The 72089-nt window shown below is 35.4% G+C and overlaps 3 protein-coding genes and 1 pseudogene across 3 annotated transcripts; 1 reads left to right on the top strand and 3 right to left on the bottom strand.

Moving 5' to 3' along the window:
- Positions 1–14074: 14074 nt before the first annotated feature.
- On the bottom strand, positions 14075–15624 carry LOC113780612 (annotated as a pseudogene).
- Positions 15625–26678: 11054 nt separating this feature from the next.
- On the bottom strand, positions 26679–27593 carry LOC113780611. Its single transcript, XM_027326394.1, has one exon. The coding sequence runs from the start codon at positions 27591–27593 to the stop codon at positions 26679–26681; it is 915 nt and encodes a 304-aa protein (XP_027182195.1).
- Positions 27594–36986: 9393 nt separating this feature from the next.
- On the bottom strand, positions 36987–40150 carry LOC113780609 ((-)-germacrene D synthase-like). Its single transcript, XM_027326393.1, is given in 7 exon segments — positions 36987–37280; positions 37402–37650; positions 37721–37862; positions 38349–38567; positions 38725–39097; positions 39677–39953; positions 40049–40150. Coding segments are annotated over 7 exon segments (1656 nt in total).
- An 18238-nt stretch (positions 40151–58388) lies between these two features.
- LOC113779096 (cytochrome P450 71A1-like) lies at positions 58389–60525 on the top strand. The gene is made up of 2 exons (XM_027324535.1): positions 58389–59282; positions 59917–60525. The coding sequence occupies exons 1-2, from the start codon at positions 58389–58391 to the stop codon at positions 60523–60525; spliced, it is 1503 nt and encodes a 500-aa protein (XP_027180336.1).
- The last annotated feature ends 11564 nt before the right edge of the window (positions 60526–72089 follow it).

Here is a 72089-nt window from a genome sequence, read left to right as displayed (position 1 = left end):
GAGGACTTGAGGAGTTTCATTTCTTATTTTAATCTCTAGGATAGCGGACTTGATGAGACCTTCAGGTAGCTGCCTTGAGGAATAAATGCTTGATTAATGTTTTTTATGTGTTATATGAGATGATATTGGTTAGAAAGTGAAGGAAAAATCGAAGGAAGGTGGTGCAAGAGAGCTGGCCGAAACTGTCCTGTTGTTATCTTGCTCATATTTCAAAAATTTGTTGGTTGTTTGGCTGTGAAATTGGTTGATATATATTGTATATTGTGTGTAGAAAGTGTCTTCCAAAAATCATTTGATTTTGTTGAGCAAAACTTGAATTTTCGAAATTGGAAGAAATCTGGAAAAGGGTTCAGGGTAGCCGAACAATGCTCCTTTGATCGAATATAACTCTTTGTACAAAATTTGAAATCGAGTGTTGTTTATGGAATTTGAAACTAGACATTCATAGCTTTCCAACGGTATAAAACTCATCTACCAGTTCAAACTGAGTGAACCGCAGTGATTTAACAAAATTGACTATTCTGTTGTGATGGTCTGTCCGAGAGGAATGGAGAAGTTGCATCTTGTGGCTCTATTTTTTCTCACTTGTGAACTGATTTCGGAAACATTTTCTCCTGATGAAATGTAGCATTATGAACCTAGTTTACAACGCCATAAACCATTCTTAATTTGAACGTGTATTGAGTGAGATGTGGTCTGATTTCGAAAGTGCAACAAAGCTGGAAAACTGGAAAGTTTTTCCCTTCTTGCTGGCCGAATGGCCAGAGTTGTTTTGGGGTGTTTCGCTTCAAAAATTTTGATGTTAATTGCTTTTCAATTGCTTATTAAATATTTATAGGACCATGGTTTCAAAATGGATCGAATTGGGGCTGATTTCATTATGCAAAACATTCAAAAAAGAAAGAAAAATAAGAGGGCGATTAGCCTTGAAACATTTTCCGAACTTTGGTCGTTTCTCAAACTGCTTTTCCACGTGATTTTTTGTGTGAAATTTGATAGAAAGGTAGTCCACATATGGAAGTTTAAGTGTACCGAATTTGGTGTAATTTCAATAACCTTTCGATATCCAAATGATGCTACAAAAATGGCTTTTCAAATCTGGAAATTTCTGATCAGGATGCAAAATTCAGTTAACTTTGAACTGTTATATCTAGATACTCAAGACTCCGAATTTATTTCCATTTGTCATGTTTGAAATCTTGTTTAAAACTCTTAGTGTGTTACGAATTCAAGGGCTGATTCACTTTCTGTGAAATATGCCGGATTTCCAAAGATTTGCTGAAAATCAAGATAGGATCAAACCTGTCTTCTTGGAACTGAAATTTTGAGCTAAAAAATGAGTGCATTCCATCTAAAATCTTTGAAAAATACCTTCTAGGAACTTTTAGTACTCCGAACCTAGTTTCCAACAGTATAGAGTTTTCCATTTTTGGATATGTGAAACTCAAGATTTGATTTTTCCAAGTTTGTCACCTGAAGTTTAAATTTTCCGATTTCTGAAGAAATGAGTTTTGAGAACTTGTTACTCTTTCTTGATATTGATAAACAGTTTTAAACTCGATTTCATGGAAGAGGCAAGTCTCACTTGGGAATTTGACTCACTTTTGAACCTCAAATTTTGAGTGATTAAGATTCTCTTTCATGACATTGTTTTAGTATTGCAAGTGTACATTCTTCCTTGTTAGTAAGGGATTTGTAAGTACTAGTGAGTGATAGTCAATTATTATTTGTTCAGACGCTCAAGGGGATCTTCACGAGATTTCGAAGCGGACGCCTGAAAACTTACTTACTCAATTACTCATTTTTTGACTTGGTGAGTGTCAGGTGTATGAAGTGCTGCTACGTGCTTAATTGTTCTCATTATTATTTTGAAAGTGTCGAGTCGAGTGTGTACTCTATCGCACTCGTTCTCTCTTAAGTGAATTATATTTGAATTGTATGAAGTGAATTGTTAAGTGAATTAAGTGAAGTGTTGCAATAGTGAATGATACTATGGTTGCATATGTCGATTGGAGTGAATCTCCTCGACTTAAATTTATAATAGTGGGGGACGCCCAAACTCATCAGCCAACCTTGCGACTCGAGCCGGCATGGGCTTGGTCGTGAGGCTTGGTGAGCCATGAGAAAATTTTATAAGGTTGATCTATTGGAGAGATCTCGCTTGGTATACTCGATTAGTATCATCTTATATAAAAGAAGTGCGGGCCTGAAGCAGGGGTGTAACGGTGAACGGGAAAGAGTAAGTGAAGTTCTACGGATTTAATACCCACCCGGTTGACGGAGTGTCATCGCGGGGAAGTATTTGATTGAGCCTTGGCGAAACAAGTGGAATATAGCTCCTGAGAGCTCCCGTATCCTTATCAAGTGTGTTTTATTGTTAATTGTGAATTACTTGATTGTTATAGTTTTATTTCTCGTATAAGTACTATTGTTACTTGACTACATGTTTGCATGTGTGTTTCTTGGTCTCACGAGCATTCGCTCACCCCATTAGATTTGTTTTCCTTAACAAGAGCCGGAATGGAAGGAATTATGGAGAAGCCGACTTGAGACACTTTTGATTAGGGTTTTGAATGTAATTGCTTAGATGACTTTTGAAAGTTGTATATTTTAGGAAAATGATGTACTTGGTATCTTGAAGTGTAAGAATTGAATACTTATTAAGGAAACGACTTTTCTTTATACTTTCGACTTTTATTATTCGGTTATTCCTAAAGCTTGACTTGAAATTGTATCGAATCCTGGCGAAAGTTGGGCAGGCGTCCCGCCGATACCCTTGGGTTCGCCCTTGGGAGAAGTGGAAGTGTTACAGTTGGTATCAGAGCTTAGATTTCAGATCTTTGTAGTGTATTCTAGACTTAAAAGTTTAGGATGCCGGACTGTGAGACTGGTTTGAAAGTTAAGTAACTGCTTGTTTGGATGAAAATTAGAACTTAGGTTTGAATTAGTGAATAATTAGGGGTCTTGATCTCGTGAAAGACATGAGGGATAGTACGAAATGACTAAATCTAGTTTATTTAGTATACTTGGATCCATCTAAATTTTAATTTTAAATGTAAGTTATGGAAGGAAATGATGGAAGTGGATTACCTCTGGGGCACCTTCCAGTGATTCGTTATCGAAACAGACCTTGGAGGCCTCTTTGGCAATGGACTTCATGTGACTGCTAGAAGATTTACTCGTACCCAAATAACGTGGTGTTAGCGATAATCGATGATCGGAGGTTGTTATCCGAGGAAACTAGGGTAGTTCGAGGAGATAATCGAGAACTGAGGGCAACTGTGGATGCCCAAACTATTAGAATTCATGAATTGGAGACGGAGGTACTTGAGGGGCGGAAAAAGACTGAGGCTCCTTATGAGCAGTTTTGGAAGGCTGAGAGCTGACTTGCTAGGGCAGTACATGAAATTAGAGACCGGACGGATAGATTGATGGCTGAGTATGTTACTTTGGTCGAGTAAATGGTGGAGGGCAAGATACTTGACGGGGAATGAAGATGATTCTACTGAAATAGCATAGACTTCTGGCCCCATCAATCACTAAACTAGTGATCTGGTCTATGTTAGTAGTTTTTGTCAGGAATAGTCGGGGTGGTGCTTGTTCAAAGGCCATTGCATTTTGTATTTTGCTTAACTATGCTTCCTACTTTTTGAAGCAATTGAACGTTACTTATGAAGTGCTTGACTTTATTGCTTTATGATTTCAAATCTATGCTATGGGTTGTATACATTTGCAATTATTTCGTTATCTCCCTTATTATTTTCATTTTGCATGATCAAAGTGTCAATTTTCAAACTTCGCTTATGTGTACTTATTTTACGTCATGCCTTTATAAATGTTAAATTTATGGGTGGTAAAAAAAATGAAAGGGACCAAGGGCGAGGCGTTAGGCAATCCCAAGCTCAAAGGGATGATTAGGGAATGGCAACTGGACCAAACTAAAACCTTAGGAATGAAGGAGATAATCACGTAGCTACTGCTATTAATCGTATGATTGATATCTTAGCACGGTTAGCTAAGTGCTAAGGCCCTAAACCAATCAACCAACCTAGGAACCAAGAGAGGTGTGAGGATAGAGCGATTCTTGAAGTTCACCCATCTAAGTTTCACGGAGAGTTTAACCTCGAAACAGTAGAAATTGGTTTGAAGGAATAAAATAAGGCACTAATGAGAGCAAGATGTTAGGATTTCTTCTTGAGCAACTTTATAAGTGAGTATTGGAAAATGAATTAGGGTGTGAAACTTTTATATTAAGGAATAAGATCTCAGTATTTTATTATAAGTGATGATAGTAATCTTATTGAGACTCAAGAGCTCGTCCAGATGAAGCAGAGAATAGTTAAGATTTATATTTTGGGGTAACCTATAAGTAAGAGAATGAAAGAGTAATATGGTCAGAGTTTCCATTGTGAATAGTTATTTATTTTGATCCCTTAATTTGCCTGACAGGCTAGCAGTTGACTTAAGCCAACAGGTGAGATGACAAATTTGGGAGAGATGCGTAAGGAAATGGACATTCTTCGGAAGGAAGTAGAATTTCAAAAGAAATTGGCTGACTATTGGGAAGGAAGGTGGAAACAAGAATACGCAGAGAAAATTGAGTTGCTACGCAAGAACATAGAACTAGAGAAGAAATACAAAGGGAATTCTCAAACTGGTCAAACCGTGACTCCTCACGTAACTTGTGGATACTGTGGCAAGATTAACCACGTTGAGGCCGAGTGTTGGAGAAAGTAAGGAAAATGTCTGAAGTGTGGTAGTGTTGAACATCAGATTGTAAGTTGCTCTAGTACCCCTAACAAAAGGAGGAAATACTCAGCAACTCACTAGATCCGCTACAAAGCAATCGAGTGCCAGATGGGGGTAATTAATTCTAATGGTTAAAAGAGGTCCAAGTAGTGGAAGTTTTATGAGTGGGGATGGTTTTGACTCCACTCTAGGGATTGAGATTGTAGTTTTACCCTAATCTAGACTAGCACTCCTGAGGTTGTAATCTTTTGTGTAGAGGATAAAGTCCTTTTGATATTTCGTACATTTGCGATTTAGCATGTTTTTCCATGACTTTATTTGTCTCCCCTTTCTTTTGAAATGATTTGATGAATTATCCTCATTTGGTGTAATTATCATAATCTTTTATAACTTATACAATTTTACTTTGCTTTATTTGATTTTACGGCTTATATGTATATTTACTTTATTGTCCCACACTTTTAGACTTGTAATAAGATAATGAACGACACCTGAGAATAGTTTTACAAAACCTGAGAGAGCGCCCCCTTTTGTTAAGTGTAATAAATGTGAGTTTTGGTTGAAAGAAATAACCTTTCGAGGTCATACAATATCTAAGAAAGGATTTCAAGAGTGAAAAAGTGCTTAATCGAGACACCTGTGTTAGCCTTACCGAATGAATGAGATGATTTTGGCGGTTTATACAGATGCTTCTAAGGATGGTTTAGGATATGTATTGATACAACATGAAAAAGTGAATGTGTATGCTTTCCGTAAGTTGAAACCTCATGAACGGAATTATCCGACCCATGATTTGGGGTTAGCGGCAGTAGTGTTGCCTTGAAAAGTGAAGACATTATTTGTGTGGAATGACTTTTGAGGTTTCACGGATCACAAGAACCTTAAGTATTTATTCTCTCAAAAGGAGTTGAATTTGAAACATCGTAAATGAGTGGAATTTTAGAGGATTATGATTGTACGATCAATTATCACCAGGGAAGGCTAATGTAGTAGCCAACACTTTAATTCGTCAAGTGCAAGTAGCAGGATTGATGATCAAAGAATTACACGTGTTGAAAGAGGTCACGACACCATTTGGGTGATAGTAGAAAGATTAACCAAATCCGCTAATTATCCACCAACTAGTATAAAGTACCCACCGGAAAAACTAGCTAAGTTATATTTGGATGAGATTCTAAAGTTACATGGGACACGAGTAAGTATTGTATCTAACCGCGACCTCGGTTTGTTTCTCAGTTCTGGCATAAGATGTAAGAAATGCTAGGAACTAAATTGAATTTTAGCATTCCCTACCCCCCCACACACTGATGGATAGCCCGAGAGGACAATTCAGACCCTTGAGGACATGTTGAGATTATGTATCTTGAATTTTGGGAAAGTTGGAATACATACTTGATATTGGTGGAATTTGCTTAGTTAAGGTTCTAAGTGAATATGGTATGACACACTCTTTTGCAAACCCTAGATTCATGAGTGGGATAGACGTGAGGCCGATTAAGTTATCTTGTGATTTGGAAGTTAAAACGCCTATTGAAAATCAAAGTTTGATTGCTAATTGGATGAATAGAAATTGGGAGATATGAGTCGGAGAGTATAAGTTATTGATTGATTTGATAAGCATAACTATTAAGGGAATGATGTTATCCTAGGTGTGAATTTTGAGAACGAAATTCTTTTTAAAGAGGGAAGAATGTGAGGACCCGAAAATTTTCTTATTTTTAACTTATTTTACTAGCCTATTTAATTATTAATTCAACTATTTTCTCTGAATAATTTATTTCAACCATTTCAAATCCATTTATATGGAACTATGTTTCACTTATATTTTTAAAACGTCCCGTTAGTAAAATTAATTTTTTGGAGATTCGTTTAGTGAGAAATAACGAGTACACGTTTTGCGAGACAATATTCAGTTCAAGAGTGCAATAATCTTGGAGAATTAGGAATGATCAATAGTAGACTAAGAAAAGTCAATAGAGAGATTCGAGGTGAGTGAGTTCAAATTAAGCTTTTACCGCACGCGCGTCGATAATTTCCCGAAAGTCACACTGCATGACTAATTGGAGATTTGAGAAATTAATTCTAGACTCGTAAGAGTAAGTAATTATAGTGTTAAAGGAATTATATTGGAGGTTTAGTGCACAAGTATAACAAACAAGAGAGAAAAGTGGTAGTACGGGACACTATTTGCACACTATTTTTAGTTGACTTTTGCCAAGCTTTTGGCCACAAATTCTTCAAGCTTCCAAGACAAGTTTCACACAACACAAACCCTCCTCTCTCTCCTCACATTTCTCGGCCGAAACAGCAAAGGAAAAGAAGGAAGAAAAGCTCCACTTCATCTTGCTTTATCTTGCTCCATTTCACTTCCAAATTTTCACCCAACTTCAAAACCTCTTGGAGATTAACTTTAGCCTGGAGAAGGACATCATCCAGTGGGATTTCTTGGAGGTTTTGTGGTGAGAAATTTCTGGTTTCATCTAAGGATAGAGGTAAACACATCAACTCTTCTAATCTTTCCATTTAATCCAAGTTTAGTGGTTGGTTTTGCATGGGTTTGAAACCCTAAGCAAGAAACTAGGTTAGAGGACTTGAGGAGTTTCATTTCTTGTTTTAATCTCTAGGATAGCGGACTTGATGAGACCTTTAGGTCGCTGCCTTGAGGAATAAATGCTTGATTAATGTTTTTTATGTGTTATATGAGATGATATTGGTTAGAAAGTGAAGGAAAAATCGAAGGAAGGTGGTGCAAGAGAGCTGGATGAAACTGTCCTGTTGTTATCTTGCTCGTATTTCAAAAATTTGTTAGTTGTTTGGCTGTGAAATTGGTTGATATATGTTTTATATTGTGTGTAGAAAGTATCTTCCAAAAATCATTTGATTTGGTTTAGCAAAACTTGAATTTTCGAAATTGGAAGAAATCTGGAAAAGGGTTTAGGGCAGCCGAACAGTGCTCCTTTGATCGAATATAACTCTTTGTACAAAATTTGAAATCGAGTGCTGTTTATGGAATTTAAAACTAGACATTCATAGCTTTCCAACGGTATAAAACTCATCTACTAGTTTGAAGTGAGTGAACCGTAGTGATTTAACAAAGTTGACTGTCCTGTTGTGATGGTCTGTCCGAGAGGAATGGAGAAGTTGCATCTTGTGGCTCTATTTTCTCTCACTTGTGAACTGATTTCGGAAACGTTTTCTCCTGATGAAATGTATCATTATGAACCTAGTTTACAACGCCATAAACCATTCTTAATTTGAACTTGTATTGAGTGAGATGTGGTCTGATTTCGAAAGTGCAACAAAGCTGGAAAACTGGAAAGTTTTTCCCTTCTTGCTGGCCGAATGGTCAGAGTTGTTTTGGGGTGTTTTGTTTCTAAAATTTTGATTTTATTGCTTTTCAATTGCTTATTAAATGTTTATAGGACCTTGGTTTCGAAAATGGATCGAATTGGGGCTGATTTCATTATGCAAAACGTTTGGAAAAGAAAGAAAAGTAAGAGGGCAGTTTAGCCTTGAAACATTTTCCGAACTTTGGTCATTTTTTTAACTGCCTTTCCACGTGATTTTTTGTGTGAAATTTGATAGAGAGGTAGTCTACATATGGAAGTTTAAGTGTACCAAATTGGTGTAATTTCAATAACCTTTCGATATCCAAATGATGCTACGAAGATGGCTTTTCAAATCTGGAAATTTCTGATCAGTATGCAAAATTCAGTTAACTTTGAACTGTTATATCTAGATACTCAAGACTCCAAATATAGTTCCGTTTGTCGTGTTTGAAACCTTGTTTGAAACTCTTAGTGTGTTACGAATTTCAAGGGCTGATTCACTTTCTGTGAAATATGCCGGATTTCCAGAGATTTGCTGAAAATCAAGACAGGATCAAACCTGTCTTCTTGGAACTGAAACTTTGAGCTAAAAAATGAGTGCTTTTCATCTAGAATCTTTGAAAAATTCCTTCTAGGAACTTTTAGTACTTCGAACCTAGTTTCCAACGGTGTAGATTTTTCCGTTTTTGGACATGTCAAACTCAAAATTTGTTTTTTCCAAGTTTGTCACCAGAAGCTGAAATTTTCCGATTTCTTAAGAAATGAGTTTTGAGAACTCGTTACTCTTTCTTGATATTGATAAACTGTTTTAAACTCGATTTCATGGAAGAGGCAAGTCTTTCTTGGGACTTTGACTCCTCACTTTTAAACCTCGAATTTCGAGTGATTAAAATTATCTTTCATGACATCGTTTTAGTATTGCAAGTGTACATTCTTCCTTGTTAGCAAGGGTTTTGTAAGTAATAGTAAGTAATAGTCAATTATTATTTACTTAGGCGCTTAAGGGAATTTTCAAGAGAATCTCGAAGTAGACGCCTGAAGACTTACTTGATCAATTACTCACTTTTTGACTTGGTGAGTGTCAAGTGTATGAAGTGTTGCTACGTGCTTAATTGTTCTCATTAATTGAGTATTTTGAAAGTGTCGAGTCGAGTGTGTACTCTATCGCACTCGTTCTCTCTTAAGTGAATTATATTTGAATTGTATGAAGTGAATTGCTAAGTGAATTAAGTAAAATGTTGCAATAGTGAATTACGCTATGGTTGCATATGTCGATTGGAGTGAATCTCCTCGACTTAAATATATAATAGTGGGGGACGCCTAAACTCATCGGCCGACCTTGCGACTCGAGTCGGCATGGGCTTGGTCATGAAACTTTGTGAGCCATGAGAAAATTTTATAACTTTGATCTATTGGAGAGATCTCGCTTGGCATACTCGAGTAATATCGCCTTAAATAAAAGAAGTGTGGGCCCGGAGCAGGGGATGTAACGGTGAATGGGGAAGAGTAAGTGAAGTTCTACGGACTTAATACCCACCCGGTTGACGTAGTGTCATCGCGAGGAAGTATTTGATTGAGTCTTGGCGAAGCAAGTGGAATATAGGTCCTAAGAACTCTCGTATCCTTATCAAGTGTGCTTTATTGTTAATTGTGAATTACTTGAATGTTATAGGTTTATTTCTCGTATAAGTGCTATTGTTACTTGACTACGTGTTTGCATGTGTGTTTCTTGGCCTCACGAACATTCGCTCACCCCATTAGATTTGTTTTCCTTAACAGGAGCCGGAATGGAAGGAATTGTGGAGAAGCCGATTTGAGACACTTTTGATTAGGGTTTTGAATGTAATTGCTTAGATAACTTTTGAAAGTTGTATATTTTGGGAAAATGATGTACTTGGTATCTTAAAGTGTAAGAATTGAATACTTATTAAGGAAGCGACTTTTCTTTATACCTTTGACTTTTATTATTCGGTTATTATCCTAAAGCTTGACTTGAAGTTGTATCAAGCCCTGACGAGAGTTGGGTAGGTGTCCCGCCGATACCCTTGGATTCGCCTTTGGGAGAAGTGGGGGCGTCACAGAAAGGTTGTTTGATAGATACAGGAAATTGTGTTGTAGCAGCAGTACCTATTCAGAGGAATAAATATCTCATTGATCCTTGTATTAGTACAATCGATATCTTTAAAACTTAGCACTTTTCATACCAATCATAGCTTCATGAAACCTTGACAAATCAGCTAGAATAGGAGTATTATCAGGAGAGAGTAACAGAGAGTCTTTTTTCTGGTTTATTAAGTCATCCTCACTAAATACACCAGGATAACTGATATATGAATTGATATAACATGGTGTCCTCGTTGTGCACAACTCACACATGATAAATGCATTTATAGCCATACTACACACACCTTGATATTTACCAGAACTATCAATGGCACTTGCATTGGCACGTTGCTCCCGTCTCTTTGCATTCTTCTCTCTATACACTTCTTCTAAGCTTGCATACTTCCGTCGGCGACCCATTAAAAAAGCTCAGCTATACATAAGTAAGAAGGTTTCAATAAGAATGCATACCCAATTAAATTAGTAGTACAAACACAATTAATAAACAAATAAAAGATACTTGTACCTCTAATATGCTTGTAAGAATAAATAACATATTCATTAACATGGTTCACTGAACCATTGTAATCATTTGGACACTTCGACTTATTAAGCCTTTCACTACAAGGACAAACTACGGAAAGGTAGAAATAAAGCACAAAGCTCACCTTGCAAAATCAGATAATGAAAGCTTTCAATTTGAAAAAGAGGTTGCCTCTGAGGAAAAAAAAACATACAAAAAAGTGGCAAAGGTTTAAGCAAAGAATGGTTCGTAAAAGATCAGGAAAACCGAATACATGCATGGTATAGTAGCTGAAATGTATGTGCTATGTAGAGGCAGTTAGCGTAAAAGAAGCACTATGTTGGTATATACAGCACGGCGGTATCACTGAATCTTTATCTTTACTATACTAAAAGTGAGAGTTGGACTTAAGTAAGAGTACAAGGGAACAACAATAAAGGACTTACTCTTGCAGCTAACAGAGAACGCTGGCGTGAGCTGAAGGATCCAGAGAAGGCTTTGTATAGGATGGTAGTCTTCTAGTATGTTGCTAAATATATATGTATATATATTCATATATACATAGATATAATAGGAAGGCTAGTGGATGCACGAGTGTACCGCAAGAAAAAGCAAATGATAGAATAGTGTGCTGTGGGAAGAGAAGATTACACGTAGTCCATAAACTATGTGTATCATGTAAGTAGCAGTATAGGTGTCGGTGATATGAGCAAGTGACATGTGTATGTATTACCGGATAACCGATACAAACACACGTCTGAAGCACAAAAAGAGAAGATTACACGTAGTCCATAAACTATGTGTATCATGCAAGTAGCAGTATAGGTGTCGGTGATATGAGCAAGTGACATGTGTGATGTATTACTGGATAACCGATACAAACACACGTCTGAAGCACAAATACAAAGCTACCAAAATTGACCAAGCACATAACTGAAGCACAAATGCAAAAGCCACTGAAGTTGTCCATAATTACTGGATAACCGATACAAACACACGTCTGAAGCACAAATACAAAGCCATCAAAGTTGACCAAGCACACAAGTGAAGCACAAATGCAAAAGCCACTGAAGTTGTCCATAATTACCGGATAACCGGTTCATTTTCACTGTAGCAATCCCAACTCTCGCTTTTAGTATAGTAAAGATATATCACATTACAATAAACACTATAGTCATTATTTCAAATAATTCAAATAAACTCCTATCTGAACATACTATTTGTCCAGCTTATTTGTTTTCCCAATTTTGATTTGGTGGGAATAGACTGACTACCGTATTCTAATACACCTTTTTATCTTCTCCATCACTATTTTATGTTACATACATCACATTGTAAAAGTACTACAATAATTATTTCAAATAATTTTTCAAATAAATTCCTATCCGAACACACTATTAGTCCGACATATTTGTTTTCCCAGTTTTGATTTGGTGGGAACAGATTGACTACCGTATTCGACTTTTCTAGAGGGAGAGGATAAATAGTAATCTTAGATAACCATGTTTCCATTACATAATTCTCATGTTTTCGTTTTATAATTCTTGTAAAGTGTATAGAGTCATTAAACCTGGAGGCTTCTCACCTGCCCAAACCTGTTGATGAGTAAGGTGATGAAAGCCAAGTATTACCAACATGAGTCACCCCTAAGCTGTGAAGCCAAAGCCAACTCCTCCTGGATATGGAAAAGCATGATGAGCGCAAGAGAGGAGGTAAGAAGAGAAGTAAGGAGGATGATAGGTAATGGCAAAGGCACTAGGATTTGGGAGGATGCTTGGATCCAGGATGGCAAAGAAGGTAAAGTGTTGTCCACAAAGCCCCCAACTTGTACGATTAGTAAAGTGAGTGACCTGATTTGCAACTTCAGATGGAATGCACCTCTTGTGTTTAGAACTTTCAATCCAAGAGAAGCCAGACAGATTCTCAAAATTCCTATTAGTCTAACTAGCATACCAGACTCCTATTTTTGGAGCCATAGTGAGAATGGACAGTACACAGTCAGTTCAGCATATGACGCAATAACAAGAAGGAAAAATTTGTTGGAAGGCAACGGTAGAGATAAGGGAGAGACAAGCTGGGAAGGAGGGAGTGGGAAAGCTTGGAAACAGCTTTGGAAGATGAAGATCAAACACAAACAAAAGCTGTTTGTATGGAAAATTCTGAACCGAGCCTTGCCATGTAGGGAGGTAGTACATAAACGAACGGGCAAAGGTGATTTAATCTGCAAGCTGTGTGGGGAAAATACTGAAACTGTGGAACATATTTTCTTTCAGTGCAAACAAGCACAAATGATATGGCGGATGGCGCCCCTCCAGTGGGATGGACTTAAAGAGCACACAGCTAACTTTAGCAGATGGTGGAGTATGTTAATGGAAGTGCAAGTGCGAAAGGAGGGAAGGGTGCACATAAACTTAACAGTGGAAATACTTTGGCAGATCTGGAAAGCTAGAAATGAAGCTGAATTTGAAGGGAAGGATAGACATCCTATGCAAGTCATTAGGAAAGCCATGAAGGATTGGGAGGAGTATTAACAATCACAACAGAAACAACATCAGTTGAGCATTCTCGAAACAGAAACAGCACAAGGTGAGGAGGAATGGATGGGGGATGAGGAGTGCTTGCTGAACATTAGTGTTGAGGTGGGTCAACATGTCGAGGGCCAAAATATGGGAATTCGAGTGACAGCAGAAAACAATCTGAGCCAAAGACGTGAAGCTTGGATACTGAGCGAGAGAAGCACTGGTTCCGCAGTGTTGGACAATCTCTTGGCCATAAAACTGACACTTCATAAGCTCAAGGACAAAGGTTGGCAGCATGTCAATATTCGAACTCCATGCAGTCAGGTTCTTAATATGATACGCTATGAAGTTTCTGGTAACTTAAGGCTGGCAACTCACTTGGAGGACATAAAAGATCTTTGCTCAATGTTTAGGAAATGCTCATTTGATAGTTTGCTTGTTGCTATGGATAGACTCAGTACTAAACTGAGTAGATTAGCTATGATTATACTTTGATGATGAAATTTCAGTTCATCAGTGGCCTAGTCCACTTTTGTAAAGACCAATTTGAGCCCTTGCTCAACCTATGTAATTTTACTTCCTTATTATAATAAAATTTCTATCGTTTCCGAAAAAAAAAAAGGAATAATCATTATTGTGGAGACAAAAAAAAGTATAGAGTCATTAAACAAGGAATACTCATATTGTGGAGGAAAGAGAATAACCACAAACAGAAACACATTGCACTTGTAACTGAGTAACCCAAACTAGTCAACATAAAGTTTCAAACTTGAAATCAGATTGTGGAGAATAGGCATATAACTTAGGAAATGGACATACTGAGACCTAGGAAGATTTTCTACACAAACTTATTAGGCAACAGACGGATCGACCATATGCAGATCATTATGTTGTCTCATCTCACACACCTCACTGCGCCTGGAAGGATAGTATGCAGTAGCAACCAAGTTAAGGTTATTTTCCCTTTTTATATTTATTCCAGCAGCTTCATCCATGTCAAGATCAATGACGTTCATTCGGTCGGGAAGTCTCCAGTCAAAGTGATAGAGTAAATGAGCTAAGGGAAGCTCGACATTGACTATACCGAAAGCTGTGCCGGGGCACATCCTCCTTCCTGTACCAAATGGAAGATATTGGTAATGTGTCCCCGTGTAATCAATCGAATTTTGCTCGAATCTCTCTGGTAAAAATATTTCTGGATCATCCCAATATTCAGGATCTCTCCCTATAGCCCAGGCATTCACCATAATCTGGGATTTGTTTGGTATCATACACCCTTTTACCTGACGGTTTTCCCTGCTTGCTCTTGGAATCAAAGGAATAGGTGGGTGGAGCCTTAATGTTTCTTTGACTACCATCTTCAGGTACACTAGTTTCTGGACATCATCCTCTTCAATTGGCTTCTTACCCTTAAAGACTTGCCTTACTTCTGCCTGTGCCTTTGCCATCACTCTCGGATGCTTCATCAATTCTGCCATTGCCCGTTCACTTGTTACAGATGCAGTATCTGTTCCACCAGTGAAAATGTCCTGTATGAATAAAATGGAACGAGTTTTTTAGTATCACATCAAAACTAACAAGAAAAGGGAACATGAAGGTAATCTGGTTAATTTGCATCATACAAAAACCACAGCTTTTATATCCTTGCTTGTGATTGGCATCTGAGGGTTGCCACTTTCCTGCTCTCTCAATAGAACATCAATCAAATCTTCTTCACCGGTCTCGGCGTTGCTCTTCTTTCCACTTTTATGGTTCAGTTTATGTTGACTGATCACATCATCAAGAATCGAATCTATCTTATAGTGCATCTTGAGCAATTTACGCCTTAACCCGCTGATAAGAGGAAGTACTTTCAGGGATGGAAACATATCAGCTGCATCAAAGCCTGATGCAATCATTGTTTCGTATTCCTTGCATATTCTACCAAAGGCTGCTCTGCAAGTCATCAAACTCGTATACATGAAGAATATCTCTCCAACATTTATGGCTACCCCTTGAGAGGAACGAATTGATTCGATCAGCTTTGAGATTTCATCCTTCCTAATATAACTGAAAATGATCGAACATGCTTGCCACTTAGTAGCTCCGTTGTGCATATTTTTCGCATTTGCCTCCATTTGTCTCCATATGGAATAAAGATCATATCTTGTTGGTCATACCACATGATTTTGACAGCAAGACGATCCGGCCTGTTTGCAAATGTAGGATCATGAGTTACTAAAACCTCCTTCGCCATCTCCGCCGATGATATTACAACTGTGGAAACTTCCCCTAGCCAAAGGTGCATCATTGGACCATATACTCTAGCCAAATCCCTAAGAACTACATGCGGAAGTCCACCAAACAAGTTGTGCATGTTACCTATGATCGGCAGCTTGCGTGGACCTGGTGGCAAATTCATAATAGGCGTGTTTCTTTTCTTCCATATCTTAACTATCAAAACAAGGAAGGAGAAGAGAAGGAACAGATTAAGGAAGTTTGAAGCAAAAGGATTGAATTGAAGTTCCATGGTAGGGATGTTTATACCCTAAGTCGGTCCCTAAGGACTACTAGTCACCTTTCATCTTTCATTCCTCCGCCACCATAGTCACCTTCCATATAGCCACCCTTTAAAAGCTTTGATATCCAATTGGTGTGTTGGTTGGGGGGGGGGGTGTAGGGAAGGAATAGAGTAGAGGATATGAGACGAGGAGTGTGCGTTTGTGTTTGTAAGTATATTTGTGTGTGTGTGGTTGTGGGTGCGAGTGCTGCTTTGATCTCTGATGAAAGAACAGTGAGATAGAAAACAATATGATGGTAGGCGAAGAAGATAGATTAGAAAGGGATTAGGTGTTACTGATTTAGTTTACTCTTAATGTCCTATGACTTTTTCGTATCCATATTTTAACACTTCATTGTTTCAAGAAATTGTAAATCCATCCATAAACATTTCCAAGTCACGTTTACAGTCTCCTTGTTTTGCTATATAAATCCTTTGTGTTAGTTACACATTTGCCAAGCTAAGGGATTTTTTAAATATATTTTATTTCATATATAATTAAATTATATTGATGACATTATGATTACATTATTTGTTTTTTTTTTTTACTCTGACACAATAGGTTGAACCCATTGACTCCTAATCCCTAAGATTCACGAATTTCAAAACACCAGTTAACCGGTTCATAGACCAATAATTATCTTAGACAGTCATTGGCAAGGTTTGGCTCTGTTTGGATTAGCTATTTTTTGGGGTATTTTTAAAAAACTTTACTATAGTTATGTATATGAAAAACTTTTACTGTAGATATTTTTTGGATTGTTTTTAGAGATATTTTTAAAATATATTTTTGAGTATTTTTATAATTTACAATTCGTTTGAAATTTTTTTATAAAATTTTACACGACTCACCACCACCCCCTCCCTTTTCCTCCCCCTTTCTCCTTTCTCTTCCTCTCCTCCTCTCGTCTATTTCCTCCCCCTCCTCCTCCTCCTCCCTCTTTCCTCTCACTTCTCCTCTCTCCCCCTCCTTCCCCCCAACCCCAAACCTCTGTTTTGAAACTCGGACTGGACCGGCCGGTCGAACCGGGAACCGGCCAAGTGTCCGGTCCGAATCATGGTAAAAAACCGGAAATTTAAAGCCCAGTCAAAGCCGGTCAAAAACCGGATTTGACCGGGAAAAAACCGGTTTTTCCGGTTCAATGGGCATTTTTTTAAAAAAAAACTCAATCTTTTCAATATTATGTTTTGGCCCCCTAAATTGTTAAAACTTATTAATATACCTCAAATATTTCATATTTTATAAATATTGTCCTAAAATTTGATGTTATTTTTCAATTAAATTCATAATTTTAATTCTAAACTTGTTAATATTTATTAAATAACATAAATTGCTATTTGATTGTTCTAATTTTTTTATATTTTCTTGTTAAATATATTTGAAACATCAAATATATATGAATATACCTTTATTAATATTAACATATTATTAGATATTTTATATATAATATTTTAATTTTTAAATAATTTTTTTTTATAACGTCATCCGGTTCAACCCCTATCGACCCCCGGTCGAACCCATTGACCCTTAATCTCGGCCGAGTCGATACTCGGTCCGGTTCTGAAAACATAGCCCCAAACCCCTCTCCCGTTCGCGGGTGGTGGCTGCGACTTTAGCCATCACTCTAACCACGACTGTCTTCGTCGCGGCTTCTGGTCACGATTAGATTTGATCGTGATTAGGAAGGTTGTGGTCAGTGGAGGGGAAGGAAATTGGGGGCCGGGGAAAGGGAAAGAAGAAAGGAGGAAGGAGAAAGAGAGAGAGGAGGAGGAAAAAAGGAGAAGGAGGAGGAGAGAGGGAGGAAAGATGGGCGGAGAGAGAGAGAGAGAGAGAGAGGGTGTGTGGGGGTGGTGGCGATAAGGTCGTGGCCGTAGTGGTGGAGAGTGATGGGTAGTGATGTATTTTTTTTTTTTTTTTTTGTATATATCGAGTTATTTTTAATATATTATATGGATATGGTGTTTTTGGAGTTGTTTTTATTTGTACATTACTGTAACATTGTATATGAAAAGATTATTTTTAAAAAACTGAGGAATCCAAATAGAACTCGAGTTTTTGGTCAAACAACTTTGACCTTGACTTGCAAAAATGTTATGGGTTGAAATCGGCATCAAGAACTTCTAAAATTACAATAATTTTACCGTGTAATGTAAATAGTAACATAACAAATATAGATATTAAATTAACAAATGTAAATACTAACACTTGTCTTATCTAATACAAAAGTAAATGGGTTTATATTGTGTATGGGTTCACACTCACCGTCAGATTTGCTTTATCTTTTTGAAATACAATATCTAAAGTTAAACAGCAGCAAAGTGTCCTGTTTGCACTGCTTATTTCTGAGGAACACAAAATCAATGAAAAGGAACTAGTTAAAAAAAAAAAGAATAATCCCATTTCCAAGAGTAATAACAATCAATCATTGCAAATAAACACTTAGAATCAAATGTTTGAGTTACCTAGGTAGCTGGTGAGTGGCAATCATAGAAAAGAAACAAGCCTAAATTTGTTTTTATAATGACCACGAAAAAGAAGGATCTCTAATCAAAGAAAAGAAACAACCAATAGCTGTCATTTCACAGAACAAGTACATAAATATTACTTTTATCTCTAATCATAATGATGCTCATACGAATAAATTTGTCTCCCACATTAAACTTTGAAGCCTTTATAATTGACTGTCTTTGTCGATTTCCAGGTAATCATTGACTATTTTAATGAATACGATCCATATAAATGAAATTTGTTTGTAGGGGTTCTAATTTTTCAGGAAACAGCCTCACTAACTTTTTTCTGCAAGGGCTTAATCATAATTTGATCAACAGGGTAATGACCTTTAGAAAATTTTAATCAAATCCATTTTGTTAGAAATATTTGCATCTGTATTTGCAGAAGCCTTAAGCAATCGGCTACTACATTTGGCCTTTCTCTGAAGGCAGAGGATTGCTTGAAGTATTAGGTATCTTTATTTCCATTATATCGAATATTTTTCTTCATTGTCACTTGTTGTGGGTCACAGAATTTGCCATTTAATGAATAATTGAGCAATATCATATATACCTACAATCGTAGTGAGAGCATAAAGAACACTTGAAAGGGTGCATGGTCAAACTTGTGTCCTGTATTTGCCCTAAACCACAAAAACTATTTTAGTTTGCATTTGCATTGCAGTTAAATATCCTGCATGATATGCATCACACTTAACCAGATGAGATCCCCTCTTTCTTTTTGATTTTTTTTCTCTACATTAAAGTTTGGAATTTCAAGTCTTTATTAGTTAATGTCTTCTGTTGTTTTGCAGTGACTCACTAACTACTCTTTGTTTTTCTTCCTTTTACCCCTTCGTATGTTCTCATTACCTACTTTAATTACTATTCTCTCTATTCCACTTTGATAGTCTTGATTTTTTTTACTCACTTTAAGAAAAATTAGTTGATTTTGTTGGAAAAGTAAATCTAATCTACTATTTTCCTAAAATATCCTTTCGTTAATATTAATAGTATGATCAATCACTATATTTTTACATTAATTAAAACAACAATTTTCATGGAAAAGTTAAACTATTTAAGGCATGAATCAAAGTAATTATTGAATAAGATAAGTAACATTAATTGATAAAAAGTACATTAAATAATAAGTATTTTAGAAAAGTTAAAAATTAACTATAGTTTCAATTGAAAAGTGAACTATAATTTGGGACGGATGAAAAGGATAATAAAACACTTAAAATGGGATGGAAGGAGTATTATTGATGCATTTAATGAGCTCACTAACATTTTTCAGATAGATTTAATCACCGGGTGAGAGACTGATGAACTTTCGAAAATTTTAATCATATGCATCATTTATAAAATATTTGCATCTGCATAGAAGTGAGTCTGTCAACTATTAGAGGTTCCATTAGATGAGGAACATGTGTACTTGAGCATTAGTGGCTTTATTTGCTTATCATCAAAGGATGTGCTGATAACTAAAGCCAACAATTATTTAGTCCGGCTTATTTGTTCTCCCAGTGTTGATTAGGGCCATTAGGTGGGAACACATTGACTACTTATTTGGCTTTTCTCAAGGTTGAGGGGACAAATATCAGTATTAGATAGCCATGTTACCATTATATAATTCTTGTAAAGGGTATGAGTCATTAAAGATGGAATAATTTATTGAAGATAAATACCTTAAACAATATATATCTTGAAGATATTCAATATTTTTCTCTGTTGATTAACAAACTTCAAATAAAAATTCATTATTACTGGTGACAGGTAGGAGAATATGTCATTTATGAATAATTAAGCAATATCACATGTACCTTTAGTCGTACTGAGAGCTTATAAAACTACTCTTGGATAGAGAACTGGATAAATGTGACATGGTGCATATCCAACTTGTTGTAAAATTCTTTTTTGAGTATCATACACGCTACATGTTAATTCACTATTAGATGTATAAAAGGAGATATCAATTCTTGGATGATTTTAAGAGTTTAAATTATTGAAGGATATGATAAATATATATATATATATATATATATCTTAGGTTTTTTTCTAAGAGAGTCAAGAGAATTGGTAAAGAGTTTGTAGGGACTACTCCTACAGTTTTATTACTTTTATCAATTTAGAAGAGTGAGATTTGAGAGTCTTATTATAATTATGTGTGATTATTGTATATATTATTGGTATTATTCCTCTTCTTCCACACTTACTTGTATGTGTGGAAATTGCTTCTCCCCATATATACATTGATTTTATGAAATGTATCTCCTGTAGCTTTTTGGTTAAAATTGTTTGAGTTCAAAAAATTTATATTAAACAATAAGAAATACCTATGGATCCTCTGGGTAACCAAACCCATGCGATTCTAGTCTAAGTCGGGTATTAATAACTTCAGTGATTCTGGATCTGAATTAAAAGCTACTCATGGGGACGCCTAATCCTAAATTAAGCAATCCCTTTTAAAAACATTGGCAATGAATGAGAATTTAATTATTTTATCATTCTTTTGGGTATTATATCAGTTCCTGTGTCTCTCCATGTAAACTAATTTATGTTGTTCAGAAAAAATTCAAGTCATTTTAGACCCCAAAATAAAAATTAACAAAAAACAAAAGCCTACAACGACAAAAAGGCCAGTTCAAATTCATGTTATCCTTATGTATTCGTGTTCGAAATATTTATTATGTCCCAAGAATTCATTTCTTTAAACGTTTGTTGTAAAACTAATAGTACAAACTAGTAAAAGTAGAGAATAAAGAAATTAGAGACAGAAACTACACACACAGAGACATATATATGTGTGTGTTTATATATATATATAGAGAGAGAGAGAGAGATTATTTCTAAATTGTGTGATAGTCTCAGTTTCGTATGAATAGTAAAAGTGCCACAGTCCACCTTGAATAGTGAAGAAGTTTCCTTTGCCTCTCTATCAATTTATGGTATATTATACCCATATAATACAGGTTCGTGTGTATCACTCAGAAACGTTGTTGTTTTTCGCACATTTAAAAAATACTCTGAAAAATACTCATGTTTTTCAATTAATTATAAAAAATATGTAATAAACTTTTAACGTATTATACATCACGAATGATACTTCAATTTTTGAAAAAAATCAAAATTTGAGTAAGGATAATGATATATTTTCGAATTGTATATGAAATAAAAGCGACATATACCATAGTAACTATAGATTTATATATATTTAAGTAATAAGGTGATAAAATTTAATAAAATTGATGTGTCAAACTAAAATAAGTTTAATATTGGTACAAATGTAACATATGTCTTTGAAAACTATAGCAAATTCACCCATATTTTTAGTTCCTTAACATTTAAATATGTTAGTATTATTCACATACAAATTTATATATGTAATTTTGTTGAACACTTTTCTTTTGTTGAGTTCACCTACACTAAGCTACAGATACAAACATAGAAATTTCTAAAAATTAGGAGATGGGCCATCTTTTAGTTTGCGTATATTGCATTATTTGAAAAACATTTAGAGTAGGATCTTCTTTTTTTTTTTTTGCTAAACTTTTAATCATACTATTGAAAAAAAATCATATAATATACCTATGTGTAATATCTTATATTATACCCATCCCGTATTTTACTTACTATGGTAGAGATTAATCTTATTTTTTTTTTCCGGAAACGATAACTAATTATATTAACTTGTGTAAAAATTTACACTTAATGAGCAAAGGCTCAAGCTGCACTATACAAGTGTCTGCGACACTGAGGATTTAACCATTCCTCATCAAAATATATGCTTAGCGCATAAAAACTGAGGTTAGCTAAGCTATTCCTCACTTCCTCCCTAGCTAAAACAAATGAGCATTCCATAAACATTGAGCTTAAATCGTAGATGTCCTCAAGATGAGAATGAAGTCGAATATCCGTAGCCCTTTTGGTTTCTATCATCTTCAAAAGTTGTCGCTGTGAGATTGCTACTTGAATTCTCCTCCATTGCTGCTCCCTTGCCTTTATCATTGCTAGCTTGATGGCCGCTGCAGTATCCATGAGAATGTTCCCTGTGCTATATTCCTTTACTGCCCATTTAGCTAGCAATTGATCATTTCCCCTCACTGCCACTATGCCTATTCCCATCTGACTTGCTTTTGTCCGAGTGTCAATAGCTAGGCAAATGGTTATAGGACATTCACTATTTGTGGTTACTGCCTGCTGCACTACAGCTTCTGTTGTTTTTGGGATGCTCATCTGGTCCTTGCTGTGTTGGATTCTCTGCATTTCCAACCACTCTTCTTGAGCTTTATGTATGATTTTACTTGCTGGTCTTCTATTTTTCTGAAACACAAAGTCATTCCTAGCTTTCCAAATTTGCCACAAAATGTTTACAGTGAGTGCAATGTGTTCCAGCCCTTCAGGTCGTTTCCTAGCCTCTGTTAAAGCATTCCACCATCTTTTAAAGTTCCCTTGTTGGTCATCAATACCATCCCATTTCAATGGTGCTATTTGCCATGCTTCTTCTGCCATCCTGCAACGAAATAGTAGGTGTTCTACAGTTTCCACAGCTTCACCACAATTCTCACATATTGGTGATCCTTTCTTGGTTCTGCTAAACACCACTTCATTAACAGGTAATGCCTTATTCAGGCATTTCCAGATAAAAATCTTCAGCTTGTGTTTCACTTTAAGCTTCCACAAGTGTTTCCACAGGTGTTGGTCCTCTAGGCTGGTTTCTCCTCTTGTATGCATTTCCTGCTGCTGTTCTTCACCCTTCTTGTTTAGTTCCTTGTAAGCTGAGGCCACTGTATATTGGCCATTGCCACTATGTAACCAAAAATGACCATCCTCCCTGTTAGCCAAGCTAATTGGTATCCTGAGTATCATTATGGCCTCCTCTTCCTTGAATAGTTTGAAAACCAAGGCTCTTTTCCATCTGAAGTTTTGAATCAGGTCTGCCACATTTTGCAATTGACAGTTTCGAGGCCTAGCTGAACCAGGCCTTCCTTGGGGGATCTCTGGTACCCAGTTGTCATCCCAAATTTTTGTACTCCTTCCATTTCCTATTTTCCTTTTTAGCCCTCTTTGCACATCCTCCCTGACTGCCATGATGCTTTGCCAAATCCATGAAGAATTGTGTTGTACCTGGCAGTTGAAGATTGTGGATTTAGGGAAGTACTTTGATTTCAGGACATTGCTTACTAAAGAATTGGGCCTTGTTATCAGCCTCCAGATTTGTTTCCCTAATAAAGCCTTGTTAAAGTTCAGTAAATCCTTAAAACCTAATCCCCCCTTCTTTCTGTCCAGTGTGATTCTTTGCCAGGAGCACCAATGCATTTTCCTCTTCCCTTGTTCCTCTCCCCACCAATAATTGGCCATCAGGCTACTTAGTTCCCTGCATAGACGGACTGGTAGTTTGAAGCACGACATGGCATATATAGGCATAGCCATGGTCACCGCCTTGAGGAGAACTTCTTTCCCAGCCGTACTCAAGAGTTTATTTTTCCAGAGTTGCATCTTTTTCTCACATTGTTCCTTGATAAAGCTGAAAACCTGTCTCTTGGATCTTGTTATAACCATGGGTAATCCTAGATATTTTCCTTGATGTACCCTCTGGATATTGCCAAAATTCCTACACACTTCTCTTTGTTGTTGCTGAGAGATGTTCTTGCTGAAGAACACTGAAGATTTGTCTAAGTTTAGCATCTGGCCAGAACCTCTCCCATACTGTTTCAAGATATTCATCAGCGTTGCTGCTTCCTCAGGATCTGCTTTGCTGAAAATGATAGCATCATCTGCAAAGAAGAGATAAGTGATTGCTGGTCCGCCTCTGCAAATTTTCATTCCTGTGATCTTTCTTTCTCCTGCTGCTTTCTGAATCAAGTTAGTAAGGCCTTCAGAACAAATCAAAAAAAGGTATGGGGATAAAGGATCTCCTTGTCTGATTCCTCTCTCTGGTCTCACATATTCTCTTACCTCACCATTCACGTTAAAAGAATAGGTAACTGTTTTGATGCAACTCATAATCCAAGTGGTCCATTTGTCACAGAATCCCATTCTATGCATGATTTCCTCCAGAAAATTCCACTCAACCCTGTCATAAGCTTTAGACATATCTAACTTCAAAGCAAAAAAACCATTGTTTCCTTTCCTTTTGTTTTTTAAGTAGTGCAAACATTCATGAGAAATGATAACATTGTCTAAAATCTGCCTACCAGGAACAAAGGCAGCCTGGTTCTTACTTATGCAAGCATCCAACACCTCTTTGAGTCTATTTGCAAGAATTTTAGAAATGATTTTATACACTACTTTGCAAAGACTAATAGGTCGAAAATGTTGGAGAGTGGTGGGGTTGTCAATTTTAGGAATAAGAGAAATAACCGTGTGGTTAAAGGATTTAGACAAATGACCAGAATGGAAGAAGCTTTGAATGGCTCTAATGATGTCGTATTTTATGATGTACCAAAATTTTTGGAAAAAGAAAGGGCTCATACCATCACTGCCTGGGGCTGTGTTTGGATCCATAGAGAAAACTGCTTTTTTTATTTCCCCCTCCTCCACTTTCCTAGTTAGCTTGGCATTCATTTGTTGAGAGATTGATTGTGGTATACCCTCCAAAATCTCATCTAGACAGTCTACCTCTGCACTGCTGAATAATTGTTGGTAATATCTTGCTATTTCTGCTCCCAAATCCTCTTCCCTCACGGCCCAAGAGCCATCAGCTCTCTGTATGTTTTGCATTCTGTTTTTTTTCCTTCTCCCTCTAACATTAGCATGAAAAAATTGGGTGTTTTTGTCCCCATGTTTTAGCCATTTACATCTTGCCTTTTGACTCCAATACAATTCTTCCTCCATGTATGCTTGCTTCAATTGACCTTTAAGCTCTTTCTTCTTGTTCTTTCCATTGATCCCCCCATCTCTTTGCACCTCCTCGAGTTGCTTTTTGATGCTTGAGATTTTCAGCTTAGCATTATCCTGAAATTTATTCCTCCATCTAAGTAATTCTACTCTGCAATTAGCTATCTTCTTTGTAACATTAAACATTCTTGAGCCTACTTGTTCCACATTCCATGCCTTCCGAATCACTTGATGTATTTCCTCCTGTTGTAACCATCTTTTATCAAAAAAGAACCTCTTTTTTCTTCTCTGAGTGCTTGGGTTGGAGTCAATCAGCAACATACTGTGGTCTGACCCAAAGTTTTCTACATGTGTGCATTTAGCCCTTTGAAAAATTTGAGACCAACTTTGGCTACCCAAGGACCTGTCCAGCCTTTGTCTCACTTCTCCATCATTCTCCCAGTTATTACTCCATGTCCATGGATGTCCTTCAAAGCCTATGTCAACCAAGTCATTTTCTGATATGAATTTTCTGAAGTCAGTGAAAGACCAATCCTCTCTTAGTGTCCCACCCCATTTCTCCTCATTTGTCAAAATGTCGTTGAAGTCTCCTGCTATAAACCATCTGTCCCCCCAAAGTCTTTGTCTTTCTCCTATTACTTTCCACTGTTGTTTCCTCATTTGGTCCCAACAACTGGCATAGATGCCAATGAACCACCAGTCTGTTTGTGTTTCTGTATCTTGAATCTGCACTTCAATTGTAAAAGAGGTGTGCTGAATCATCTTTATCTTAATATCATCATGCCATAGTAATGCCATCCCTCCAGATCTTTTCATAGCTTCTACTACATAGCATCCTTCAAAATGCAGCCTCCTTTTAACTTGCTCCATATACTCAGCTTTATTTTTAGTTTCACATAAAAAGATTAAATTGGGGGAGAGGAGGTTGTTAGCCTCCTTCAACTGGGGAATTGTCAAGGGGCTCCCTGCACCTTGGCAATTCCATACCAGTACCTTCATATTGCCTTTAGAGGCCAGATTTGGCTGGCCTCTGCCCACACTTCCATCGCGGCCTCCCTTATCGTTACCTCTGTCAGCTTAGTTTTCTTGCTAGAAATTTCATCCTCAGCAACATCAGCCATTTCTTCATCCTTTAAGTTGAATTTCCTTTTTCCAATTTGTCCTGCATTGCCAGGCTGTCCCTTCCCTTCTTTCAGTGTCTGTCTTTTGTTCACCGGTGTCTTAATGATCTTGTTCATCCTCCTTGTTTTCCTCAGTGATGCCACCGTGATCATGTCAGCTAGATTTTCATCAACCTGCATGTTCTCTTCTGCCTGTTTATGTTCCCCTCCTTCCCCAGTTTCCTTTCTTTCCTTGCTGATCAGCAATTCTGGGGTGTTCATAAGACTTATGGGCATTTCCTTATTAATATTGTGTAAAGGTCGATCCTTTTCTAGCTGGGCCTGTTGGTGTGACCAAAGGCTTGATTCTAATCCAACGTTCCTCTCTGATTCCTTTTGATTGTTCAAGTTGGGTTTGTCCTGTGATGGTTTATTCATCCCTAACCCCTGAAGGTCAGTCTCCCTTGTTACTTTCTCACCGCCCTCCTACAAAGTTGAGTTGTCTTTGTGTATCCTATTGTCTAGGCCAGACACAATTAAAGGTTCCTCATTCTGGTTGACCTCCTTCCTCCCAACAGTTCTGGGAATTAGTTCCCCATTTTTGAAAGTCCAATGTGTCCTATCATCTGTGTAGTTTTTCTGAGGCTGTGTTTTTGGTGGTGAACTCCTTCCACTCCTCGCTCTCAACCACGGACCATATTGGTTATCCAACTGACCTCTCCCCACTATCACTTCTATTTTGCAGGTCCTCTCACTGTGTCCAATTCTCCCACAGCTATAACAGAAATCTGGACAACGCTCATACTTAAAGCTAATCCACCTTGGAGCTCCATTCAGTTGGATCATCGCACCCCTCATTAGAGGCTGTGAAATATCTGTCTTCACCATAATTTTAATATGCCTGCCTTCCTTTCCTCCAGCTTGAGGAATTATGACTTCCTTAACCTCACCAATCATGACTCCTATCTTCTTCCCTGTTTCCTTTGACATCCAATGTATAGGCAAGTTCCACACTTGGATCCATAGAGGGGCAAAGTTAAAAGCTGTATTGTCCTCCTCTATCCCTGCAAACCAACTGCTTAGAACCAAAATCTGATTATCAATAATCCAAGGTCCTCCGTCCAGTACCCTTAATCTTTCATCCTCTCTCGGTAAAATGAACTGAAACAGATTTGGCTCCAACTCCAGAGCCTTCATTTCCTTTGGATATCCCCACGCAGCAGTCACAAAGTTCTTGACTCCCACAAAATTGACGACTTTTTCTCCGTGTATTTTCCCCACTAGACTAGATTGGCACTCCATTATCCCATTATCAGCATCCCCCAAATCTAGAGTTGTGCCTCCCATTTCTTTGGTTGAAAGTGCAAATTTCTGCAAGATTTCTGTCAATTCCTCTGCCATTGTCTACTAGAGATTTATCGGGTATACCACACTTATCTCTCACTGCTTGCACTTAGCTAACACAGAACAAAGAAGGGGAAACCCCACGGCAAGACAACAAAACCAGCTAAAACTATAAAAGACAGGTAAAAGAGAAGAGGTACCCTACTGCAGCTAAAAAACTAGTCAAAAAACAAATGCATCTACTTAAAACTTAAGGCCAGGAAACAAGGGTCCTTTTTTTTCTTTTTTCTTCAAACTTACCTGTCACCAGCTTATGACTGAGGGCCAGAAACCTCCTGGAGAAGAAGGGTTGCCTCCTACTGTTGTGGATTGCTCGCACTCTTTTTTCCTTTTTTCCTTTTTTTTTTTTTTTTCCGTTTTCCCACTAAGGACAACTAAGAAACTAACCCAGAAAAGTGTTGCTGTTCGTTCTGAAAAATCTAACCTTTAATGTGTTTGCATATCTGTGCATATAAGATCTTAAATGCTCACTCAAAGTCAGACAGATAAATGACGGAAGGAATTGGAACCTGTGAAATTTGGAAGGTTTAAAAGGTTTGAACACTCATGAAAGAGAGAGAGTCACGATTCCCAAGAGAGAGAAAAAGGCCTCTCACTTTAGGAGAGATGTTGAGCCTTTTGGTAGAGATTAATCTTATAGTAAGGTTTTCTTCTTTTTGAGATAATAATATAATACTGTTGTGAGATTATTGTGAGCGTTTTTTATTGGAAAATGATATTAGTATTCCAGAAAAAGTCCCTAGCACTCCATCCTCTTTTAAGCTTTTAAAGGAAGGACGGAAGACAATTTTAGGAGTACCAATAACATTTGCCTTTTTATTCTTAGCAAAAGCCACCTTTTATGGTGGGGGAGTTTGGTAGACCCCAATCCGTAATCCTAAGTGATTATTATTCATTTAATCCCATAACGCTGTGCGGTTATTGTATCTCCATCTAATTTGTTTCCCTGTTTTGATTTGGTGGGAAAAATTAACTGCCGTACTTGGCTTTCTGAAGCCAGATGAGAGTTTCCATGTTTCCAATGCATAATTTCCATGTTTTCATTATATAATTCTTGTGAAGGATATAAAGTCATTAAACCATAGTTATTAAACCCGCCCCGGGGAGGAACCCGGTGAAAGAGTTGGGTTAACGAGTTACTGGTTCAATCGGTTGGTGAGTGGTCCAACCGATGGATCACTAAATATACTTAAATATTATGTCTTATAATTTTTTATATGGTTAAAATTATAATAAACTATGTCTTAGTAAATGTTCATTTAGTCTAATTTATTATAGAATCATTAATTTTTGTAAGAATCAACAAAACTTAAATTTGCCTTATGGAAATTTCATTATTTTTAACAAACTTTTGGTTTTAACTTATGGAAATAAACTAGATAATGTTATTTTATTAAAATTTGCCTTATGGAATTTGGGAAACAAATAAAATTTTATTAAAAGATTCCAAATAAATTTTGTTTTGAAGAAATAAAATAAGAATAAAAGTCTAATATATAATATAAGAAGAACCAAACAACTAACAAATGGATTTTTGGTCTAGTGGTGATTGCACCACATTCTTACACTTAAGGCCCCAATTTCGAACCATCAATGCAACATTTTCTAAAAAAAGTTTCGCATAACAACCGGGTTCTTTAGAAAACCGGTCGGTTCACTGGGTTAACCGGTTGAACCACCGATTCGTCAAAAAGTCAACGGTTCTATTGTCCAAACGATCTAATTAGCAATCCGGTCCGGTTCTATGGCCGGTTCACAGGGTTGACCGGTTGAACTGCGGGGCCGGGCCTGGTTTAATAACTATGCATTAAACATATAACAATTTCTTGAAGATATCCAATCATTTCCTTCATTGATTATCAAAGTTCTAATTAAAATTCACTAGTACTGGTGCCACGTCAGAGAATTTGTCATTTAATGAATAATTGAGCAAATATCATATTTACCTGTAGTCGTATTCAGAGCATATAAAAGTATAAAACAACTCATGGATGGAGTACTGGATACACGTGAAACGGTGTATATACATATTTTTGGAGTCCAAAATCTATGGCTTTAGCTATCAGCACATATTTCTTGTTGATGAAACCATCACTAGTTGACAAACCAACTTTGATACGGATGCTTCAAATTAGTGAGGCCATTAACCTCTTCACGCAATTTTGATTAAGCCAATGCAGAATTAATTAGTGAGGCCGTTTCATTAAAAATTAGAACCGTCGCAATCAAGCTTCAATTATATGGATCAATACCCATTAAACTAGTTAATGGATTTCGGGAAAACAACAATAGACAATCAATTATAAAGACTTCATGCTTTAATGTGGAAGATTTTTATGAGCATCATTATGATTAGTGTTAAAGTAACATTTATGTACCTGTTCTGTGAAATGACAACTATCATTTAGTGCCATCATAATTGTTGTTTCTTTCATCCCTTATCTACTCAGGCACCGTGATCATAGATTTAGGTTGTTTCTTTAGTATGATTAGAGATCCTTCGTTTTCATGGTCATTATAAAAAGAAAAGTAGGGTTGTTTCTTTTGTATGATTGCCACTTGCTAGCTATTTATGTCATTAACTTGGATTTGACTAACAAGCGCTCTTGACATACTCGTTAAAATACTTAAAGTACATCTAATTTATTATGTGAATGCACACATTCGCAATTAATTATCCCCTGCATTTGGATACTTTCTTGTTGTTAGAAAAGTCCATGTTTCCCATTGTTTCTTTGCACTGATTGAGTGCCATTATTCATGGAAAAAAGATTATTCTACTTTGCTTTACCCGTTCCTTTTCATTGATTTTGTGTTTATCATAAATAAGGAGTTTCAAACAGGAAATTTCTTGTTGTCTAAATATTGATTTTGTAAGATCAGGTGATAATCTTGCTGATCCACTTACAAAAGGTCTAGTTAGAGAAAAAAATCTAGAAAGTATCCAAAGAGATTGGAATAAAGTGAAAAAAACGTAAAAGCTATCTAAGATGATACAATCGTCCAGGGACGGAGCCAGAAATTTATTTTTGGGGGGGCTGAAGTGTATTAAAAAAATTTTTTTGTGACGAAATAAATATATTTAATAAGTAAAATTTAGAATCAATAATTATAAAAATAATAAAAACATATAATTATACATACCCAAAAATTTGTTATTGATTAACACTTGAAGTATTGGTAGTTGTTGCACTCGAATAACGAAGAGGAGGCAATTGCATTCTGCGAGTCTTCATCCGTTGAAAACGCTGCAATATTTGCTCATTTTCAATTGTTGCAAAAATATCCTTCTCGATGTATACAACCAGACAGTCATTCAACTTGCGTGTTGTATTACAATGGATCAAGAAAAGTACTACTCATTCAACCGTCGCCACAAACAATTGCTTGTTCATTTGTTCCTTCAGATTTTATTTTTAGCACGTTACCATCAAGTCCAAGAATTCAACTAGAAAATATTTGGGCCTGCAAGTGAAGCTGGTGGATCAATAATAATATGTATATTGCACAAACCCAATGGAAAAGCTACAAGAAGCAAAGTCAAAAGTTGCTACGAAGCTAAGTCCCATCATGCCCAAATTGATTCCTGCTGCTTCTGCTAAGATCCGGGTCGTGCCCCGGGACATAAGTTTTTGCGTTAGAAGATCGTAACAGAGAAGGATATCTTTTTTGTCTCGTTCATAAGGCGAAATGGTTAAAAATCTAGGAGTGTGCAGCAAAAGATTCTTCTGACGGGTTTGCGCAACATATAGAGCCTATCCAATCCAAAACCATCCGCTGATTTTTGAAGGAGGTTTACAGAGAGCAAAGCTGGCCTGGGGCTCCATTCTAAATTAATGGGGCCCGGCGGCCTTCAATGCTGTAACTAATTGTTTAGAGTTCAATGTTGATGGTCCAGAGGTACAGCGCTCTCTCTGGGACTGGGACTGGGACTGGGAGATCGAGGGTTACCAATCCAGAGGCTTCTTCAAAATGAAACTGGACTTCCTCTGTGTCATCTGTGATTCTTTTGGGTCTGACTGATGAATAGGCTCCAAAAGTACCACATCCCCGTGCTTTGACGCATATGTTCTTTCCATAACCCACTTCTTTGACCGCTCCACCTGAATTGAACATCCTGATGAGGCCTATAGGAGCGAATCGAGAACCATTTGATGTTTCCTTGACAGGAACAACCGTGAAAACCTCGTACTCCCGTGCCATCAGTGTAATTGGCAGAGCAGCATTGCTTGGAAGGTAGACTAGATGTAGGGGTTTTTCCGGCGGCTTGGGGGGGGCTTAAGCCCCCACCAGCCCCCCCTTAAATCCGTGGCTGCAATCGTCTAAGCACTTGAGATCCCAAGAACCATATTATAGACAAACAAAGAGTTGCTTGTTATGATATATGAAAATTTTTTGATATTATAATAGTCCAATCATGTGATGCATATGCATGTTATCTGTGATGGATATGAGAATTAATTTATTAATGAGTTCTATATCCCTTATGGGTAAGATGTTATAGTCACAAAAGCATCTTTGATAAAACCAATTGATAAGTATATATTTTACATGTTTTAAATGTATTTTATTATTTAATTTTGGTGTGTTTTATTTATTTTTATAACTAATTAACTATGTTTCTAGTGACAAGTGCATTTTGTGGTTTAAGTGTCAAAAATTGCATTTCTATGGTTTAAAGTGGTGAAAACTTCATGTTTTTGCAGGTTTAATTATTCAATCATCAAATGGAGTGAATTGAAAAGATATTTGGATGATTGTTAATGATTTGAAGCGATTTAAAGAGAATATGAAGTGCAAAGAAAAAATACAATCAAGAATAAAAGAGGAAAACTTTGACAGCTTCAACACATGTTGGTATTTGACGGGTATTTTACATACGTGCAAGCTAAAAAAACACCGAATTACACCCGTTCACTGCAAGTATACAGATCAACTAGTAGTTTAGGGTATATATCGGGTCGATCCCACAAGGAAGAGTGAACAATTACCGGTATTACTAAAGCTTCTCTATTATTTAGACTATCAATGAATGATAAGAAATTTAACCTACTGCACTTATACAAGAAATTAACAAATAAAAGCTCCTTAGGTTGTGGTATCCCTAACTACTCATGCAAGTGCTATATTTGGATCATTGAGTACTACATCTAGGCTAATTATGGTATAATTTCCTTATGCATTTGAATCCTACTTTCGTAGTGAATCAATTATACTCATAACTAATCCATACCTATTTTCATGGTTATGAAATTAGCTACAAGTTCATTTCTTCAATGAAATTACATGAAATGAATCACTAAAAACCACATAAGTGCACATCTACTTTCGTGAGTGTACTCCCTATGTTTAGCACTTCTTGAACTAGTGTTAAATCTCAATTTTCATTGCAGAAACAACACCTTAGATAATCACAATTAATGGTACCAGATTAATCATGATTTCAAGAGCTAAAGTGCTAAATAACTTGCTCAAATCATAGCAGTCAAATAACCAAATAATAAACACTAACAATTATAGAAAGTTCAACCAAACCCAAGGTATAAACTTTAGAAACACATAATGAACACAAAATTCAGAACTTGTATATTAACTAAACTTGGAATCAAATACAAAAGATAAAGAGTTTGGAAGGAATACAACCCTTGTCACATGAGCTTTCTTCCTTGCCTTCTTCATCCTCCATCTTCATCCTAATCTAGATAATAAACAAGAATGGAAAAGCTACACTACTCTATACTAAGCTAAACTAACACTAGGAAGATGACAGAGCTACATTTCTGCAACTTCCAGCTTCTCCCGTATGTCTCTCTCTATTTTCTGCTATGAACTCTCCAATCTCTCCAATCTCCTTTTTGCAATGAATTTGGCTATTTTATGATGAAAGGTGGTCAAGAAATGAGGCCTACACCTCCCTTTTACAGCTGGGAATGTTTCTCACATGTATAGCATCGCATGTGAGTTGGTGGGGGTGAAATTGAGTTTTACGCGTACAGAGCAGCCTTTTCTGACCAGTGATCCGAGCTGCTACAGTACCTCGGATCCGTATGGATCCGAGCTCGGATCCACTAACCCAGAAACAACCGAGGGTTCGGATGAATAGTGGATCCGAGTGTGGATCACTTGCTCTGTTTTTGTCCCAACTTCAACCAATCTTTTCTTGATGTTAGAGGCTGAACCAGCTCATGTCTAAAACACAAAAGTTGTAGCCTTTTGAGTTATCTTTCTAATGCATCAAGAATCACCTCATTTGGATCTGTGTAGGCTGAGATATGACTGAAATACCCTTGCCTGCTCATTGCCCTGTTCCAGCTTCGACCAGTAGAAATTTGCTATTGTAATTCGGCATTTTGACCTGGAAAACCTTCAAACTGGATTTAGATGTCTTCACCAAAGTTGTAGATCTATCTCTTATCTTTAAATGGGTTCAAGAATCATCCCAATCCGATCATTGTAACTCAAGTTATAGCCGAAATACGAAAATGTGTCAAAACTGTCAAAATACACAAAATCCAAGTAAAAAGTGATAAAAACCTCATTTAATCACTTAAAAACATTTATTCACCAATTATAGCCAAAATGATTCATATTCTTCCAATAATATAACCAAAGTGACTAAAAATAATATAAAATGTCATACAATTATTACGTAAATTAGTCACTTATCAGTATTTCGACTATATCTTGAGTTACAAGCTTCAGATTGAGGTGATTCTTGAGCTATTTTAAAACTAACACACAGCTCTACATTTCTTGTGAGATATTAAAATCCAGTTCATGAGATTTCCTAGTCATAATGTCAAAATACAATCGGTCATTTCTGTTGTCGAAAGCTGAAATAAGGGATTGACCAGTCAAGGATATTTTGGCCATTTCTCAATCTATAGAACTCCAAATTAGACGATTCTTGATACATTGGAAAGCTAACTCAAAATTTAAAATTTCATGTTTTTAAAAAGAGTTAATGCAACCTCCATCATCAAGAAAATATCAGTTGAATTTGGTGCAAAAACAGAACAAAGTTGAAGACTAGCCAGAAATGAGAAAACCTGCAAAGAGGAAAACGTGAGGTGAATATGCGACCTCAGCCCGCGTTTTCTAAGCCTGTGTTTTCTTCAATTGCAGCTGCAACTTGGTCATCAACTTGTGCTCTGTTCACACAACCTTTTAACCACTTTTTCTGCAAGAATTTCAGCTGGATATGAGCAAGCAAGCATAAAATCTTGTAAAAGCAACCTTTGGAGATTTCAAGAGACAAAAAATGCCAACTAGAAACAACTTATTTGGACCTTAAATTCTTTATAAATAGAGACCTTTGGAGAGCATATTTGACAACTTTGGAAGGCTAGTTTTTCTTAGTTCATTAGCTTAGGCAAGTTAGTATAGTTTGATTCTATCTTGTATCATACTAAGTAAGGATGATGATTGAGGTTTGAAGACGGAGAAGATGTTGCTCACATGTGACAATGGGTTCCATCTCTTCAACTCTTTAACTCTTGTATTTGAATATTATGTTTAGTTGTAATACAAGTATGGTTTTTTCTTTCATTTTCTTCATGTTTAGCTAAAGTTTATACTTAGAGTTATGGATAAACTTTCTATATCTTGTTAGTGATGTTTATTTGGTTATTTAATGATATTATTTTCAACAAGTTGTTTATCACTTTTACTTATCTAATCATGATTAACTGGCTAATAATTGTGATAATCTTACGGTGTTAGATTTGAAATGAGAATTAGAATTTAACACTAACTCAAGGAAATGATAAATCAAGGGAGTTCACTCACGAGAGTAGAGGAACACCTTTGTGGCTTTAGTGGCTTGTTCCATGTAATTTTATAGAAGAAATGAATAGGTAATTAATTTCATAATCATAAGAGTAGGTATGACTTAGTTATAAGTATAGTTGATTCAGTACGAGAGTAGGTTTCACATACACGAGAAAATTACTCCATAACTAGTCAAGAAAATAACATTCAATTAAGCAGTAATTTCATTTGCAAGAGTAGTAAGGAAATCCATAACCCTAGAAGCTTTCCATTGTTATTTGTATTATTTTTATTTTATGTTTGTAGTGTAGCTTTAATCTTTTGCATTTGTAGTAGTCTAAATAATAAAGGAATTCGAAAACCATCAGTAATTGACGATCTTCTCTATGGGTTCGACTTTTAATACCCTATACTTAATCACGACCTGTATACTTGCAAAAAATCACATGTGGGGTATTTACAATTTTATAAATATAAAATTTGACTCTAGAATAAGATTAATTGTTATATGCATACCCCGCTCGTCACCTATATAAGTGTATGGGTAAGATGTTAATAGTCACAAAAGCATCTTTGATAAAACCTATATGTTCTAGAGTACTCATATGAGAATTTAGGCTAATATTCTAAAGTACTCGTAAAAATTAGGTTTAAGCACATGGATTTAACGTGCTAGCTTGGAAAGCTTGTTTAAGAACACATTGAATATCATATGCGTTCAGTATTTTATATATCCTCAACTAATCAAAATCTACTATGAGTCTAGTACAAGAAATCTGAAATACGAAATGAAAATTTAAAGGCATTGCTACTTTCATAAGGCTTGATGGTTTTACTAAATGTCCGAATTATTTTTATTATAATAAGTGAGCAATTATTGGATATTTTAATAAAAAATAATGGAACACATCTATTGTTTTGAATTCAAGTACCATATATCACAAATTCTTAAATGAATTTTTAACGAAAATTCAATCATTCTAAGCGTAACTTATATCTTTAAAATGTGATTTGTGTCAATAATTATGTAATTTATGTAATGGTTATTTTTATGGATTTATTTAGTGGTTTTTAACTATTACATGATGAATATAGATTTTGCAAATACTAGTTAAAAAAAATGAGGTATTTGTTCTACTTACATTCATAACTCCTATTTTCTCAAAATATAAGTAGAGGGCTCACTAACCAAGTTTGATATACTTTGGCAATCTCTTAATTTTCCAACAATTATATTGGGCATTAGAAAAGTGTTGTGCAAAACTTTAACTTTTCTAAATTGTGTAGGTTTAGTAGGAACTACAGTGAAAGCTAGGCAGTTATATATGGGGCATAATCTGAAAAGGGAGTATGAATCGTCTTAAGAGAGCGATGCCTCACCTAACCAAAGTACTTTACCTATTTTCTTTTTTAACCTGTATTTTGCAAGTTGATCATGCAGCTTAAGTTCTCAAGGGAACAACAAAATAAACTAATGTGATAATGATATTAATCCTGATATATATTACTTACTATTCGTATTATTCCCTCTCTCGGTTAAAAAACTGGCTGTGACATACACAAACATTTCCTCGGACATAATGACAAACTTCCACAACTATTGGAACTTATTAAGCTTCTTCATATCGGGACAGGATCAACGAGCATAAGGGAAATATAATCCTTGAGCACCGTTGCAGAATGTGTGTACCCATCTTCATCTTTGTATATCAGACATATCACCTTAGCAAGGTTCAGAACTCGCTGAAGAGCCTCCATGGGCACTGCATTTGAATTGAGGCATTCTACATTAATATCTTTCCATGCCTTGGCTGTCTGTCTGTTAAGCTCATCAAATGCCTCTTGCTTTGTAACCCCATATTCATTCACATAACACTCAACAGCTGAGGCCACATGTCCTCTTTCCTGCTCAAACTGCATCCATAAATAATACAGTAGTAGTACCCATCAGAACTGTATATATAAGAGAGACCAATTTACACATGGCAAAATACTGATATTATAAGAACAAATAAATAAATGTTTTGGTTTAAACCTCGTGTCCAGCCATGTCGTCCATTAGTCTACAAATTACTGATGCAGCTCTAACAATTAATGGTTCGTTTGTTACCCAATCAAAGGCCTGTGTAGTCACTGAATCTCCCATTCCAACCATGGAAGTTGTTGCTAGCATCATGTATGCACCTGTCACTAGTGCTACCTTCATGTACTCCTCAACTCTCGGGACATAGCCATTGTGAAACCATTTGGCCTCTTCAAAGTATGCCTTCACTAACTTTTTCATCTGGAAGATGGAATCATCACATTAAGTATTGAGTAAATTTTAACAGCTAGGTAAGCATGATGAAGTATACTGCCTCTAATTTTGCATAGGCGAGTCTCTCTGATTTGGCTTCCTTGCCCAACTCTTCCTCGTAGTCTGTGTAAGTATCCAACAAGGCACGGTAACAGTGTCTCATATAAGATGGTAGCTGATCCAATTCATGGATGTTCCACCTGTTATCAGTGCCGGCCACCAGACCAAAGTATTGTCAGTTAAAAAGGATCCCAAGGGAACACTTGATAGATTTGAAAAGAATCTAGAAAACAAACTGTAATGATCCTAGATAATTACTCGAGGTAGCATAGATATTTCCTTAGATATTTGCAACAGAGAATGTAGAAGAGAGAATGTCGAAGGCATGATGTTCTGTTTTTAAAAGTTAGTTGGTTCGTTACTACACAGCATGCAGGCGGGCAGGATCCTTTCTGTTGAGCATTCTGTTATAGATATGGAAGGATCTAGAGAATGCAACTTGTATAAATAAGCCTAAGGTTGAGACGCAAGGGTATGCAGAGAATACAACCAAATTCAGTTCTTCCCCTTCTCTACAATTTCTATCTTCTCTCTCAAGTCTCTGTTTTCCCCCTTCCTTTTCTGTATTTTCCTTCAAATCTTGTCAGGTCAGGCCACAACACAAACAAAAAAGTAAAATGTAGTACCGCTCTATTGCATCTGTGAAAATGGTTAATTCATCAATAGTCCCATACACATCATAAATGTCGTCGATTATAGAAGTGATGGAGATTACTTTGGTTAGGATTGTTCTAGCGAGGCAATATTTGGGCTCAAAGTACACTCCCAAAATCCAATATTAACACTCCACCAGTCGGTCTCTTGCAAAAGGTGTGTTCGTCGCAAAATCCAAGTTTTTCCACCATCTGAAACGTAAAGAATCATGGAAGCTATAGAAAGGTTCTTTTTAAGCTATAGAAAGGTTCATTTTACTCTCTAGCAACAGGAAAATTATTGTTTTGTTGGACCCGTCAAGTCTGTTCTTATTCTGAGCCTGGTAGTAGGATTCAATCATTGACTTACGCTGTTAGACAGCCTAGTTCCTTCTGATGCAACTTCTGCAATATGTTAAAATCCAATTTTGCAAATTTTAGCAGTAATTTATCATGGGATTCGGCTTGCTGGTAGAAAGATATGTATTGCCTTGCTGCAATCCTTGTCAAAGATTTCTGGATTGGCACCTTAAGAGCTTGAACAACTTGTGCAGCAAGGAAATTGCTCAAATTGGGAATCATAGATTCCAGATTACTCATTGAAAACTTCAGCGCTTCCTCCAAAACATTCTCCCCATGCACTCCGAAGTTTGCTGCCTCGTACAAGCTCAACATTCCTTGCACATTGCTCGCCAGAGATTCCTTAAAATCTCCTTCTGGATTCTTAAAATTTTTGACCACATCTGCTCAAACGAAACTTAGCATCGTCCTCCACAAAATTTCTAAGTTTAAACGATGCATGTTTCCACTTTACAAAAATATAATGAAAGATAAAGGCATATGAAAAGAAAAGCATTAAAAATATTAGGGCAAATAACTAGGGATCTTTCCTATTAACTGCGTAATAACAAAACCTCCCTTCCGTGTGTTCTCCATCCATCATGGTTAATGTTAAGTGCATGCACCTTCTCCTTATTCCTTAGTCCTTTTTATTTACTTTCTTTTTTTTTCTTTTTTGAGTTTTTGTTAATCTTTCCCAATTTTGTTTTTCATAAAAATTCCATGCCTTTTATTTTCTTGTAATACATTATAGAATTTGAGTTGAATTTTCTTGGGAGACAAGACCTCAAACCATAAAAATTCCTTAGCTCTAAATGCCTATTACATCCAGAAAATTTTAAAATTCTGGGGGCTGGTACCCCTCCCCGCCCCCTGTAGTTATGCAATTAGAGGGTGACTCGTGGCGGCCGGCGCCAATAGATTATTCATTGGCCGGGGTTAGATGCTATGATCCTTGAGATAGTGAAGATAGATTTACTTACCAGAAGAGGCATAAAAACCTTGCTGTCTAAGTAATCGGAAACGAAGAGCAATAGTGTGGAGATCATTTGCATCTTTGTTATTCAACTCATCACAGGCATTGTAAATGTTTTGCAATGACCCCTCAATCTCACTTTCAAAATGATATGACACCACAAGACGTCGGATGGTGTCAATCAAGTCTAGCTTTCCGGGAGACTCGTCAGGAGTTTCAGTTAGCATCTTTCTGACCTCATCTTCTAGCTGTTGAAGCTCGCCCTCTTCTTCCGAGAAATTGTCCTTCAAAAACAAGTAGTGGGAGTAAGTTTCCTGCAAACTTATCAAGATCATGATCAAAAATAACAAAAGAAAAGCTTGAAATCATATGCTACTGCTTTAATATCAGATGCATATGCAAGAAAATATTCTCCCCAAACGCTTGGATGATAATTGGCGTTGCGACGGCTAACCGGTTGTGCTTGAAGGGAAACCTCCATTCTTTATTGCAAGGAATGTTTGGAATGTGATTACGTTCTATTTTAAATTGTTATAAATGTCAGTTACTAATACCTGACGACCTTCTATTTTAGCTTATCTCTTCTCTTTACTTCTATCCTTAGATTGTTTGTATTCACTTGAAATCATCCCAAATGCTTATCCAGAAAAACAAAAAAAAAAAAAAAATGTCATCTCAAAATTGATAGAAAATACACCCCTATTTAGGGATGCGGTGTCTTATAAAAAAAAAATACTTCAAATAGTAGACTTTTCAATTAAAGACTTAAGAAGTGCATAAGTGTATTGTGTGGGTGTATACTTACATAACTTCTTATTGTGATGAATAATGTGTAATTTTGAATTTTTAAATATTTTTCTTTATTTAGTTCATAACTTATGATAAAATTACCAAGTTTTATATTTTATATTTTAAAACACAAAAAATATTATAAAAGCACTATTTTTGACCTTTTACGAAAAGTACTTTTGACCCCAAAACCTTTACTTAATTTATGAATTAATATTCACCAAACACTAAAAATTATTTTTATCACGCCAAAAGTACGTTTTCACTAAAAGCACTGCACTCTCAAACAGACTCCTGATATCTTGCGTGAAGATTTTCATATTCTCTCCTTCATGCACAGTGCAAATTTCCATGGAAGAGAAATTTGGCCTCATTGTTGCGGACAATTTTGTTAAAAGCAATTTGGGTCCTTCGAGGAAAATTCACTAATTTAAGAACTTCATTAGGGTCCAGATCCATTGTCGTGTTTTTCCTTTTTGCCTTTGGGTTTTGGAGAATTTAGAAAACCACTGCACTAAGATCCTATTTGATAATTCAATTTAATATTTAAATTTATTGAATTTAGATCTTAACATGTTCAAATTTGATAATTAAAAATTAAACATCTGAATTAATTAAATGATACTATGTTTTTTAACCAAATTTTGCTCTAAAAAATAAGTGACAAGTTATTCCCTTATCACTTAATGAAATATATGCTCGAATTTATCAAATTTAATATTTAACAATTCAATAATTTAATGGATTCAAATTTTAAATTTTAAATTTCATATTTCAGTTTATTAAACACACCTTAAGTGGCTTTGGAAGTAGGGCTGCAAACGAATCGAGCAGCTCGAGCTGGCTCGATTCGAAATCGAGCTCGAACTTGAGTTCAAAATATTAAACTCATTAGGCTCGCGAGCTCGAATATATGTATATATATATATATATATATATATATATATATTTTAATTTTAAGTATATATATATTTTTTTAATTTTAAGTATTTATATTTATATTTTTTATTTTAAGTATATATATTTTTTATTTTAATAGTAAATTACATATATATCCTTAATATTTTATTATTTATTAAGAAAAAATATTATTTTATTTATTTTTTAAAAAATAAAATAATTATTTTTTATTTTTTCGAGGTCGAGCTCGATCTTTAAATTGTCAACTCGTCGAGCTCGAGGTCGAGTTCAATAAAATTAAGTCAAGATTCGGCTCGATAAGGCCAAAACTCGACTCGACTCGACTCGACTCGGCTCGTTTGCAGCCCTATTTGGAAGGGCCTAACAATTATACCAATAGAAAGTAACGCTTTGAATGTTTTATTGGTATAATTGGCCCAAACTCAGCCCACCTGGAGTTACATGAGGCTCGATGATCTAGCTGATGGCCACGGCTCCAGCGGGCCCTACGAATGATTTGCTTTTTTTTTTCCGACGTAAGGGGTAGAAGTGGCAATTTGGATTGAGATCCATTTATCCATCCATATAATTCATAATTAAATGGATAATGGATTATCCATTTATAGTATTGGTTTTAAATGGTTGATCAAAGTAAAACCATTAAATTAAATGGATTTATATGGATTATCCACAAAAACCATATATATCCATTTACTTAAAAACCAAATAAAAGAGAGGGAAAGGAAATGACTAAAAAAGGAGCCATCCTAAAATTGCAGTTGGGGTGTGAAAAAGCCGTCCCCGTGAATGGTAACCAACCCTGAAACTGAATGTTGGGGTTTACTGCTGAACTAATTAATCATTCCTTTGTTTCTTCTTCTAAACTCCACAGTACTTGGGATTTCGATTGGCTTTGAAGAGGTCAGGACAAAGGGAACATGCCCTGCTTGGTACACCCATGCACCTGATTACTAGATGTTGAGCTCAAAAGTCATCCGTGGCTTTAGTAGTAGACATTGCAAGTGTTGTGTGAGTACGAATAAAAGCCAGTGTTGGTATTTTTGTAGATACCCTACATACGGTCTATGCAGGACTTCTATTGTTTGGGCCAGTTTGCAATATATGGCTACTCTGTAATATGTAATATATATATACATATATATATAATAATAATAATAATTTCAGATAGTTTTTTAGTGAAATGAAGGTTCATTTTGCTTGAATTTACATCCATGGTATTTTGTGGCTTGAATTTACAAGAAATGGTAATACAAAAAAAAGTAACAAAAATATTTAAATGGATTATAAATGGATAATTGGTTTTTATTTAATCCATTTAGATCCATCCATTTAGATCCATTTATTAAATGGATCTAAATGGATTGGATAAATTTCATCCACCATCCATTAAGTCAAAACCAATTATGAACCATTTATCCATATTGCCACCTCTAGTAAGGGGTATCCGGGCTTTCGACCCGACTAATCCCCCTACGGTCCAAGAGGAGAGGCCCCATCCCCCCCCAACACGTTAACCCTGGGACTCGAACCCTGGTGAGGGAGATTGGACAACGACCCTGAGGAGGAATCGTGACCAACCAAGCTACCCAGGAGGGGCCCTAAGAATGATTTGCTTGTTTGGTGAAAATGTAGATTTCCTTAGAATTGGAAAATCTTTTGAAGATTGGGGTTGTGGTGATTTAGAAATTTATGGTGAAAAATGTTTTGGTAAGATATGAGAATGCTAAATTATGATTACTGAGAAAATTGTAGACAGATTTTGGTGGTGAATGTTGTGAAGATCAATGGGTAAATAGCTCAGAATATTTTCACAAAGAGTGGATGGCAATGAAATTATTTGTGAAGTACAAAATTTGTCCATCCATGTGTGAAGATGACACTTAATTACGAGATATTGCACGTTGTTTCTACAGTTGGACATTTGATTTAAAGGAGACAATCTTAGCAAATTAAACCAAACCTATTAATTTCTAGTTATTTTATAAGATTTTGTATTGGTAGTTTCCTATATAATAGTTGACTAATTTATTTGGTAATCAATTGCGTGGCTCCTTCTTGTTTACCACGTTTCTTTGGATTATATATATATATATATATATATATAGTGTCCGTCTAACTAACAGGTGTCCATTGAATACTCGTTAAAATATATTTCATGTGTTATATTTTAAAAAATATAAGATTAATTAGAAAAACTAAATAAATACAAAAGAGGATAATAATTGTTAATATATGCATATACATGGTCTGTTAGATGAATTTTAAATGTATCAACAAGTGTCCAATAGACATCGAGTGCACGCGCACATTATATATATATATATATATATATCTTAGGCAATTTTTTCTAAGAGAGTCTAGAGAATTAGTAAAGAGTCTGTGTAGGAACAACTCTTAGATTTTGAATTTCTACTAATGTATAATGGCACATTGTTACATAATTAAAGAAATAACAATCACTCACAATAAACTCTGGGTGAGAATAGAATAATAAATTCAACTTACTATAATATTACTATCTCAAGCAAGGAAGAAAATCTTATGACAACAAAGTCCAAGAGTAGTCCCTACAGACTCTTTACCAATTCTCTAGACTCTCTTAGAAAAAAACCTAAGATATATATATATATATATATATATATATATATTTTGTCATATCCTTCAATAATTTAAACTCTTAAAATCATCCAAGAATTGATATCTCTTTTATACATCTAATAGTGAATTAACATGTAGCGTGTATGATACTCAAAAAAGAATTTTACAACAAGTTGGATATGCACCATGTCACATTTATCCAGTTCTCTATCCAAGAGTAGTTTTATAAGCTCTCAATACGACTAAAGGTACATGTGATATTGCTTAATTATTCATAAATGACATATTCTCCTACCTGTCACCAGTAATAATGAATTTTTATTTGAAGTTTGTTAATCAACAAAGAAAAATATTGAATATCTTCAAGATATATATTGTTTAAGGTATTTATCTTCAATAAATTATTCCATCTTTAATGACTCATACCCTTTACAAGAATTATATAATGGTAACATGGCTATGTAATACGGATATTTGTCCCCTCTGCCTTGAGAAAAGCCAAATAAGTAGTCAATGTGTTCCCACCTAATGGTCCTAATCAACACTGGGAGAACAAATAAGCCGGACAAAATATTTGTTGGCTTTGTGAGGCTCCTTCTTGTTTACCACGCTTCTTTGGATTATATATATATATATTTATTTATTTATTTATTTATTTATATTTATATATATAGTGTCTGTCTAATAGGTGTCCATTGAATACTCGTTAAAATATATTTCATGTGTTATATTTTTAAAAATATAAGATTAATTAGAAAAAGTAAATAAATACAAAGGAAAATAATAATTGTTAATATATGCATATACATGGTATGTTAGATGAATTTTAAATGTATTTTAATATCTCATGAACTGGATTTTAATATCTCACAATAAATGTAGAGTTGTGTGTTAGTTTCAAAATAGCTCAAGAATCACCTCAATCTGAAGCTTGTAACTCAAGATATAGCCGAAATACCAACATGTGTTGAAGCTGTCAAAGTTTTCCTCTTTTATTCTTCAATGTATTTCCTCTTTGCACTTCATATTTTCTTTAAATCGTTTCAAATCATTAACAATCATCCAAATATCTTTTCAATTCACTCCATTTGATGATTGAATAATTAAACCTGCAAAAACATGAAGTTTTCACCACTTTAAACCATAGAAATGCAATTTTTGACACTTAAACCACAAAATGCACTTGTCACTAGAAACATAGTTAATTAGTTATAAAAATAAATAAAACACACCAAAATTAAATAATAAAATACATTTAAAACATGTAAAATATATACTTATCAATTGGTTTTATCAAAGATGCTTTTTGTGACTATAACATCTTACCCATAAGGGATATAGAACTCATTAATAAATTAATTCTCGTATCCATCACAGATAACATGCATATGCATCACATGATTGGACTATTATAATATCAAAAAATTTTCATATATCATAACAAGCAACTCTTTGTTTGTCTATAATATGGTTCTTGGGATCTCAAGTGCTTAGACGATTGTATCATCTTAGATAGCTTTTACGTTTTTTTCACTTTATTCCAATCTCTTTGGATACTTTCTAGATTTTTTTCTCTAACTAGACCTTTTGTAAGTGGATCAGCAAGATTATCACCTGATCTTACAAAATCAATATTTAGACAACAAGAAATTTCCTGTTTGAAACTCCTTATTTATGATAAACACAAAATCAATGAAAAGGAACGGGTAAAGCAAAGTAGAATAATCCTTTTTCCATGAATAATGGCACTCAATCAGTGCAAAGAAACAATGGGAAACATGGACTTTTCTAACAACAAGAAAGTATCCAAATGCAGGGAATAATTAATTGCGAATGTGTGCATTCACATAATAAATTAGATGTACTTTAAGTATTTTAACGACTATGTCAAGAGCGCTTGTTAGTCAATCCAAGTTAATGACATAAATAGCTAGCAAGTGGCAATCATACAAAAGAAACAACCCTACTTTTCTTTTTATAATGACCATGAAAACGAAGGATCTCTAATCATACTAAAGAAACAACCTAAATCTATGATCACGGTGCCTGAGTAGATAAGGGATGAAAGAAACAACAATTATGATGGCACTAAATGATAGTTGTCATTTCACAGAACAGGTACATAAATGTTACTTTAACACTAATCATAATGATGCTCATAAAAATCTTCCACGTTAAAGCATGAAGTCTTTATAATTGATTGTCTATTGTTGTTTTCCCGAAATCCATTAACTAGTTTAATGGGTATTGATCCATATAATTGAAGCTTGATTGCGACGGTTCTAATTTTTAATGAAACGGCCTCACTAATTAATTCTGCAATGGCTTAATCAAAATTGCGTGAAGAGGTTAATGGCCTCACTAATTTGAAGCATCCGTATCAAAGTCGGTTTGTCAACTAGTGATGGTTTCATCAACAAGAAATATGTGCTGATAGCTAAAGCCATAGATTTTGGGCTCCAAAAATATGTATATACACCGTTTCACGTGTATCCAGTACTCCATCCATGAGTTGTTTTATACTTTTATATGCTCTGAATACGACTACAGGTAAATATGATATTTGCTCAATTATTCATTAAATGACAAATTCTCTGACGTGGCACCAGTACTAGTGAATTTTAATTAGAACTTTGATAATCAATGAAGGAAATGATTGGATATCTTCGAGAAATTGTTATATGTTTAATGCATAGTTATTAAACAAGGCCCGGTCCCGCGGTTCAACCGGTCAACCCTGTGAACCGGCCATAGAACCGGGTCGGATTGCTAATTAGATCGTTTGGACAATAGAACCGTTGACTTTTTGACGAATCGGTGGTTCAACCGGTTAACCCGGTAAACCGACCGGTTTTCTAAAGAACCCGGTTGTTATGCGAATTTTTTTTTAGAAAATGTTGCATTGATGGTTCGAAATTGGGACCTTAAGTGTAAGAATGTGGTGCAATCACCACTAGACCAAAAATCCATTTGTTAGTTGTTTGGTTTTTCTTATATTATATATTAGACTTTTATTCTTATTTTATTTCTTCAAAACAAAATTTATTTGGAATCTTTTAATAAAATTTTATTTGTTTCCCAAATTCCATAAGGCAAATTTTAATAAAATAACATTATCTAGTTTATTTCCATAAGTTAAAACCAAAAGTTTGTTAAAAATAATGAAATTTCCATAAGGCAAATTTAAGTTTTGTTGATTCTTATAAGAATTAATGATTCTATAATAAATTAGACTAATTGAACATTTACTAAGACATAGTTTATTATAATTTTAACCATATAAAAATTATAAGACATAATATTTAAGTATATTTAGTGACCCAACGGTTGGACCACTCACCTACTGATTGAACCAGTAACTCGTTAACCCACCTCTTTCACCGGGTTTCTTCCCGGACCGGGTTTAATAACTATGGTTTAATGACTTTATATCCTTCACAAGAATTATATAATGAAAACATGGAAATTATGCATTGGAAACAAGGAAACTCTCATCTGGCTTCAGAAAAGCCAAGTACGGCAGTTAATTTTTTCCCACCAAATCAAAACAGGGAAACAAATTAGATGGAGATACAATAACCGCACAGCGTTATGGGATTAAATGAATAATAATCACTTAGGATTACGGATTGGGGTCTACCAAACTCCCCCACCATAAAAGGTGGCTTTTGCTAAGAATAAAAAGGCAAATGTTATTGGTACTCCTAAAAATGTCTCTAGCACTCCATCCTACCTTTAAAAGCTTAAAAGAGGATGGAGTGCTAGGGACTTTTTCTAGAGTACTAACATCATTTTCCAATAAAAAAACACTCACAATAATCTCACAACAATATTATATTATTATCTCAAATAAGGAAGAAAACTTTAGTATAAGAATAATCTCTACCATAGTAAGTAAAAGACGGGATGGGTATAATATAAGATATTACACATAGGTATATTATATGAATTTTTTTTCAAAAGTATGATTAAAAGTTTAGCAAAAAAAAAAAAGGAAGATCCTACTCTAAATGATTTTCAAATAATACAATATACACAAACTAAAAGATGGCCTATCTCCTAATTTTTAGAAATTTCTATGTTTGTATCTATAGCTTAGTGTAGGTGAACTCAACAAAAGAAAAGTGTTCAACAAAATTACATATATAAATTTGTATGTGAATAATACTAACATATTTAAAAGTTAAGGATCTAAAAATATGGGTGAATTTGCTATAGTTTTCAAAGACATATGTTACATTCGTACCAATATTAAACTTATTTTTGTTTGACACATCAATTTTATTAAAATTTTATCACCTTATTACTTAAATATATATAAATCTATAGTTACTATGGTATATGTCACTTTTATTTCATATATAATTCGCAAATATATCATTATCCTTACTTAAATTTTGATTTTTTTTCAAACATTGAAGTATCATTCGTGATGTATAATACGTTAAAAGTTTATTACGTATTTTATATAATTAATTGAAAAACATGAGTATTTTTCAGAGTATTTTTTAAATGTGCAAAAAACCACAATGTTTCTGAGTGATACACATGAACGTGTATTATACGGGTATAATATACAAGAAAGTGATAGAGAGGCAAAGGAAACTTCTTCACTATTCAAGGTGGGCTGTGGCACTTTTACTATTCATACGAAACAGACTGTCACACAATTTAGAAATAATCTCTCTCTCTCTATATATATATATATATACACACATATAAATCTTTGTGTGTGTGTAGTTTCTGTCTCTAATTTCTTTACTCTCTACTTTTACTAGTTTGTACTATCAGTTTTACAACAAACGTTTAAAGAAATGAATTCTTGGGACATAATAAATATTACGAACATGAATACATAAACATAACATGAATTTGAACTGGCCTTTTTGTCCTTGTAGGCTTTTTTTTGTTAATTTTTATTTTAGGGTCTAAAATGACTTGAATTTTTTTCTGAACAACATAAATTAGTTTACATGGAGAGACACAGGAACTGATATAATACCCAAAAGAATGATAAAATAATTAAATTCTAATTCATTGCCAATGTTTTTAAAAGGGATTGCTTAATTTAGGATTAGGCGTCCCCATGAGTAGCTTTTAATTCAGATCCAGAATCACTGAAGTTATTAATACCCGACTTAGACTAGAATCGCATGGGTTTGGTTACCCAGAGGATCCATAGGTATTTCTTATTGTTTAATATAAATTTTTTGAACTCAAACAATTTCAACTAAAAAGCTACAGGAGATATATTTCATAAAATCAATGTACATATGGGGAGAAGCAATTTCCACACATACAAGTAAGTGTGGAAGAAGAGGAATAATATCAATACTATATACAATAATCACACATAATTATAATAAGACTCTCAAATCTCACTCTTCTAAATTGATAAAAGTAATAAAACTTCCTATTTATATACTAAATGACTTAGCAATCAAGTCTTATAACCATATCGAGCCTTTGCTTGATTTTGTAAAGATTATCTTATGCTATAAAATCATTTATCGTTTTCGAAAAAAAAAATCAAGTCTTATAACCATAAGAAATTTTCTTTTTCTTTTTCCTGGCAAACCCCGTCCACGAGGGTGGGATGCCAACCCAAATTTTATTAACTTGAATAAAAAATTACATATAGAGGGAAAAGGCATTGCTTCCAGAATACATGACTGAATTAGCAGAACAATTATAATGACCAAGGCCTAAACCCTTAACTTCTACTTCTACGAAAACTAGGCAAACCCAGCCGATCTAAAATAATATCTCCTCTAACCAATTGAGGAAGATCAAAGAAAGAATCATAAACTCCAGTCCCCCCAGAATCAACTCTAACATTGGATAGCCTATCCATAGGTTTATTCACCTCTCCAAAACAATGTGAAACATCTTTAAAAAAATGTCTATACTGAATCAATTCTTGTAACTCCCTCTGTAGACTCCATGGACAACTAGCTCTCCCCTAAATGCTCTGGATTAACACCAACGAGTCAGGCTCCAAATGCAAATTTATTAGGCCACGAGCTACACCTAATCGAACACCATGAAGCAGAGCTTTCAATTCCGCATGTAAACTTGTCAGCTCCCCAAAATAACACGAATAGGCAAATAAGAACCTCCCATGACAATCCCAGAACAAACTCTCCCACCGCTCCTCCCAAGATTACCCCTTGAACAACCATTCGAGTTCAACTTCACTACTAATTGTACTGGACACCTCCATCTAACCGCCCTAATATTGACAACTATTGTCAACCAAGCAATTTCATCAAAGAAACAAGGCCATGATTGACTATTTATAGTAATCTCTCGGAATTGAAGACAAAAACTTTTGCGAAACTCAACAAAAACCCGATTGCAAACTTGCAGTACTAACATCACTTGCCCATAAAAAATGAACTTGTTTTGAGTCTTCCATAAGTGCCAACAGATCAGGGAAGGTAAAATTCTGAATATAAAACCAAGAAAAGGACTACGGGCAGGTTTCACCCACCAACTCATTACCTTATGCCTAACTGTGAAAGATTCACTAATCCCACCAATCACCACTTCAAAGAAATCCCAAACCTATCTAGCAAACTCACTAGTACAAAAAAATATGAATAATAGTTTCTTGACAAAGATGCAGACAACAAAACCAACGAGAAGGCCCTAACATACCAAATTTGTTGAATGTATCCATAACCGGCAACCTACCAGATATCAATCTCAGCATGAGAAAGGAAACCTTTGATGTAAGGCCTGATGCCACAAAGAAGAGAAAAGTCTAGAAACATTATCGGCTTGCCACACTATCCGATAGGCTGACAATATAGAAAACAAACCTGAATTATTCGGAGCCAAGCCATTATATCCACTTACACTGAAGAAGGAGGAATAACATCCAATACCTGCTTTACCCATCGCGCTGGCAATACATTTGTAGCTACTGCACATCCCAACAACCATTCACGACGAAATTTGCAATTGATTGCTCTTGAAAAATTTCCACATGTCGACATAATGAACCCGACCCCAACCAGTTGTCATGCCAAAAGCTGGGTGAGCCGCTACCCAATAGCCATCTTATGTGCCTCTCTGCCACCAACTGGGCATCCAGTATCCTCCTCCAAGTGACCGATTGCCCTAGACTATAATCTGAATAACAAGGATGCAAATTTGTACTATACTTTGAATGCATGAAGTTTGCCTGTAACGACTGTCGCAATCTAAAATTCCACCCTAACTTCAAAGAAAAGGCATCAAACATATACTGCAAAGATCGTAAACCCACACCGCCCTCCTTATAAGGCCTACATAGCTGGTTCCATTTAATCAAATGGAATCCTGGCCCAAAGTCGAAGGAGCCCCAAAGAAAATCAGCAAAAATTTCCTCCAAGATACCAAAAATCCCTTTAGGAGGGGTAGAGGCTGCAAAAATACGGATAGGCAATGATGCTAGCACATGCCGTATCAACATCAACTTCCCTCCATACGATAATAACTTCTCTTTCCACAATAACACCTACCTGCCACTGAATTACATACTACTGAAAAATTGCTCTTCTTCCATCTTCCAAAATATAATGGACACCCCAGATACTTTATCAAGAAGGATTGTGAATGAAACCCAGTAACTTATACTATAATATGCTTTCGCACAACAAGAAAGCTATCATGAGTCAAAAAACAACTTTTATGATGATTGACCTTCTATCCCAATATTAACGTATTATCTTCCAGTGTCTTTATAACCAATTGTAATGACCTTTTCATTCCACTAGAAAATATAATAACATCATCTGCATACACTAAATGAGTAACAATCAGACATCCCAGCGAAACCTTAAAAGGAACATAACCTCGACGACTAACCAAGGAATTCAAAAGTTGAGATAGCACTTCTGCATTTATTACAAAAAGAGCTGGTGAAATCGAATCTCCTTGTCGGATCCCCCGACTAGACTTAAAGAAACCTTGGAAACCCTATAACTGAAAACCAAACATTAGAAATAAGCCTCCAAATCATATCTATCTAGCTCTCACAGAACCCGAACCTTCTTAACACTTGTATCAAAAAAGGCCAGGAAACCCTATTATTATAGTCGTTAGCCATGTCGAGTTTTAGGACAATATTACCCCCTCTCTTAGATTTTCGAATATCTGACACTAGCTCCTGAGCTAACAAAAAATTATCATAAATCTGTCTACTCTTTACAAAGCCACTTTGCTGAGGCGAAATAATGCTAGGCAACACCTTTGACAACCTAACTGCCAAAATTTTTTAGAGCACCTTATTAATAAAATTACACAAACTTATCAGCCGATATTGACTAAAGTTTTGTGGAGCATTAACTTTTGGAATAAGCACAATCAGTGTTGAAATAATGCTCTTCGGCAACTCGTGCCCACAAAAAAAACTAACTATTGCTTCATATATATCCTCCACCACCACTTCTCAAGCAAAAGTAAAAATTCTTCCGGTAAATCCATTTGGCCCAGCTGTACCTCACCATCCATCACAAAAACAACCTCTCTAATCTCCTTCAAAGAAGGAACACAAACTAATTCATCATTTTGTTCCTAAGATATAATATTGGGAATCACATTCAGTGTATCCCACAACCCCATGCAAGGGTTAGAGGAAAATAAGGCTCCAAAGAAATCAATTGCCTCTGCTGCAATCTGACTCTCATCTGTTAACCAATTCCTATTCGCATTTTTTATCCTATGAATATCTGACTTCGTTCTTTGCTTAGCAACTCTAGAGTGAAAATATTTTGAATTTGTCCCCTTCCTGAAGCCATTTCACTCTAGCCTTTTGCTTCTAGTATTCCTTCTCTATAAAGAGAGAATTCCTCAATACAGCCCGAGCTTTCTAAAGGGTGAGTAGATTAGTCTCCGATGGGTCATTATCAAATTGATATTTTGCCGTCAATACCACTTCTTCAGCTTTCTTCACTGCCTCAAAAATATCACCAAAATACTCACGAAACCAAACTTGGATATGTTTTTTTACTTGCCATAATTTGGCAGCCAACCTCTAAAGCGGAGAACCCGAGAACACACCATCCTAGACTCTATGAATAACCTTAAGGCTTAGTTGTCCAAACATTCAAAAAACGGAAAGATTTTGGCTTATTATCAAGCCTAGTCGTTATACTAGTAGAAGGGGAGCATGGTCCGAAGGGTCTCTCCCTAAATGTTGTACCATAAAATTAAAAGCTAAACTAGACGCACTCTGGTTATAGAGCATTCTGTCTAGCTGCTTCGAAATGCGAGCATGTCCCTCTCTATTATTACACCATGTAAACTGGGACCTCGAGAAACTAGTGTCTTGTACTCCAGCCATAGCCATAAATGAAATAAAATCTACCCAATTGAAAAAGTAAACCACATCTTTTTTCCTCCACACTAACAATGACATTAAAGTCCCCTATCAGAAACCACGGAGAATCCATAGGATTATCTACCAATAGAGCAGCCAAAAACAAAGCCTTTTCTTGATCAGAACATTTTGCATGTACAAAAGAAAAGACCATCGGATCAGGGAACAATTGTGATTGGATCTTTATTGATAGATGTTGACTAGATTCACCAACTTGTTCACAAACTAATGAATTTTAATAAAATACACATAGGGAACCCTCACTATTAACAATGCACCTATCAATCTTCAACTGCACATGAATCCATTGAATTTCCACTGGAGGTAAATTCGGTTCACAAATAGCAACTAGTTGAATGGAGAAATCAGCAATAAGTCTTTTTAACCGATGAAAATTTGGGGCACGTAAGATGACCTGAATGTTTCAAAATAAGAAATTAATCATCAGACAGTGTAGCAAAAGAGTTTGTGGATAATTTTGACTTAGAGCGTAGCGATCGATCGCTAGGAAATTGGGCTGGAATACCTTTGTGCTTAGGCTTTGCGATCACATTGAAACTTTCATCCGTTGGAACCTTTTCCTGAACATGCTGAATTATCGGATCTAAATTAAATATATCAACAACCAAGAAACCAAACTCCTATTGTGTATCTCCTTGCTCACCATGCAGAGACAAACTCCCAACCCTTGCTCAACTTGATAAATCTCCTCCTCCTCCACCACTGTGCCTAATTTCACCTCTGTTAGTCTATCAACTATACCATCACTTTCCCCACCAACCGGAAGAGCTCCATTGACAGTAACAACCATAGAAGATTATGGCAAAATGACTTGGGGGACTACCAAAGCACTCCTTGGACAGTCTTTAGTCGAAACAATAGTACAAAATGAAACTGCTACATCCTCTCCCGAAGTCATTGCAGAAAAGATGTTGGAAATCGAATTCTCTACAGTGGCTACTAGGGAATATGTAATTACGCTAGAAGGCGCGACCACTAGAGACATATCAGCTGACCATGGTGTGGACCTCTGACAAACCGCTGTGCCATTACGTTACCTCCCCACCGATGATGGCAACGTAGCGACTAGGTACTACTCCACTGAACAATGCTGCAACTCCATATGAGCAATAGCCACGGAAGTAGGCGAAGCTGATACATTACCTGGCATAGAGCTCCGACCTTCATTGCTGCGTTCAGCCCCATCACTCTCCTTGCCCATCGATGCAGACAAAGGAAAAACTAGGTTTTGCTTTGTTGAAATCTACTACATCTCCGTAAGAGAAACAGTCACCGAAGCTGGTATTGACGAAGCCAAATTATCCTCAGCTAGATTCTTTGTAACCTCTGATGCACTATGAGTAATTTTAGGGCAATAAACCACATGGTTTACCTTGCTCTCATCCCTTTCTACTCTAGGTTTTGCTTTGTTGAAATCTACTACATCTCCGTAAGAGAAACAGTCACCGAAGCTGGTATTGACGAAGCCAAATTATCCTCAGCTAGATTCTTTGTAACCTCTGATGCACTATGAGTAATTTTAGGGCAATAAACCACATGGTTTACCTTGCTCTCATCCCTTTCTACTCTAAGCTCTGGGTGAAGAACAGGACACAAATCCTGATCATGCCCTTGTCGAAAGCAGTGAGTACAATACTTTGGAATATTTTCTGGTATTAGGTTCTGCCAAAAACCCCTCATGATCACCATTACCAATCCAGATTCTACTGGGAGGAGCTTTAATTAAGTCAACTTCAACACGAACCCTTGCCACACTAGGATGAGCACCTGAAACGGTAGCTGCGTCCACAAATAATGGCTTATCCAAGCACCTAACGATTTGGAAAAGGCATTCCTTATTGAAGTAGTGTATCGGCAACTTGGGCAATTGAAACCAAACTAGAACAATTGAAGGCTCCCGATCGACATGGAAACCTAGAGACCATCTAAATACTCTCATCGGCAAACCAAACACATGCTAAATAGCTCGTGTCTAGATCCTATGGAAGTCCGCCTCATTACCCAATCAAATAATCATATGTCTAGGATCTAGTAATCCAACTGAAGCTGTTTCTTTTAAGTCAAGCGAATGGAAGAACTTTCTCAACTGCTCCATCTGGGGCCGTCCCTTAGAAAACTTTCCTACCAAAGCAAACTGATACAAAAGAGAAAGCACATCAATATTAGATTGTGCAAAAGAAATTGCAGGTTCCCCACAATGAGAAGATATCATGGCTTTGTTTTTAAGCAAGGGCTGAGAGGATGCCAAATTAAAGAAGAGTTTAGAGAAGGACTTTTTACTAAAAGTAGGAGAAGTTGGGTTAGATTGCCCTCCGGCCGGCTGTCGGAGGGCAGTTATAGCTGCCATTTGAGACAATCAGAAACCCTAAAAAGCTTTAGAGAAAGAACCCTAAATCTAAACTCCAGTGTTTAGATCTTCAATTAATTTTTTTATATAGTATCAAATGCTCAAATAAGGTCATATATTTCCTCGTATTTATTTCTATGAATGAACTTAGGTTGTGAACATACCTTTGCCGTAGTTTTGAGTTGGTTATATTTGATATCGTTTCTAATAAAACATTAATTTCTAAATAATAAAATTATCATAACTTGATTCTCCAATAGAATTACTAATACTCTAACTTGACTAAAACACTTCTAATAATACTATGAAAATTTCTAATTTTGAATCTTGATTTAATATGCCAACAAAATTAAACTAAAAAATTGATTGAACTATTTGGAGCTCAAACACAATAAAAATACACTCCAATTACCATTATCAAATAACAAAATCGACATTCAAGAATGTTGTGTGTAATAGTTATGAACTGAAAGCATGAAAATATTGTCAAATAATTCTATTTACTTGGAAATTTTTATCTATATACAACATTTAATCCTACACGTGTTTAAACATCATTCACTTTTTCTCCCATATGCATGTAGGTTTGGGTCTGGATTTGAAATTGGGTATAAATTATACCAAACCATATAGTATCTAAACTCATGATAATTTCACAAGGCCTAGGTTTTAAAATTTGGACCGAAATTCAAGGAAAACAAAACATGATACATTTGATTGGGGAGTGGGTAATACCCGATTTGTTAACATGCCTATACACGACCTTTTCTTACACTCTTTTTATGGATGGGTCAAAATGTAACTTGGAAGTATTAATCTTCTTATTAACTTTACCTTGCTTTCTTCAATTTAAAGTGACACCTTAGTGTTATTCCACTTTGAGACAATATAATTAGGGTCAAACCAGGTAGATTGTTCAGTGAGTGCAAATATTTTGGCAGAGGTTCAATCACATCATTACGAAACCACAAACGACCAAACCAAATTTACAGAAAAATAATATCCAATAAATGATTTTTAAAGAAAACCTGTTAGATATAAATTGAAATAATGAGATGTCAAAAATAAAGTTTACATTAATTGCCGACATTGCCAAAATCTAAGACAGCAACCTCTAAACATCTCCAGAAAATAAAAACTAGAACCCGAATTCTGAAAGAAAACCTGTTATGTCGAGCTATAATAATGGCATGTCAAAGACAAAGTTTATATAGATTCCTGTACATGTGTAAGACAGCAACCTCTAAACAACTCCATAGAGCCTGTATAAATAATCACGTAAAATATGATACGCTATGCATAACACAAAAACCTATCCGTGTTGAAGTCATATGCAACAGATTCAAAAGGTAAATCACATACCGTCTTTGATGGAGCTATGATTGTGAAAAAAAAAATAAAGGTCAAAATCAAATGGAGAAAGGAACTCAACAGGAGTATATGATATCTTGACACAGCAATACAAACAATGCTTACGGCGTAGCCAAACCTACGGCGGAAAAAGAAGAAAAGAAATTGGTACAGCCAAACTGCCTACAAACGAGCAGATTTAATTAGCTGGAAATCAAGTTTTCGTGTCCACTGACTAGAAATAAAGGACTTGCGCAAGCACGTAGTAGGATGTTAAACAGATAGAAGAAGATGATTTGGTTTCAATTGCAACACATTGAAAGAACTCTTGTACTAGACTTCACCGTGAGTTGCGTTATATAGCGTATAAAACTTTAAAATTTTTTGACGAAGGCAGTTTTTGTAATGTATCAATTTATATGGTCCGATAAATTATAAATGAATCTCAATCATTGTCATAAACAACTTGAACTAAAGATGATGCGTACCTTGTATAATTCTTTCTAACATGTATGATACAAACTACAAAGTCAACTAAAGATGGCCCGAAAATGTCCCATGTGATCTATATAGCACCTTTTTAAGTTCCCACCTTGTCACCACATGATTTGATGATTATTAACAATGTAATGTAGTGCTTGATTTTTTTTCTTTTTTTTAAAGGTATCAACAGTGGTGTTTGAAGTTAATTTTTTTTTGGAATCCGGGTCTCTCAATTTGTGTTTTATACAATTTCGCACAAGTTGACCTCTAGTGTAAATTAAATCAGATATAGTTTAATGTAAATCAATGTAAACTGAACTACACCTGATTTGTTATCATTTAGTATAAATCAAATACAATTTAGTATAAGTTGATTATTATCATTTAATGTAAATTGAGGGTAGTTTGATGTAAGTTGAGGGTAAATTATTAGTTTACACCAACTTGTGCAAAGTGGAACTAGTGATGTCTCATTTCTTTTCGGGACATAAAGCAAGCACGAAGATGTGTTGAATGAAAATTAAAATGCGATGCAACTAGGACAAGAGAAACAGAGTGACTTCGGGCCAATTTTGTTTAGCCTTAAATTACTTAGTTTGGCGAGCTAGCGGGTGGAAGATCAAAAAGGATAAACTAAATAACGGAAATTCACACCACATCACAAGCAAGAAAAAGCCAAATCCTACCACTTTCCACTCATTTTAAGAGGTCAAAATTTTGGTTGCCACTTGTTGGCCGCACTCATAAACCACAGTCATTCTTTCCTATGCCCCTCTATTTGAACAAACTTCTCTAGCCATTTTTCCAACAATCCCAAAAAAAGAAAAAATCCCAGTTTAAAGTATGGCAATCCTCGTTCTTCTAGTCATCGCAATTTCAGTTCTTCTAATTTTCCTTCTTCTTCCAAACAAGAACATAAGATCCTCAACAATTCATCATCCTCCGGGCCCTCCAAGGCTTCCAATCATTGGAAACTTCCACCAACTAGACCCTTCATGCGTTCATAAATCCCTTTGGGAACTTTCACAAAAATATGGTCCACTGATGTTCATCAAACTCGGTTCAGTGGCAACCCTTGTGATTTCTTCGGCAAAACTGGCTGAAGAAGTCATGAAAAACCAAGATTTAGAATTTTGTAGTAGGCCAAAATTGACAGGCCTGCAAAAGTTTACGTACAATGGCTTGGACATTGCCTTAGCACCATATGGTCAAGAATGCAGAGAGATGAGAAAAATCTGTGTCACTCATCTCTTGAGTGCAAAAAGGTTGCTGATGTTTCGTCCGATTCATGAAGATGAAGTGTCACGAATGATTAGAAAGATATCTAAACAAGCTGCATCTTCTGATCCGGTGATTAATTTGAGCGAGACTATTGTGTCTCTAACTAGTACAATGATCTGCAGGATTGCTTTTGGGAAGAGGTTTGATGAGGAAGGTCATGAAAGAAGGAGATTTGATGGTCTTATTCGCGAAGCTCAGGCCCTTCTTGTGGCTTTCTTTTTCTCGGACTATTTTCCAGCAGTTGGATGGATTGATAAGTTCACAGGAATGCTTTCTAGACTTGAGAGTATTTTTGAGAAGTTTGATTCGTTTCATCAAGAACTTATAGATGAGCACCTCAATCCAAATAGGCCAAAGTCCATGGATGGAGACCTTATTGATCTCATGCTTCAACTACAAAAAGATGGAACAACTTCATTTGAGATAACTATGGGTAACATCAAAGCTATGCTCATGGTAATTAATTATCTGTTTGGAAAGCTTAAACGATGCTTTTCAATAGAATTCACCTCTACTTATTTCAAGATTAGTACAATCACATAGCACCAATAACATTATTTAGTGATTATTAGCAATTATCTATTAATCTAAACTCTTTCTGCCTTATTGTTTTCAATTTTGCCCTACATAAATTGCACGCGGTTTGCATACATCCAAGATCTATTTACCTTCAATTTGGACAAATTTCAGTGACTATGAAGATTGGCAAGTAACGTGCATGGTTGGTATTTTGGACAGGATTAGTAAGCATAGCGAGTTCTCCAGTGGATACATTTAAACATGTTTGCACCTGTAGACCACCTGTAGACCATGGAAAATTTGTCTCAATCCTTATATAAAATTCTTATCTCTATCACTATTGTGGTAACTCTTTCAATTGAGACAAAATATTCTGAATAGTGTCGTGACTTAAATTTTGTATATTTGTGAAATCTGAAGTAGGTATTCACTTGTTTATAACTAAAGACAATAAGCCTTGCATATATTATAAATATTCTCTAGCAATCTTTAGCCAATAGTTGATGTATTTTGTTAAATAATTAAGATGGGCTTAACACAACTGTTTATTTGTTTCCAATTAAAATTGCAGGACGTATTCTTTGCCGGTACAGACACAAGAGCGGTGACCATTATTTGGGCAATGACAGCGATGATGAAAAAACCAACAGTCATGAGAAAGGTTCAAGCAGAAATTAGAGGAATCATTGGAAAGAAGCAAATGTTAGAGGAAGATGATGTTCAGAACCTTCCCTATCGCAAGGCAGTTGTTAAGGAGACATTCAGGTTGTACCCAGCCTTACCACTTCTAGTGCCTAGAGAAACAATTGCAAAATGCACTATTGATGGTTATGAAATTCAACCCGAGACCTTAGTTTATGTAAATGCTTGGGGAATTGCAAGAGATCCTGAGTATTGGGAAAATGCAGATGAATATTTGCCTGAGAGATTCTTGAATAGTATTCTCGATGTGAATGGGCAAGATTTTCATTTGATCCCATTTGGGGCAGGCAGAAGAGGCTGCCCCGGGTACTCAATGGGAAAAGGAGCAGTGGAGCTTGCACTAGCCAATATTTTGCACTCATTTGATTGGGAATTACCTCCTGGAGTCAAGAAAGAAGACATTGACGCAGATGCTTTGCCTGGTATCACTATGTGCAAGAAAAATGAACTGAGGCTTGTGGCAAAACTCCATGTTTAGTGCTAAAGTCAATTTGTTAATCATCCAAAACATCTACAAAAAACTTCACTTTGCTTCGATAATTAATGGTTTAGCATCTTTCAAATTTCCTAAGGGGAAAAAATATCCGATCCTCGAGAATTTGATGCAAAGTTTCTGACTGAATTTCCTTTAAGCACCCATTGAGCTCTGTTTTCAAACTCGGACCGGACCGGCCGGTCGAACCGGTCGAACCGGGAACCGGCCAGGTAGCCGGTCCGAGTCACATTAAAAAACCGGAAATTTAAGACCCGGTCAAAGCCGGTCAAAAACCGGGTTTGACCGGGAAAAAACCGGTTTTTCCGGTTCAACAGTAATTTTTTTTAAAAAAAATTCAAACTTTTTAATATTATGTTTTGGCCCCCTAAATTGTTAAAACTTATTGATATACCTCAAATATTTGATACTTTATAAATATTGTCCTAAAATTTGATGTTATTTTTCAATTAAATTCATAATTTTAATTCTAAACTTGTTAATATTTATTAAATAATATAAATTGCTACTTGATTGTTCTAATTTCTTTGTATTTTCTTGTTAAATATATTTGAAACATCAAATATATATGAATATACCTTTATTAATATCAATATATTATTAGATATTATATATATAATATTTTAATTTTTAAATAATTTTTATTTATGACGTCATCCGGTTCGACCCCTATCGACCCCGGTCGAACCCATTGACCCCTGACCCCTGACCTCGGCCGAGTCGCTATCCGGTCCGGTTCTGAAAACATAGCCATTGAGCACCTATTGGACAAGCCATTTCATAATTTTGATTAGTAGAAAATAAAAACAAAATATTTGATAAGTATATATTTTACATGTTTTAAGTGTATTTTATTATTTAGTTTTGGTGTGTTTTACTTATTTTTATAGCTAATTAACTAGGATTCTAGAGAAAGTACACATTTTGTGGTTTAAGTATGAAAGATTGCATTCTATGTGTTTAAAGTGGTGAAAATTTCATGTTTTTATACGTTTAATGATTCAATCATCAAATGCAATGACTTGAGAAGATAATTGGATGATTTTTGATGATCTGAAGTGATTTTAAAGATAATATGAAGTGCAAAATGTTCAAGAGATGAAATGCAATTAAGTATAAAGAAAGGGAGTTTAACAGTTTTGACACATTTTTGTATATCGGCTATATCGTGAGTTACAAGTATTAGATTGAGGTGATTATTAAACCATTTTGAATCTAACACATAGCTCTACATTTTTTATGAAACATCAAAATCCAGTTCATGAGTTTTCCTAGACAAAATATCAAAATACAGTAGGTCATTTCTATTGTCGAAAGCTGAAACAGATGATTGATCATTCGAGGGTATTTTGGTCATTTCTTGGTCTATAGAGATCCAAATTGGATGATTCTTGAAGCATCGAAAAGCAAAATCAAAGGGTACAACTTTCTTGTTTTTCACAAGAGCTATTTTAGCCTCCATCATCAACAAAATACCAATTAAAGTTGGTACAAAAACAGAGTAAAGTTGAAGACTGATCAAAATTAAGAAAACTTACAAAAGAGGAAAACATGAGGTGAATACACGACCTCAGCTTGCTTTTTCGGAGGTCAAGTATTCTTCAAATGTAGTTGCAACTTGTTCTGCAACTTGTGCTCTTTTCACACAAATTTTTTGACCACTTTGTCTGCAAGAAATCCGGCTAGATATGAGCAAGCAAGTATAGAAACTTGTAGAAACAACCTTTAGAGATTTCAAGAGGCAAATTTGCCAACTAGAAACAACTCATCTTGAGCTTTAATTCCGCTATAAATGGGACCTTTGGAGAGCTTGTTTCATAACTTTGGAAGGCTAGAAATATTACCAAAATATAGTTTTCACTAGTTTTTCTTAATTTATTAGTTTGTCTCATTAACTTAGGTAGGTTAGTATAGTTTTATTTTATTGACGTGCACGGGATATACATATATGCTTAGCCCATCCACAATCAAAATTTACATTTATAACATTATAAATACCCCACACACGATTTTTCGCAAGTATACGAGTCGCGATTGAGTATAGGGTATTAAGAGTTGAACCCATAGGGAAGATTTTCAATTACCAGTAATTTTCGAACTATTTTATTATCTAGATTACCATAAACATAAAAGTAATGAAAATAATACTAGAAATCTCCTAGAGATATGGAATTCCTTACTACTCTTGCAAATGAGGTTACCGATTAAGTGAATGCTATTCTCTTGGTTAGTTATGACGTAATTTCTTAATGTATGTGAAACTTACTCTCGTAGTGAATCAACTATACTTGTAATTAAGCCATACCTACTTTCGTAGTTATGAAATTAACTACAAACACATTTTTTCTATAAAATTACATGAAACAAGTCACTAAAGCAACATAGGTGCTCCTTTACTCTCGTGAGTGAACTCTCTAGATTTATCACTTCTTTGAACTAATGTTAAATTCCAATTTTTATTGCAAACTTAACACCTTTAGATAATCACAACTAATGGTCGTATCATCATTAGAAAAGCTAAAGTGATAAGTACCTTGCTCAAAATAATATCATCAAATAACTAAGTAAACATCACTAACAAAATATAGAAAGTTCATTCATAACTCTAAGCATAAACTTTAATTAAACGTGAAAACAAACACCAAATTTGTCTTATAGCTAAACATGAAACCAAATACAAAAAAGAAAGTGATAGGAGAGAAGTCACCTTGTCACGTGAGATCCAACTCTCCATCTTTGCTCCTCAAATCTTCATCCAAAATCTAGTTACAAGTACAAGATGGAAAAGCTACACTAACTATACTATACTACTCTAACTAATGAACAAAGGAAATTCTAGTGAAAACTACATTTTTGGTGAGTTTCTCTAGCCTTCCAAAGTTGTGTAAATGGTCTTCAAAGGCTGCTATTTATAGAGGAATTCAAGGTCAAGAAGAGTTGTTAAAGTTGATGTGAAATGCTCCTTGAGATTCCCAAATGATGTTTCTACAAGTTCCATGCATCTCCTTTATAGCTACAGTCGAAATTCTGAGTTGTAGATGAGCTGGAAAAGTTGTGTAAACAAAGAACAAGTTGCAGAGCAAGTTACAGTAAAAAATGAAGAATACGCGACTTGAAAACGCGACCTTAAATGGCATATTGTCTACCCACGTATTGCTTCTGCAGATTTGCACTTTTTGGGCAGAATTCATCCTTACTCTATTTTTGGTCCAACTTCAACTGATATTTTCTTGATGTTAGAGGCTAAACTAGAATGTATTTTGAGTAATTGGGGTAACAAATGTAATTTTTAGAGAGCTAAAAATTTTTGTGAAAAAATTGTAGAATACAAAACACAGGCTCAGAATACGTGGCATTAGCCCATGTTTTCACAGCCTATGTATTGTGTTCCGTAAATTTAACACAGAATACATAGGCTCAAAACGCAGGCTCGAGCTCATGTATTCGAATCTTTGTTTAAAAGACACAAAATGCAGGCTTAATTTCACTTCCTCCTTCCTTCCCAAGCTCATGTTTTTCACCACACAAACATATACTTCACAAATCTTCTCTTATACACTATTTCTTTACAAGAAATCGTCAACCAAATATTATTTGACTTTCATGTAGCCTTTTTAACCGATTAAAATTCACGTTGTTGCACCCCATTTTTCGTGATGGAAATAAGTATTTATAAAAGATGTGATTTTATTTAAAAATAGGTAAAAAAAAGACCCAGAATGGAACTTTAAAAAATGCGATAATTTGGGTCCAAAATTTAGTCTAAAAGGGTTTTTAAGAAAAAGAGGAGTCGCCACTTGGTATTAAGTTTTGGTGTACCAAGTCACCCCAAAAATATTTTTGACAAAAAATAAAATAAAATAAAATAAAACCCTTTTCGACAACTCCAGATCTTTGAAAAACAAGAGAAAATGAATTTGGGAGTCATAGTTGAAGAAAGGGAATGCAAAGGTTCGATTAGCTTAAACCTAAGGCACCCTTTCAATCTAGTCTAAGTTAGTTGCGAGGTTTAGTCAAAATTTTTCTAATTTGACCCTTAATTTTATCACATTTGGATGTTTTCTACATTAATGCAAATCTAAATTTATAAAATATCAAAAGAGACAAAATATCCATTCAAGGGTTTAATTAATACCAATCGCATTGATTGCGAAGGCCAAAATAATTTCTCGAAGGGATTACGAGCATGCATGAATGAAAAAGAAACTTAAATTATATATCTAGATATAAGTGGCCAAAGAATAGGAATGCAACATCATGGGTCCAGGAGACAAAAAACTCGTGACATAATTTTCTTATACAGGGATCGATGGGGTATTTAAATTAAAAGTTATAATCACCCATTTCCCATGTTTGAAGAATAATTCTCCTAACATGAACAAGCAAATGAACTAACTTATTTTACAATTTCTTAAATGAGATGCAATTCTAAATGATATGATGAACACATACAGAGAATAGGGGATAATATAATAGAGAATATCATGCAAATGAAAAAGATCCTAAAAATAAAAATATGCATGAAAATATAATGAATATCACACAAAGATGAATCTAACGCATGAACAATCTAAGGGTCTAGTTTGGACTAGTCCATTTCTAAAAATCCTTACTAGTATTGGACTAGCAAGTAAACGGAGGGAGAAGCCACAACTAGCGTTGGACTAATGTGGTGACGTCATGCATTAATAATATATAGTAAGACAAATAGGCATAAATTGAAACAAATAAACATGTACGAGCACGTAGCACATAGCACATAAACATAATATCTAGATGCAAAAATCCTAAGAAAAACGGATAAAACATATAACACATAAGCCATATAAACACGCAGACCTGTCTATTACAGTGGAGAATCTAACTACAATCTAAAATTGGGAAATAAAAATCTTATCTACCCTATCTATTACAATAGGGTACCCAATCACAATCTAAAATGGGAAAATATAATAAAACAAATCTAGTTATCCTATCTATTACATTCTTGAGGTATTTAAATGCCTCTCAAATAATTATGAAAATTAACTAAGCAAACAAAAGAAAATCGGAATAAACATTTGAATTACATAAATAACAAAACATCTAAAAATATATAGACACATAAGAACACGTAGGAGCACATAAGAGCACGTAATTGACATTTCAATAATAATAGAGGTACCTCCCTTTTGAAGTGGTGACTGAATGGAAGTCAAATTGCCCTATTTATACTCAAAATGAAAAAAAGAATCATGGCACCAATTTAATTGAAAATAATAATAATAATGATAAAAATACTAAATTCACCTTAACATGTCAAATGTAAAGAAATTTAAGAACATCTAAAATTACAAGTTAAATATACTCAAAAGTAACATAATTAACTATTAGAGAAAAGAAACAATTATAATAAGAGGAGTCAAAATTCACTAGGGACTAAATTACAAAAATTGAAAAATTTTTGGGGTAAAAATATAATTTTTCTAAAGTTTAGGGGCCAAAATTAAATGAAAGATAAAGTTCAAGGACCAAAGTGCAATTAATTTAAGGACCTAAGTGAAAGAAATTTAAAATATTCTGGGCTAAAGTAAAACTATTCCAAAGATTAGGGGTTAAAATGCAAATTCGCTAGTAGATCTTCTTAAGAAAACAGGCCACTGGGCCATTTTCTATTTTTTCGGGCTAAAGGCCATCCGGCCCAATCGAAAGTCCAAGCCAAAATACCCAGGCCAGCCCGTCTTGTTATCACTCAAGTCCAACCAAAAAATGTATGGACTCTGACCTTCTAGCCTAACCGAAACCCAAAAAAAATAAACCAAAACCCATTCCCAAAACCCAATCAAAGATAACCACAAGCCCACCAAAAAAAAAAAATTAGCCCATTCCTTTTTCTTTTCTTTCCTTTCTTCCCTTCTGTTTCTTCTTCTTCTCCTCGTTCGGCCAGCTGAAGCTCCTCGCAGCTGGTGGCCATGGCAGCCGCTGGTGGCGCCACCGCCACCGAACCGCCGCTACCGCCCGCAACCTCTTCGATCGTGAAAATTTATCAAAATATACACCCCGACTCGATTTTTCGCATAGATTCCATTTTCGAGTTAGTTTTTACAAAAAATGACCTGAAGGTAGCCAAAATGCCAAAAAACAGCCGCGGTTTTACTTTCCCAAGATCACTCAAAACTCACCCAAAAATTGTAAATTTGATACTAAAACACTACTCGTGACTTCTACAATCCAACCATAATCTTAAACGAACAAAAAATAACCCCATTAATTCGACTTTTCATTTAAACATTTTCTCAAACACTCAACATGCATTCACAAGACCATCTCCCTTTCCTTAATGTTATTCATATCTTACCCCAAAAATTTCAACAAACACTAGCAGCAACAACAAGAAAACAGCAGCAATAACCAATAATACATGAATTTAACATGATAAAGAAAAACCGGGAAATAGTTCAATGAAAGTGTTGATACCTCTTATGACCTTGGTTAAAAATTTTTGATGAAATTCCAACCTCCTCACGTCCGATTGCTTGCCTTCTTGTATTTGATTCCGTGTGTGTATATTGGGAAAAGGAAGGGAGCCGAATAGAGCCCCTTTTTTCTGTCTTATGAATTTAGAGAAAAGAAAGAGAGGGAGCCGAGAGTGAGTGAAATTTGTTTGTGTTGTTGTTAACAAAAATGAGAGGGAGGATTGAGAGAGAGCCGGGAAAAGAGTGAGGGACAGATTTTTTTTCTTCTTCTCTCCTTTCTTTCTTCTGCCCAAGTTCGAGAGAGGGAGAGAGTCAGGAGCCGGTCTCGGGGCCTTTTTTTTCTTGTGTGTCTTCCCCTTATGTTTCAAGAGAGAGCCGAGAGGGACTTGTCAGTTGGAGTTTGTATGTGTGTTTGGTCAAAAATGATGGTCTTCGCCAAATGACAAGAAAGGTAAATAGGAACATGGAGTGTAAAATGGGTTAATAGTAGTTTTGGTGAAATAAAATGATTATGATGATTTAACAGGTTGTCAGCATGTGCAATAATAAAAGTCTGCTAAATTAAAATTAATTTTTGTAAATAGTGATAAGTAGGGTAAAATCCACAGGGACTGGGTGTAACTGTTTCTTTTCAAATTCACAGTAACCGGAGGTGTTTTTTGTGCAGAAGATGACAAATAAAGAAATTCAAATAAAATCTAAGAAGCTACTAAAAATTAAATAACAAGTTATTAAAATCAGATGAGTGATAACTAAGGATCTAACCAAGAAATAACTTCAGCAATGGTTCACCAAATTGATCATCGATGCAAAGCCAATTTCGGTTATTTACCAATAAATCGGTTATAACTGCCAAACAAGCGATGACAGTCAACCCCTCCTTACTGTGTCGGTGATTAAGGTACGTCCGTTAACCACTACTCTAATTGAGAAATAATCGTAGGTACGCCCGTAAGATTTTATTCCCCAACTGCCTTACGTATTAGAGGAACCCTATTCTAACCAAATAACGCACTACCAGGGTTATTTTAGATTAGCCCGCGTATTCTCTTGACACAAGTCTAATTATGCCAGTTGTCACTATTTAAAGGCAATTAAACAATTATGGATTTAATACCCCAATTGACAATAGGTTACTAAATTAACTAATTATCCGGATCCAAAATAATCAATTAATTGAATAACCATAAACACTGTAATCAGAGAATATGTGAATATCAATAAATAAAAGAAAAAGATAAAATTAAATTAATCTTACAATTTTTAAGCGAACCAAAGCCTCCATTGTTCCTTGACTAGAAAAGGAGATTTAGTTCATCTCGGATAAGAAAGATCCACACAAAGTTACAGCAACAATTGTAGCCATCATCTCCAAGAATTGGAAAAATTCAATTCGTTCGACTCAATAAGAAAAAGCAAGCTACAGAAAAGTAATTACTAGTCTTCCTATGGCTCCTGACATACGGAGGAAAACTACTACCAAAAAGCAAAAAAAGGAAAAGTCAAAAGCTAAGCTACCAAGTAGTGCTAATCCTCTGTAATTTCTAGTTTCTATCTAATGCCTACTCTAATGCTACTGTGCGGCGGCCTAGCTTGCCGAAGAAGAAGACTCCAACCCTTTCTTTTGAATGCTATCCTCGGCCAAATTACCAAGAAGGATTGCGTCTTGATATTCCAAAAATGTCTCTGAATGCCTGCTATTTGAACTCTTTCCCGATGACTGTCAAATTGACATTGGTTGTGGTATTTTCGCTCTACTCCCTGAAATAAATGCAAATTACGAAAAGTGAGTAGATACTAATAATTAATCCACATCAAATCAAGTAATAGTGAAAATTAATAATAAAATAAATGATAAAATCGCACCCTATCAATTTCCCCCACACCTAAACTATGCTTGTCCTCAAGCATGAGAACAGATACGGGTATGAATCAAAATCGAAATCGGTAATTCGGAACTTTGAAATTGGAATTTTTCAAAATTTTGGTATCAGAATTTTCAACCGATTTCGATTTCGAATTCACCAATTCCGAATTCGAATTCGTTCCGAATTCAATTTGAAATTCGGTAAATTTCGATTTCACCGAATTCATGAATATAAAAATTATTATTAGTATATAAAAATTATATTACGTATATATATAATATTATATTTATATATGTGTGAAAACGAAATAGGAATTCCGATTTCACCAAATTCATGAATATAAAAATTATTATTATAATATAAATGTTATATTATATAATATATATATATATGAAAAACATATTTGAAATCAAAATAGGAATTCCGAATTCCGATTTCAATTTCGATTTCGAATTGTGAATTCGAAATCGGAATTTCCGATTTGAAAAGTCTCGTTACCGAATTCGACCAATTCAAAATCGAAATTTCGATTTTCATTCCAAATTACCGAATTACCGAATTCGGTAAATCAGAATTTTTCGATTTTGCACACCCCTAAGAACAACAAACAAACACCAATATTTGACAATGGCTATTGCTCTATCTATCATATTGCCAAGATACTAAGAAAAACATATATCAAGTATCAGTGATCAAAATCCGAGAAACATCACTCCGGTTAGCTTCTAAACCACAAACTCCTCTAATTTCAGGTTAACTAATCTAGGAAAAAAGAATGACGCAGAACATTTATCAGCAAATGGTCCAACTATTAATCAAAACTTCAACATTAAATCCATAAATCGGCAAGCTGACTTTTATTATACACTAACACAACTTCACTTTTTTTTCATATTTTTCTGTTTTTTTTCAATAGTAACACAAGATTTAGTCTCTGGCCATCAGAGCCTTTTGACCCGAATTCTAACATTTGCCAAATGAAGGAGTCTGGTTACTCAGCCTCTATCGCCAAGCAACCACGTACTCATAGCAATTATTATTTTTTTGACACGAAAATCAACACTTTTGATGAAAATCCCCGGTTACGCAGTAGTAATGACTATCGGAGTACAGTCAACTCTTATTCACAATCGAATAACACAAAAACTTAAAATAACACAAAAATCAAAAGAAAATTTGCATCAACTAGCCTCATTTTCAAACATGGGGAATTAAGGTTAATAAACGGAGCAATTCACATAAAAATGCCAACAATCATTCCCTATGCCTAGAAAAGTTAACCAAAAATTATAAGAGTAAAACAATCAACGATATTCACCAAAGAGATATTTTTAGATTCAACCACATTAACTTGATACATTTTTATTACTAAAACTTGGCAATATCAGACATAGAGTCAACAAACCAACATCGAGTCTTGGCATGCACTTACAAGCTAATTATTAAAAAGGAAGAAAGAAATTGAACAAGAGGTGGACAAATAACAAACTAAAAATAAAGAAAAAAATCTAAAAACTCAAAACTAAAGACACTAGCACCATAACTGCTCCATTCCCCTCACACCTAAATCCTACATTGTCCTTAATGGAGGAAATAAAGCAATTTAAAGCGAAGAGGACAACGAAACTTCCCTCTCGAGTGGCTAAGGGGTAGGCGGAAATGGTGGAGGGAAACTGATGTGATGGAAGTACGCGGCCAAGCTCTGAGACATCATAACTCAATTCAACCAGCAAATGCAAAATTCTGTCCACCCAAAATCTCAACAAATGGCTCCAGTTGGCCAGTTAATGCCTTAACTCATAATCAACAATTTCAACAATGACAGCTTAGATATTTGACAATAATAACTCAGCCAATCAAATAGAGGTACCCAATTGAGGTCCAATTACCCCAGCAGCACCATTGGTGTAGCAAACAACGGAAAAGAAATCACACACAACCAATACCAAATCACTGATAAACCAAAATAACAACTAACATTGCCAACAATTGAGGACTGAGTTACAAATACCTCCATTGGTCGTCGAGGGAAGAAGCGGGAATGGAGGAGAGGGAGAGAGTGGCGCGCGAATAGCCGTGCGATGGGCTGTCGTGGCTGACTGCTGGGGACAGAGAGAGAGGCAGAGGGCAGCAAACTAGGGAAATGGCCGCGAGGCTACTGAGCCTGGAAAGGGGCAGCATAGCCTACGAGAGAAGTTGGCAGCCACGTGTCGCGACGTGCGGGAGTGAGAGCACTGGCGGCTCATGTCGCTGCGGGAAGAGGAGGCGGCGGATGAGCAGGGGAAGAAGAGGAGAACGCGCGCGAGGTGGCACTACAAGAAAATTGGTCATCAGTGACAACTTTTCTCTGTGACGAAAAAAAGTTGTCACAAAAGTGGGTCCTTTATTGACGACTTTCTAACTCGTCACAAACCTCTAATGGGAGCCAACTCATTTGTGACGACTTAGAAAAGTCGTCACTAGTAAATTCCCGCCAAGATTTAGCAAGAGCGCGGGAGTGTTTAAAACACACAATAGTGACGACATTAAGAACATCATCACTATTGCTTGGCCTATTTATGGACGACTTTTTGTTGTCGTCACTGATCACTAAAAAAAAAAGTTATTAGTGACAACATTTTGTAGTGATGACAATAATTCGTCACAAAAGGAGCTTCTTTAGTCGCGACACCTAAAGTTGTCACAATTGCATCAAAGCAACTAAATGTTTAGTGACGACCCGTTCTTTTCGTCACAAACTACACTGCAAGAAATATGGTCATTAGTGACAACATTTTGTAGTGACGACAAAAGTCGTCACAAAACGTGGTTGTTTAGTGACGACAAGGAAAGTTGTCATAATTGCTCAAAGCAACTAAGTCTTCAGTGACGACCTTGAAAAAGTTGTCACTAAAATAATCTATATAGTGACAACTTCTAATATCGTCACTGTCACATTACCGATTTGGATTTAGTGACAAGAATTAATCGTCACTGTTTAAAGTACTTATTTCTAAGTCACTTTCATTAATTCTATTGTGCCACCCTAACTTTTGCGATTTAGCCCCAAATGTTGTAAAAAATTCCATTAATTCCATTATGATACCTTAACTTTTACAATTTAGCCCCATATGTAGTGCACCGATTTCTTTAATTCTATTATTACTCCCTAACTTTTGTAATTTAGCCCCATATGTAATTCACCAATTTTATTAATTCTACCATAGCACTCTAACTTTTGCAATTT

Source organism: Coffea eugenioides, chromosome 8, assembly GCF_003713205.1.
Source record: "Coffea eugenioides isolate CCC68of chromosome 8, Ceug_1.0, whole genome shotgun sequence".
NCBI lineage: Eukaryota > Viridiplantae > Streptophyta > Magnoliopsida > Gentianales > Rubiaceae > Coffea > Coffea eugenioides.
This window is presented reverse-complemented; position numbering and strand designations above follow the sequence as displayed.

What these genes read in the sequence shown, in the direction of transcription:
- LOC113780611 (XM_027326394.1), bottom strand. Translation starts at nt 27,593, where the DNA reads ATGGCAGAGGAATTGACAGAAATCTTGCAGAAATTTGCACTTTCAACC.
- LOC113779096 (XM_027324535.1), top strand. Translation starts at nt 58,389, where the DNA reads ATGGCAATCCTCGTTCTTCTAGTCATCGCAATTTCAGTTCTTCTAATT. An exon ending in ACATCAAAGCTATGCTCATG is followed by an intron (nt 59,283 to 59,916) that starts GTAATTAATTAT and finishes TTAAAATTGCAG; the next exon opens with GACGTATTCTTTGCCGGTAC.